The sequence below is a fragment of the Schistocerca piceifrons genome, chromosome 1, assembly GCF_021461385.2.
Source record: "Schistocerca piceifrons isolate TAMUIC-IGC-003096 chromosome 1, iqSchPice1.1, whole genome shotgun sequence".
Taxonomy (NCBI): domain Eukaryota; kingdom Metazoa; phylum Arthropoda; class Insecta; order Orthoptera; family Acrididae; genus Schistocerca; species Schistocerca piceifrons.
In genome coordinates this window covers 827453144-827525232 of record NC_060138.1, presented here as the reverse complement: position 1 = coordinate 827525232, position 72089 = coordinate 827453144, and positions in this window count along the sequence as shown.

Genomic DNA, 72089 nt, shown 5'->3' with positions numbered 1-72089 from the left:
ATTTACGGATGATATCGTAATTCCGTCAGAGGTGGGACAGAACTTGGAAGATAGGATGAACGGAACGAATAGTGTTTTAAAAAGGGGTTATAAGATGAATGTAAACAAAAATCAAACAAGGATGATGGAATGTGGTGAGAAAAAATCAGATGATGCTGTGGGAATTAGATAAGGAAAAGAGAGGGAGATCATATTTACTATCAGAACAGCGAAATATGTAACAACGGCCTAAGTAAAGAGGATATAAAGGCATACTGGAAATAGGAAGAAAAGAGTTCCTGGAAAAGGTAAATTTTTAACATCGAATATAAATTTAAATGTTCTCTGAAGATATTTGTCTGGAATGTAGCGTTGTGAGATGTTGAACAGTAAACAGTTAATAGAATCAGAAGCTTTTGAAACCTCTTGCTAAAGAAGAAGTCTGATGACTATATCGGTAAATAGTACAACTAATGAAAAGATACTGAATTGTATTGGTGAGTAGAGAAATTTATGGAACAACTTGAGCGCCACTTGTTAGACATCAAGCAATAGTTGGTTAGGTAAATGAGTGAATAAAAATTGTGGAGAGAGGCCAAAGCTTGACTACAGTAAGCTTGTTTCAACAGATGTAGACTGCAGTAGTTATGAAGAATCTTGCATAGAACAGAGTAGAGTGGAAAACTGTAGCTAACCAGTCTTCGGACTGACGTATTGAACATCGCTACTGGAACAACATGAATTCTGAAATGTTGTAGACTAGTCCTTGTATACATGAGTTTATCTAAAAGCATTCTACGACCAAGTGGAACTTTTTACGGTATTTGTTTCCGTATTTGGAGTTTCGCGGGGCAGAATGCGGGGAGAGACCTTGGACGCAGATCGCCGGGACAGTCGCCCCGCGTTCCTGCAGCGACACGTAGAGCTGCCGCACACCCGCTTGTGATCCCAATTGAGATGTACATACCTGGGCGGGGTCATTAATTTCCTCGGCGATCGGGCGGGAAAAAGCTAAACACCAGCGGGCCGAGCCGCGCCTACAAGAAGTGCGCGGGCCGGACGATCGGGCGCCGACGTCTTTATTCGCGGCCGTCATTAGGGCCGGCAAAAAGCACAGGACTGCCCGTCCTGCTTACTGATTCAGCGACAGGAGGGCGGCGGCCACAGTCCGACACGCACCCACCCGGCTATTGGCTGCTTATCGCTTCAGCAGGCAGCAGCTGGTAAACTCTTATCCACTCATTATTTCGGTTTGGTGTATGGCTGCCTCAGATCTGCTAATGATTGTCTCTTCGGCGTAGGGTAGCGCCGCTGTTTCGAAACACGAACTCCCAGATTTCACGCGGATCTATGCCTTTCATAGAGAAGAAATGCAGATGATAAACGGGTATGCATTGGACTAATATATTACACTAGAACTGACATGTGATTACATTTTCACGCAATTTAGGTGCATAGATCCTGAGAAATCAGTACTCAGAACAACCACCTCTGGCCGTAATAACGGCCTTGATACGCCTGGGCATTGAGTCAAACAGAGCTTGGATGGCGTGTACAGGTACAGCTGCCCATGCAGCTTCAACACGATGCCACAGTTCATCAAGAGAAGTAACTGGCGTATTGTGACGAGCCAGTTGCTCGGCCACCATTGACCAGGCGTTTTCAATTGGTGAGACATCTGGAGAATGGGCTGGCCAGGGCAGCAGTCGAACATTTTCTGTATCCAGAAAGCTACAGTCGCAGGTTCGAATCCTACCTCGGGCATGGATGTGTGTGATGCCCTTAGGTTAGTTAGGTTTAAGTAGTTCTAAGTTCTAGGTGACTGATGAACTCAGAAGTTAAGTCCCATAGTATTCATAGCCATTTGATCCAGTTTTTTAATCCAGAAAGGCCCGTAGAGGACCTGCAACACGCGGTCGAGCATTATCCTGCTGAAATCTAGGGTTTCGCAGGGATCGAATGAAGGGTAGAGCCACGGGTCGTAACGCATCTGAAATGTAACGTCCACTGTTCCAAGTGCCGTCAATGCGAACAAAAAGTGACCGAGAGGTGTAACCAATGGCACCCCGTACCATCACGCCGGGTGATTCGCCACTATGGCGATGACGAATACGCGCTTCCAATGTGCGTTCACCGCGATGTTGCGAAACACGGATGCGACCATCATGATGTTGTAAACAGAACCTGGATTCATCCGAAAAAATGACGTTTTGCCATTCGTGCACCCAGGTTCGTCGTTGAGTACTCCATCGCAGGCGCTCCTGTCTGTGATGCACCGTCAAGGTTAACCGCGGCCATGATCTCCGAGCTGATAGTCCATGCTGCTGCAAACGTTGTCGAACTGTTCGTGCTGGCCGGAGTGGCCGAGCGGTTCTAGGCGCTTCAGTCTGGAACCGCGCGACCGCTACGGTCGCAGGTTCGAATCCTGCCTCGGGCATGGATGTGTGTGATGTCCTTAGGTTAGTTAGGTTTAAGTAGTTCTAAGTTCTAGGGGACTGATGACCTCAGATGTCAAGTCCCATAGTGCTCAGAGCCATTTGAACGAACTGTTCGTGCAGATGGTTGTTGTCTTGCAAACGTTCCCATCTGTTGACTCAGGGATCGAGACGTGGCTGCACGATCCGTTACAGACATGCGGATAAGATGCCTGTCATCTCCACTGCTAGTGATACGAGGCCGTTGGGATCCAGCACGACGTTCCGTAGTACCCTCCTGAACCCACCGATTCCACATTCTGCTGACAGTCACTGGATCTGGACCCACGCGAGCAGCAGTGTCGTGATGCGATAAACCGCAATCGCGATAGGCTACAATCGAACCTTTATCAAAGTCGGAAAAAGTGATGGTACGCATTTCTCCTCCTTACACGAGGCATCACAACAACGTTTCACCAGGCAACGCCGGTCAACTGCTGTTTGCGTATGAGAAATCGGTTGGAAACTTTCCTCATGACAGCACATTGTAGGTGTCGCCACCGGCGCCAACCTTGTGTGAATCGTCTGAAAAGCTAATCATTTGCATATCACAGCATCTTCTTCCTGTCGGTTAAATTTAGCGTCTGTAGCACGTCACCTTCGTGGTGTAGCAATTTTAATGGCCAGTAGTGTATCAACAGCGCAGTGCTTTACTAACCATTGTCTCACTGTGGGTGGTATGCTTTTGTCTAACGCGCACACTTATACTGACATCCCTGGTCAGTTACGGGATTCTGAAGTACGGAACAGCTTCGCATGTTTCATACTTTCGTTTTTTGCACCGAACGTTAAATGATGCGTACTAAGGGAAAAAGAATGAAGGAAAAGAAAAAGACGATGCAACACGAAGGAGCTATGCAAACTGATTTCATACAGGGTATCGACCGAAAATGCTAAATTGTAAATTTTCTGCGGCCCATGGATCAATGTGTGATTCTGCAGCGCATTTCACTGTGCAACTGACAAGGATAGGAAATAGGTGACATGTCGATATCAGGGCATAAAATCTTTGCGAATTTCGTAAAGAGGCGCGTGAACAATGTACGCAGACGTAGTTGGGCTCAAAGAAGCCTGTTGGTGTAACCAGCGAAGTGCTTGACATTTGAACAGGAGTGTTGTCGCCACTCGATTATGGGTAGGGTTTTCAAACCAGCTCGGTGTTCTGATGATCTAAAGAGACAACTGGACAGAATTTGGCACAATATCCCTCAGGATGATATTCAACAACTTCATCAATCAGTGCCAAGCCAAATAATTGACTGCACATGGGCCAGAGGTGGACCAACACGTTATTGACTTGCTCAGTTTGTGAGCCGCTTTCTTCTGAAAATATCATCCCCATTTTTTTAAATTTTAATTAGTTGTTTGTTTGTAAATGTGCATCACATCTACCTACTTCCACCCCAACCGGATAATTCCTTCGAGGTCCGTAGTATTTTTTTTTTTTCCTCCTCAGAGCGTAGACCCCTATACCAAGACATGCGGAACAGCTTTCATTGCAGATAAAATGTTCACTGACGTTTCCCCGCCACGCTAGAGGCTATTTTGTGTTGGTTATGTCCAAGAGACGCGGTATGACGTAGGCACTCTGCGTCCTGCATACGACTTGTGTGTTGCCTGTACTCCAGTAATCTACTTCGTACGAAACAGGACAGACCCAACAAAATTAAAGTTCCTAATTAACTTCTAAAATCCGCTTAGAGCAATTCATTCTTAAGCTTTTTGTTGTTGAAAATCAGGTATTCGGCTTGCAGGGATGTGTAGTATGCAGCACCCCTGGTCAGTGCACCCTGCTAGTCCGCAAATATCTCTTCGTCTCAGGGCCGGCGAGTACTAAAGGACACTTAGTGTCACTGGGAGGTATCAGCGAACACTTTACCTCTCACAAAAGTTATTCCTACTGACGTGATCTATCACCTCTACATGTTTGATACGCTGGCCGCTGTGACGGAGCGGTTCTACGCGCTTCAGTCCGGAACCACTCTGCCGCTACGGTCGCAGGTTCGAATACTGCCTCTGGCATGGATGTCCTTAGGTTCGTTAGGTTTAAGTAGTTCTACGTCTAGAGGGATGATGACCTCAGATGTTAAGTCCCATAGTGCTTAGAGCCATTTGAACCATGTTTGATACAAAGACTCTGGAACACCCTGTATAGACATTACTCGTCATATGTGAAATTAACGGCAAGTGTAAGAGAGAAAATTGATGTGGAATACGAAGAAAAATTTTAAATGCATAAAATGTATCTGCCTGGTCACAATTAAAACATAAACATAAGGGCTTATTCTGGATGGCAAATGCAACAAATTTTGTTCGACTTTCTATACAAATTTATCGCTGCTAGAATTTGGGGTCAGTGTTCAGTTACCTAACGACTTTCTTTGATTTTTAATCATAACTCTACGCAGTTGCCCGCAAACAGAATTACCGCAATATAATACAGTTCGTCCATCCGCAGATACATAGTGCTACCCGTGGAAAGCCGGAGCGGATCGCTAGAGTAAACATAAATGCTTCCAATAAATTGTTCTTAGTTGTTGGAAAGGTGGGTGGCAGTGTGTCATAACCCTCGTGACTTCCTCTTCTCCCCTGGATCGGCTATATCGTGGGCCATAATCACTATGTGGACGATGTAGCCTATTCTACACCATATCTTAAATCTAGGTGACGATGCTATGCTGATTATATTTATATGTTTTGACGATGCCATTATGGCCGTATCACTTTAGGACATGGTGTAAAAAAGATCTGAAGATGGTCATTACAGACTGAAACCGGTCATCGTCTAAAGAATTCATTTGCGATCAGAGACTGGAATAATTAAGCATTTTAAAGTATTGGATCACTGTTTGTACACACGATTATGTCGCAGTTGGTGAGACTCTCTATGTCTTTATTCTTAATGTCTACATATTTAGTTATCAATAAAATCACTGTGGAATGTTATACTTTGTTGACGCAGTCACAACCTCACCTCTGCTTGCATCGCCTCATAACTATCAAACTGAAGCCCTCGACGGTGTTCTTTACGGTCTGGAAACAGGTGAAAAATCGTATGGGGATAAGTCGAGACTATATGGAGGACGGTCGATGACAGTTAACCCATAGCGTCGGATTCTTCTACATGTCGCACAACCCGTGTGTGGTCCAGCATTGTCACGCTGAAGGAGTGGGTGCTCCATTTGTGAAGGAACTTTTCGAATTCGGAATTATATTACTGCAAGCTGTCACACACACAGACATATTGCACGTTACGGATCAGAGCGTTCTAGCGGCAGAGAGTTGCAACTTGCGTCAGCAAATTGGGAAGGTCGACCGAGTAATATGCATGACATGTAATACCTGAGAAGAGAAATTTGTGGCACAACTTGACTAGAAGAAGGGATCGTTTGGTAGGGCATATCCTGAGGCATCAAGGGATCACCAATTCAGTATTGGAGGGCAGCGTGGAGGGTAAAAATCGCAGAGGGAGACCAAGATATGAATACAATAAACTGATTTAGAAGGATGTAGGTTGCAGTAGGTACTGGGAGATGAAGAACCTTGCACAGGATAGAGTAGCAAGGAGAGCTGCATCAAACCAGTCTCTGGACTGAAGACCACAACAACAACAACATGCAATACCTCAACCGATGTTGAAAACAGACTAAAAATTTCGAAGGCCTTGCTTTCCAGCACGCTAGAGTGCAATATGGATACCTTAGTCCGATATAGTTTAAGAAACGTCAGTATGGACTGTGGTTAGTAGCGCAACACGTTCTGTGTTGTGTGCTGCTGTTAGTGGTGGAGTCTGCGAGCTTCGTATGAAGGATAAATCACAAAGCTAATTTTAAAGCCACAAAAGTCTTCAGATGAGAAATGTGAGCTGCAACAGGCTTCCAATAAGGATACCATACAATCTTCGTAAATTGAAGTCGGAAGATAGAACTCGACACTGCATGCATTGGATCGTTCGATTTTGAAGGCATTTTTCCACAAGACGAGGCTTGCGTAGTCGATAGTTGAAAGCTTTTAGGATGAAGTGATCACCTACTGCACAAACATAATATCGTAAAAACGTAAGCATCTAGGCGACGATCTCTATACACTTACTGAATTAGAATTTCCCATAGGAAGACATAGAGGTATGTGCGCCAAGCTATAGATGTATAGTGCAACACTCGGACAGTAATTTATCCGATGTCGTCCATTTCATGCACATGTTTCGGATGGTAACGAATTTCGACTCTCCACTAAAACAGCATGCGTCTGCAGTTTTGTGAGACGAATCAGGACTAAACATAGAGAGGATATTTCTCAATGTGTGTTGTCCACAACAGACAAAACTAACAGCGAATATTAACGTGTACAAGGAAGGGCGACGCAAATGGTCACAAGTTTGTTTGACTGCAGCCAGAGTGTCTCGGATATGCTGAAAAACCTGAAATGACGGGCAGTTGAAGAAGGATGGAACTATCCAGTGAACACCTACTTACGAACTTTCAACAGTAGCAATATTCTGCAGCTTCTGATGTATCACCCATAAAGGAATCACCAAGTTGCGATTGAACAGTTAGTTACATGTTCCATAGATCATCTGAATGATTGTTTTATCGAAATATTGTGGAACGAATCAGTTTACTGGTATACACGATACATGATTCCTCTTAGCATTGATGAAAGCACTGATGACATAACACATAAAAACTAGATTTTTTCAGCAGAAATGATTTTATTTTAGATTTAAAAAGTGCTTTGCTACCAGTCAGACAAGTTGTGGGAATGGGCAGATAATAAATATTTTGTGGCTGGACTAATAGCTTTGATAATGCAAAATAAAGGTCGTTTTTTCTTGTAGTGTTATAGCTGTGGATATCACTGTTCTTTTCCAATTGTGATGGATTATTTATAACGAATTTCACTAACGATTAGTGATTATATGTACTGCGATAATGCGGTTAAAATGCTCAACTTATTGAGGAGGTACGTGGCGACCGTGGGTGGACGCCACGTATTATTGTTACTGTTCCGTTTTGTGTAATCAATACTTTCTTTCTAATTGACGAGTTACCCCAGAAAATAATTCTATTAGATATTACCTTGCTGAAATGTGCAAAATACACTCCTGGAAATTGAAATAAGAACACCGTGAATTCATTGTCCCAGGAACGGGAAACTTTATTGACACATTCCTGGGGTCAGATACATCACATGATCACACTGACAGAACCACAGGCACATAGACACAGGCAACAGAGCATGCACAATGTCGCCACTAGTACAGTGTATATCCACCTTTCGCAGCAATGCAGGCTGCTATTCTCCCATGGAGACGATCGTAAAGATGCTGGATGTAATCCTGTGGAACGGCTTGCCATGCCATTTCCACCTGGCGCCTCAGTTGGACCAGCGTTCGTGCTGGACTTGCAGACCGCGTGAGACGACGCTTCATCCAGTCCGAAACATGCTCAATGGGGGACAGATCCGGAGATCTTGCTGGCCAGGGTAGTTGACTTACACCTTCTAGAGCACGTTGGGTGGCACGGGATACATGCGGACGTGCATTGTCCTGTTGGAACAGCAAGTTCCCTTGCCGGTCTAGGAATGGTAGAACGATGGGTTCGATGACGGTTTGGATGTACCGTGCACTATTCAGTGTCCCCTCGACGATCACCAGTGGTGTACGGCCAGTGTAGGAGATCGCTCCCCACACCATGATGCCGGGTGTTGGCCCTGTGTGCCTCGGTCGTATGCAGTCCTGATTGTGGCGCTCACCTGCACGGCGCCAAACACGCATACGACCATCATTGGCACCAAGGCAGAAGCGACTCTCATCGCTGAAGACGACACGTCTCCATTCGTCCCTCCATTCACGCCTGTCGCGACACCACTGGAGGCGGGCTGCACGATGTTGGGGCGTGAGCGGAAGACGGCCTAACGGTGTGCGGGACCGTAGCCCAGCTTCATGGAGACGGTTGCGAATGGTCCTCGCCGATACCCCAGGAGCAACAGTGTCCCTAATTTGCTGGGAAGTGGCGGTGCGGTCCCCTACGGCACTGCGTAGGATCCTACGGTCTTGGCGTGCATCCGTGCGTCGCTGCGGTCCGGTCCCAGGTCGACGGGCACGTGCACCTTCCGCCGACCACTGGCGACAACATCGATGTACTGTGGAGACCTCACGCCCCACGTGTTGAGCAATTCGGCGGTACGTCCACCCGGCCTCCCGCATGCCCACTATACGCCCTCGCCCAAAGTCCGTCAACTGCACATACGGTTCACGTCCACGCTGTCGCGGCATGCTACCAGTGTTAAAGACTGCGATGGAGCTCCGTATGCCACGGCAAACTGGCTGACACTGACGGCGGCGGTGCACAAATGCTGCGCAGCTAGCGCCATTCGACGGCCAACACCGCGGCTCCTGGTGTGTCCGCTGTGCCGTGCGTGTGATCATTGCTTGTACAGCCCTCTCGCAGTGTCCGGAGCAAGTATGGTGGGCCTGACACACCGGTGTCAATGTGTTCTTTTTTCAATTTCCAGGAGTGTATGTCGGGCGATCGATTCGTTCGTTACCAATAATACGAAGACAAAAAGCAGCTGACCTTTAATGTCTGAGAAACTCAGTAATACGGTTTTTCCACTTCAAGTTCTCATGAGCACATACACCTACGAATTTTTAGCATTCTTCCCTATTTACTGATATCAATTGGTGGCATGACTGTTTGTTACACAGCATTGAATGTACTGAATTTTCTAAAAATTTAGGAATGGTCCTTGTTCATTCTTTTTCAGATATCATTAACAATCTCATCTGTGTCTTTATCTCTAATAGGATGTATTATAATACTAGTATCCTGTGGAGAAAGTACCAATTCTGCTTGTTTAATGTCGAGTGGAACCTGATTCTCAAATATAAGGAACAGTAGGAGACCCAAAATTGAATTCTGTCGGACTCCCTTTGTGACTTCTCCCCAGTCACTAAAGTTTTCCACCTTTCCAAATCCTTTGAAGCTATTCAGCAGAGTTTTGCAATCTATTTGTGATGTCAGATACAAACTAGCTAGGTGTGAAGCCATCATTTGCATAAAACGTAAGTTTTTCTGATTGTGTAACGTAATGCACACAATCAAACGCATTGAAAATATCACAAAAAATGCCAACTAGCGACACTTTATTATTTAAAACTTGTAATGTTTGGTGGATGAACATGTAAATAGCATTCTCAGTTGAGCAACCCATCTGGAAGGCAAACTGAAATATGCTAAGTAAATTGTTTCTACTTAAGTGTGAGACTACTCCTTAAAGCTTTTTGAATATTTTGGTATCAGAGGTCAGGAACGAAACTGAACGGTTATTTAATTCATTCTTATCAAATTTCCTATAAAGAAGCTTAACAACTGCATATTTTAATCTGCATGGGAAAATTCCCTGTGCCATTGATGCATGTCGTATGTTACTAAGGACATTACTTACTGTCAAAATAACTTTTCAGAACTCTGAAATTCCATCAACACCATACGAGATTTTGTTTTTTAGAAGTTTTATAATACAACTAAATTAAATGAAAAACGTTAATGCTACTTCTAGTTGCTTAAAGTTCTGTGGAATGGCATATTTAGTATATTCCCTTGTTACTCCAAGTGAACCACTTAATCTTACTTTTTCTCTTGAATTTAGGAAGGATTGTTGAAATCATCTGCGACTTTTGAATTATAAGTCACAATATTATCGTTTAGTTTAACTATTATCATATCTTGCTACTGACTGGCTCTCCAGTCTCCCATTTGACGATATCCCATACAGTTTTAATCTTATTATGTGCATTATTATTTTCTTTCAGGACGCACTTACTTCTCAGTTTTTGATGACTTTCCTTAAAATATAACAGTATTTTTTGTACCATGGTAGAAAAGGCGAATCTTGACATATTCTTACATTTGTGTAAATTTTCCTATCCGTCTTTCTGTTAGTAATCCATAGCTTACTTGTTTTCCTTTAAATTGATTTTCTGATTAACTTTATAGCAAATCTCCATTCAAATATGGGCACATATTTACTATGAGATAGTAAATATGTGCCAATACAAACTGAATTTGCCATTAACATCTGTTTGTACATATACCTCATCCTGTACAACCTCTTTTAACTCACTCTTAAATCACAGGTCAATATCTTAATTGAGAGTCCGTAACAATATGGACGAAAAACAAACCAAATTTTTAGTGTTATTTAACTATTTTTGGTGCAATGAATACATAATTTTTGTCTAGTATAAACTGTCGGCAAAGGGACACATCCGAACAGTTTCACAGATTTTCGCACTCAGGTTGCCACATAAACGTGACTTATTTAGTTTCATAATCGAAAAACGATATTCACACACAACTATTGATCAAAATACTGCACCACTATTGCAACGTTATTATGAACATGTCGAAACTCGACCTGAGGAAAGCAATGTTGACGTCCCGTACAGTGTTAACGTCAAAGGGACTTGTCTTTAAAACGGGAATTAATATGCAGATCAGTCAGTTACTACTGCACATGCAAAGGGACGCTTTCAACTGAAACGACAAACAGTCTCGAAAACAGCTCGGAGAGGATGTAAGGTTGGCAGTGTTCTCAAAACATGTAGGAAACTATCACTGCAATTGTTTCAGGGCCGCAATGAATTCTTCAAAGCTCGCATATTCTTTAACGCGAGTGAGCTTGGGGAACTGGACTGTGTTCATCTGACTCTATCCCTTCTACAACGGGGTTTTCTCTTTAAATGCATCCCCAAGATATCAGAAATAAGTTTTTTTCTCTCCTTGCAGTGTCTTACTGTAGGCAGTGTGAAATCAAGTCCACTTAAAATACGAGGTATGCAATCCACTCCGGATGTTCTAATTATTCCCTGCACTGCTTTTCCTTAATAAATTCAACGATAGCGAGTTTTAAACTGAAAGTCGTTCCTTGCATGCTCCTTGATTTAACCATAGCACTTTGCAATAATATACGAAGTCTCCTAACCCTTCGTTCAGTTCCATCGAAGACTGTTGCAACTGGCAGTGGAACAATGCGCGTGACTTCCGAAATTTACTGTTCATACCACCGATTTCTTCACATGCTCCAGGCCTGCAAATTTAACACAGAGTGCCTCTTGATGTACAGAACAATGAATCACGTCTGTCGATTGTTGTCGTTTTTGGCTCTTTCATTGTTAATTAAATCTTTAAATTCTTTCTGGATAGTACTGTAATGTCGTTTCGTAGCAAATTTGCAGTACCCATAGCTTATGAGACTGCATAATATATAGAGGGAATTCTCATCCCTCTCTTCTGTCATTCCCATTCATTTTTAAAACAGTAGTTATCTGGATTGACTTTTTTTGTGCAGACAGTCACTGGTCGTCCTCTATACGACGAACAAAGAGCGAAGAGAAAACAGCACTAACACCAAGACTCTGCCGAACTGAAAAGAATTGTGCCGATCGCAAAATGCCACAGCACAATACTAAATGAAATGTCACCGAGTTCCGACTACCTCTGAGAAGTACCGAGCAAAGCCAATACAGGCCGGGTGTTGACCCGCCAGTGGCTTGCACACCCTGCACGCGTGATGTTTGGCACACCATGGTAGGCCCTGATCTGAAAGGTTGGTGTGTGGATACGGTTTCGTCGAAACCAAAAAATAAGACGTAGTTTGAGAGAATAACCTTTGGGCTAAAAGGAGTGGTCTCGTCGATGTCATTGTAGTGAGATACTGTGTCGGTAAAAATACTATTTCGATACATACTAAAACTCTAGTAATACACTCCTGGAAATTGAAATAAGAACACCGTGAATTCATTGTCCCAGGAAGGGGAAACTTTATTGACACATTCCTGGGGTCAGATACATCACATGATCACACTGACAGAACCACAGGCACATAGACACAGGCAACAGAGCATGCACAATGTCGGCACTAGTACAGTGTATATCCACCTTTCGCAGCAATGCAGGCTGCTATTCTCCCATGGAGACGATCGTAGAGATGCTGGATGTAGTCCTGTGGAACGGCTTGCCATGCCATTTCCACCTGGCGCCTCAGTTGGACCAGCGTTCGTGCTGGACGTGCAGACCGCGTGAGACGACGCTTCATCCAGTCCCAAACATGCTCAATGGGGGACAGATCCGGAGATCTTGCTGGCCAGGGTAGTTGACTTACACCTTCTAGAGCACGTTGGGTGGCACGGGATACATGCGGACGTGCATTGTCCTGTTGGAACAGCAAGTTACCTTGCCGGTCTAGGAATGGTAGAACGATGGGTTCGACGACGGTTTGGATGTACCGTGCACTATTCAGTGTCCCCTCGACGATCACCAGTGGTGTACGGCCAGTGTAGGAGATCGCTCCCCACACCATGATGCCGGGTGTTGGCCCTGTGTGCCTCGGTCGTATGCAGTCCTGATTGTGGCGCTCACCTGCACGGCGCCAAACACGCATACGACCATCATTGGCACCAAGGCAGAAGCGACTCTCATCGCTGAAGACGACACGTCTCCATTCGTCCCTCCATTCACGCCTGTCGCGACACAACTGGAGGCGGGCTGCACGATGTTGGGGCGTGAGCGGAAGACGGCCTAACGGTGTGCGGGACCGTAGCCCAGCTTCATGGAGACGGTTGCGAATGGTCCTCGCCGATACCCCAGGAGCAACAGTGTCCCTAATTTGCTGGGAAGTGGCGGTGCGGTCCCCTACGGCACTGCGTAGGATCCTACGGTCTTGGCGTGCATCCGTGCGTCGCTGCGGTCCGGTCCCAGGTCGACGGGCACGTGCACCTTCCGCCGACCACTGGCGACAACATCGATGTACTGTGGAGACCTCACGCCCCACGTGTTGAGCAATTCGGCGGTACGGCCACCCGGCCTCCCGCATGCCCACTATACGCCCTCGCTCAAAGTCCGTCAACTGCACATACGGTTCACGTCCACGCTGTCGCGGCATGCTACCAGTGTTAAAGACTGCGATGGAGCTCCGTATGCCACGGCAAATTGGCTGACACTGACGGCGGCGGTGCACAAATGCTGCGCAGCTAGCGCCATTCGACGGCCAACACCGCGGTTCCTGGTGTGTCCGCTGTGCCGTGCGTGTGATCATTGCTTGTACAGCCCTCTCGCAGTGTCCGGAGCAAGTATGGTGGGTCTGACACACCGGTGTCAATGTGTTCTTTTTTCCATTTCCAGGAGTGTAGTTGACCCGAGTCACAGCTAATGCTAATAAAAGTATATTAATCACGTGTGCTACTAAAACTGCCACATTTGACCCACAGGTAGGGGAAAGTTTAGAAATATGGGTAGCGATCCATTGTTTGAGCCAGATTGTGACTAGGGTTGACAGAGCGCAGACGATGTCGCTGGTGAGCAGCAAATCTCAGTGGAGCAATAGGTAGTATTGTAGTTAAAGTTTCTAAGTGAAATATGTAAAATCGAGTGGGAAGTGAATTTCATGGCTGAATAAAGCTTTATTTATAATGACGACAATAACAACAGACTGAGACGTCGTTAGGTCAAACAAACAAAGCTCATGCCGCTTCACTCCGCCGGTTTTCTTCACAGTAACGGTAAATACATGCACGGTGTAAATATTCTCAGTGTTTTAGATAATCGAAGATGGCCTTGTGATTGCGAATGAGCGGACGAACGTAATAATAGTGGAGAACCCACTGGTGAACGGTCCCAGGCAGTATTTCAACACGCTGGCTTTTAAAGTGTATGAGTAATGCTCGCCGGTTGTTTTCTCTGCCACTGGTGTCGTGAGTTCGTAGAGAGCATGTTAGGAAGAAGATCACTCGGTATTAGAGGCTCCCGTGAAGGCACCTTGAATTCTGGTGTGACGCACGTATCACTTTAATTATGAATATTGTATCTCACCTTAATTGGAGGACAGCAGGCTCAACAATATTGTCTGTGCCAACAGTCATATTTACATGGAGATGACAAAAAGTAGTGGAAACACTGTCGTAATTCATGCGCGACTTTACTGACAGACGTTCACTGTATTACATGCCCTCAATGTAATTGCCTCGTATCAGGATTATCTTTCCCTACACGGATGGAATGCGTCGTACGCTGTCAGTGCGTTCTTCTTTTGTGTTCTAGTGCGTGCCACGAAGAGGTTCTTTCGCTCTGGCGAACTCGTCATAATGCTACGGACTCATATCGGGTGAATACGGCTGATGTTCCAGTATCTTCCACCCGTACGTTGGCAGGAGCCTCTGCGTGGTTCAAATGGCTCTGAGCACTATGGGACTTAACATTTGTGGTCATCAGTCCCCTAGAACTTAGAACTACTTAAACCTAACTAACCTAAGGACATCACACACATCCATGCCCGAGGCAGGATTCGAACCTGCGACCGTAGCAGTCACGCGGCTCCGGACTGAGCGCCTAGAACCGCAGGACCACCGCGGCCGGCCTCTGCATGGGGTTCGCCTTGTAGCATCGTGCATTGTCATGAAGGATGATGGGACGCAGTGCCGTCGCTTTCTTCTCAGTGCGCGACGAAGGTGATGTCGCAACAAACTGCAGTAATGGGTCTCCTAAGTATACTGTTCAGGAACTTGAACTGGCCTTCCGCACTTTTCGGCCAGTAGATATAGCAACTGACTCAAACACAGCCGTCGCCCCTCACTGTAATTACTTCAGCTGACCTGCTATCAGGTATGGACACTTGACGCAGATCCTTCATGTTCCGACAGTGTTGACACTATTTTTTATGCAACCCCTGTATCTGCTAGCCAACGAACCTCTTTCCTGTCCTATCGTTTCACTCAAAGTGTACGAATATGTCACTAGAAGGAGCCCAACGTCATAGCTTCTGCAGTAAAAGCACATCAAGTGAGTTATAAATGTTGCCGCGTCGCTGAACGCCGCTGAAACAAACAGGTGAGTACGTGTCGGAGTGTGATTGAGTATGCTTGCAGTTTGGCGACACGGCCTACAGCTCTTTTTCCCAGACACATTGTGTTTGTACTTTCCACCGCTGCTAGAAGCTGTTGCAAAGTTAGTAAATAGATTATTAAATTTTGCAACTTAATAACCTTCAAACGGTACAGTTGTCTCCACTGTCTTCTCTAACTATTCCTTGACGTAACTCTTTTGTCATTACTCCATTCTTAAAATAAATCTCTATGAGTTTTCCTCGATGCCGCTCCTGAATGGCTGTGAAAAACATTCGCAATACGTCTGTGGTGATGCTAGCTTCGGAGGCCATCGGAAGCTTCCTTTGTGTTGACGTACAGGTAAGGAATGAGGAGGTCCTGCACAGGATCGGAGAGGATAGGGATACGTGGAAAACACTAATAAGGAGAAGGGATAGGATGATAGGACATCTGTTACGGTATGATGGAATGACTTCCATGGTACTAGAGGGAGCTGTAGAGGGAGTGTGGAGGAAGACGGAGATTAGAATACATACAGCAAATAACTAAGGACGTAGGGTGGAAGTTTGCAAGTGCTACTCTGAGATGAAGAGGTTGACACGGAAGAGGAATTCGTGGCGGGCCGCATCAAACCGGTCGAAAGACTGATGACCCAGTAAGGAAAAAAGAAAAACGTAACAGTGACGACCTGTTCGTATCATGAGTAGGGGTAACAATGGCTGCGACATGGCGGTGAATGATGCCGTCTTTGCCTTAGGGCGGAATCTACTGTGCTGTCGCTGCGGTATCCGCCAGGGGAAGGCACGCGGCACTCCGATTGAACAGTGCGCTGCAATATTTGATAAAATGGAGCGTAATAATTACCACACAGTTCTCTCCGGGGTAGAAATACCGCTGATCAGCTGCCAATTAATTATGTATAAGAATAAATTAAATGTTACCGATAGCACAAATAATTTGCTAAAACGTGATATTGGTAATAGAGGGTTATTAGCTAAGTTAATGAATAGCACAGATCACTTTCAGCTGCTTGCATTCTGCATGAAACGTTCCGTTATTTATCGATGGTATTTGATTCTCGGGTGTACTGTAGTAAACGTAATGAAATATCGATGTTCTAATTTAATTAATATTTATAGGGGCTGTATAATTGCTCTTGGCATTTCCCAATTATACCGGCCATTACACTGCTCTGTTTGAATGAACACAATCCGCGCAGTAAACTTCACACCAGTGTTTTTGCTTACCGCTTTTAGGGTATATTTGATATTTTCGTAACTGCTAAATAAATGTATGATTTCGTGTAGTTTATCAATATGGCAATTTGTAACAGAATCGGGTTATGGAATGGTTATATATCAACAGTATTTTAGACTAAATAATGTCATTCGATGACGATTTATTTCGGTGCTCCCATTAGTTACAAGTATCTTTTTTTCCCGACTCGGAATCGTCACGATCTGCTTTCCGGAGAATAAGTTTGATGTCACCGATGTATCCCTGTTGCACATTCGGAAGGAAATTGGATCGCCACGTTCTCCCAAAATGACAACTATCTCCGACTGCTGAGCGTGTGGAGTCCATAGTGGTGAACGCACTTGTAATCCGGCTGAGCATGGCTCAAATAACCGTCACGATGTCGCGGTTTACGTGTTCCAGTGCTTTCTGTAAACCATTTCAAGCGAATGCTGGGATGATCCCTCGAACGGGCAACTACATATTCTTTTTTCCTCTCCCTGTTCAAATGTGTGTGTAATCTTACGGGACTTAACTGCTAAGGTCAACAGTCCCTAAGTTTACACACTACTTAACCTAAAAAATATCCTAAGGACAAACACACACACCCATGCCCGAAGGAGGACTCGAACCTCCACCGGGACCAGCCGCATAGTCCATGACTGCAGCGCCTAAGACCGCTCGGCTAATCCCGCGCGGCCTCTCCCTGTCCAAGTGAGCCAGTGCTGCATCTGTGATGATCCTGCTGCTGCCGAGGGCAACAATTACGATATGCCACCAGCCCCTGAGATATTTCGTGGTTTAATCTGCAGTAGATAAGTATAACACATACGAAAAAACTTGACAGGGATTTCTTTACTGTGTAGCACACTTCTTCAAGTTTGTTTCCGATGTGAGTTATATATAGGGTGGTACATTGATCGTGACCGGGCCAAATACCTCACCAAATAAGCGTGAAACGAAAAAAACTACAAAGACGAAACTTGTCTAGCTTGAAGGGGGAAACCAAATGGCGCTATGGTTGGCCCACTAGATGGCGCTGCCATAGGTCAAACGGATATCAACTGCGTTTTTTAAAAATAGGAGCCCCCATTTTTTATTACATATTCGTGTAGTACGTAAAGAAATATGAATGTTTTAGTTGGACCACTTTTTTCGCTTTGTGATAGATGGCGCTGTAATAGTCACAAACATATGGCTCACAATTTCAGACGAACAGTTGGTAACAGGTAGGTTTTTTAAATTAAAATGCAGAACGTAGGTACGTTTGAATATTTTATTTCGGTTGTTCCAATGTGGTACATGTATCTTTGTGAAATTATCATTTCTGAGAACGCATGCTGTTACAGCGTGATTACCTGTAAATACCACATTAATGCAATAAATGCTCAAAATGATATCCGTCAACCTCAATGCATTTGGCAATACGTGTAACGACATTCCTCTCAACAGCGAGTAGTTCGCCTTGCGTAATGTTCGCACATGCATTGACAATGCGCTGACGCATGTTGTCAGGCGTTGTCGGTGGAACACCACAGCAAATATCCTCCAACTTTCCCCACAGAAAGCAATCCGGGGACGTCAGATCCGATGAACGTGCGGGCCATGTTATGGTGCTTCGACGACCAATCCACCTGTCATGTAATATGCTATCCAATACCGCTTCAACCGCACGCGATCTATGTGCCGGACAGCCATCATGTAGGAAGTACATCGCCATTCTATCATGCAGTGAAACATCTTGCAGTAACATCGGTAGAACATTACGTAGGAAATCAGCATACATTGCACCATTTAGATTGTCATCGATAAAATGGGGGCCAATTATCCTTCCTCCTGTAATGACGCGCCATACATTATGAAACGTCCCCTTAAAAAATTATTGAATTACTGTGCTGGTAAACAGCTTACGTTATTTCATTTTCAAACAGCTGAGCACAACTGAACGTACTCAGACATTGTGCTCTTTACTTACTCTGATCAACACTAAAGTGACACACAATATTTCAACCGCAACGCAATCTGACTTTCAAAAATCCCTCCAAAAGAATGGCCTTGATTAACAATAACCTATACCTTTCATGAATCACTTACCTCACAAAAATCTTCGTTACTCGAACTACTGCAATACAGCGAGCGCCACTACTGCCAGCCAAATAAAAGATTCTAACTACTGAAGGGACTAACTACTGATAGGCATAGTTAGCAAATGAAAGATTTTGATAAAGAACAAACAATGTATTTACCTTAATAGCGTTCAAAAATATTAATATATATATATATATATATATATATATATATATATCAGTTCATGACATCCAGTCTTATAAATTTACTGTCTCTGATGGACACACGTCTAGATCGTCCGCTGTCAAAACTCCGCCATCTCTCTCCTCACATCCATCACTGCTGGCAGCTCACCTCCAACTGCGCAACGCTACGCGCTGTTAACAGCCAACTGCCCAACACTACAATAGCAAATTCCAACAATGCAAACCAGCCACAGACTGCACACAGCACAGTCAGTGATTTTCATAGAGCGCTACATGGCGTTACCAACATAAAAACCTAAACAACCTACTTACAATTAACCCGCCAAGGTCGCTGATGTTCCAGTTGTCGCAGCCATTGTGGATTTTCCGTTGCCAAATAGTGCACATTATGCCGGTTTACGTTACCGCTGCTGGTGAATGAAGCTTCGTCGCTAAATAGAACGCGCACAAAATATCTGTCATCGCCCAGTAATTTCTCTTGTGCCTGGTGACAGAACTGTCCACGACGTTCAAAGTCGTCGCCAAGCAATTCCTGGTGCATAGAAATACGGTACGGGTGCAATCGATGTTGATGTAGCATTCTCAACACCGACGTTTTTGAGATTCCCGATTCTCGCGCAATCTGTCTGCTACTGATGTGCCGATTAGCCGCGACAGCAGCTAAAACACCTACTTGGGCATCTTCATTTGTTGCCGGTCGTAGCTGACGTTTCACATGTGGCTGAACACTTCCTGTTTCCTTAAATAACGTAACTATCTGGCGAACGGTCCGGACACTTGGATGATGTCGTCCAGGATACCGAGCAGCATACATAGCACGCACCCGTTGGGCATTTTGGTCACAATAGCCATACATCAACACGAAATCGATCTTTTCCGCAATTGGTAAACGGTCAATTTTAACACGGATAATGTATCACGACAAATACCGTCCGCATTGGCCGAATGTTACGTGATACCACGTACTTATACGTTTGTGACTATTACAGCGTCATCTGTCAAAAAGTGAAAAAAGTGGGCCAACTAAAACATTCATATTTCTTTCCGTACTACACGAATATGTAATAAAAATGGGGGTTCCTATTTAAAAAACGCAGTTGATATACGTTTGACCTATGGCAGCGCCATCTAGCGGGCCAACCATAGCGCCATCTGGTTTCCCCCTTCAAGCTAGACGAGTTTCGTTCTTTGTAGTTTTTTCGTTTGATGCTTATTTGGTGAGATATTTGGCCCGGCCACGATCAGTGGACCACCCTGTATAACCTCGCGAACCATGGATCTTGACGTGATGAGGGGGCTTGCATGCCCAGCGATACAGACAGTCGGACCCATTGGTGAAACAACAACAAAAGGCTATCTTAGGAGAGGCCAGACAAACAAGTGGTTACGTTAATGGGGCAGCACCCTTTCCAGTAGTTGCAGGGGCAACAGTCTCGGTGGTTGACTGATATGACAATGTACCATCATCCTATGTGCCTTACCATGTTGGTACTGTGGAAGGCTTTAAGTGACAGGTGGCTACAGCTCTTATATTACCCGAGAACATAGAGCTCTTCTGTTTGTGTTAACAAAGATAACATATTCTTGCGTAAAGTATTCTGGAGGTAAAATACGAGGAGCGTTCAAGAAGTAATGCAACACTTATTTTTTCTCTGTCAAGTTCGGTTGGAAAAATGCGGAATTTGTTGTGGGACATCGTGGAATATTCTCGCTTTAGCTCCTATAGTTTCACGAAGTTCCGGTGGGTGGTAGTGCTATACGTAGCTTTTAAAATGGCGAATATAAGGAAGGAGCGTTTCAAGCAGAGAATTGTCACTGAGTTTCTTCTATAAGAAAACCAGATATTCACAGGCGCTTGCAGAATGTCTACGGAGATTTGGCAGTGAACAAACCAAGGTGAGTCTTTGGGCCATGCTTCTGTCACAGTCGCGACTAGTTCGTGTAAATCTGTCCGATCGGCTGGTCGGCCGTACACAGATTTGACTCCTGCAGTGTTGCAACGTGCCGACACTCTCTTTGGGGGTGGCCGACGGTTCACAATCAAACACGTCGCAGCACAACTGGACGTCTCCGTTGGTAGTGCTTACACACCCTTCCACCAGTACTCAAAGGTGTGAGCCCATAGACGACCATAAAGAACAAGGAACCATCTGTGCGGAATTGTTATTGAGTTACGAGGCTGATCTTGACAATTGCTGATGCATTAAGACGCGTATTCCGCCCTCGACGAGTAGAGTGGTATCGTACGGGTATACAGGCCCTCCCAGTAAGGTGGTTTAAGGTCGTCGCATTGAACGGAGATTATGTTGAAAAATAGTATTTTGTAGCCAGAAGAGTGGCGAATAATATGATGTATTTTAATCCTGAATAAAACTAACCTGCTTTCAGAAATAAAATATTTTGCATTACTTACTAAACGCCCCTCCTACTTCCCTATTTGGATCTCCGGGCGGAGAGGAAGTTGGACAGAGTGAGAAGAGAAATGGGTTGGTGAAGTCGCATATAGTGGAAATTCGGGAAGGGTAGTGGCAGAAAGAATAGAATTTCTGACTGAGTGAGTTGTGGGTTAACAACTCAAAATGACATTGGGGTAATACAGGAGTTGGACTATAATATTTAAGAGAGTAAGAATACACGTGAGCAACTATGAATAGCATAGTGGCGCATTATCATTGATATAAAAGCTTTAAGATTTGCCAACGACATTGTAATTCTCTCAGAGGCACCAAAGACGTTAGATCAGTTGAACGGAATACATAGTGTCTTTAAAAGCTGTTATCGGATGAACATTAACAAAAGTAAAGCATGGCAACGCAATACAGTCCAAGTAAATCAGGTGATGCTAAGGGAATCAGAAAAGGAAATGAGACATTAAAAGTTATAGACGAGTTTTGCTATTTGGACAGTAAAATAACTGACGATAGACGAAACAGAGAGGATACAAAACACAGACTGGCGATAGCAGGAAAACTATTTCCGAAAAACAGAACTGAACGTCTACCATAAATTTTATTGTTAAGAAGTCTTGCCTGAAAGTATTTATCTGGAGTTATGGCTTATATGTACCATCAACATTTCAGGACACAACTTGACTCACAGAAATAATGGGTTAATAGGACATCCTGAACATCAACGAATAGTGAATTGGGTTGTGGAGGAAACTGTGACGCCTAGAAATCATAGACGCTAGAGTGGAGGGCTGCGTCAATCTAGTGTTCGGATTGGACGCCATAGCACACAACTTACAGGAGAAATTTAGCAGCGGTGTATTTTATCCGAAATTAGAGATGTCTGAATCAATAAAAAGCGGGATTTGCACTTCATCATAATTATGTATATCAAATAAGGAGGAAGTGGTGTCAGTGACGAATCTAGATCTCTTTCTACTTTAAAAATCCGTCTATCATCACTACTACCACCAATATTCGATGGGCACTGCCGGGGGATAGCTACCACATTCGTGTTATCAACGAGTACTAAATTTCAGTATTCTTCTCCTCTCTTTTAAGTCTTCCATGATCACCAAACCACCAAAAATATATTTAATTTTTCTTTTCCTGTTATTGGAGGACATCTGTTAAATCGTTACCTAGCCGAATATCATTCGTCCTTTGTTGTCCATTTCGGATATAATACTAACCATGTTATAGTTTGATGAACATTATAGTAAAATTTCCTTAGGAATAAAACTAAGTGCGACTAAAAACTGACTCAAGTCATTACTTACCGCGACTTGCAGTCGTCAGTCTAGCTACCAAGTAAAAGTCATGTACTGCTTTCAAGTACCGCTCCTACACATCACAAGTAGATGACCACGTTCAAAAACGGGGAAATGACGAACTCATATTTGCAAAGATTTAGATTTAAACCTCAGTCTAAAACGTTTCTCCTACATCACTCGTCAAAAGCATTTTCATTACTTATGTTTCTAATCAGCAAGGTCCAATGTAAATTCTTCATTTTATTACGTTTGTAAGCCGGCCGCTGTAACCGAACGGTTGTAGGCGCTTCAGTCCGGAACCGTGTTGCTGCTACCGTCGCAGGTTCGAATCCCGCCTCGGGCATGGATGTGTGTCATGTCCTTGGGTTCATTAGGTTTAAGTAGTTCTAAGTCTAGGGGACTGATGACCTCAGATGTTAAGTCCCATAGTGCTTAGAGTCATTTGAACCATTACGTTTATAATTGTCACTGCTTTCGGATTAGCAGGGCACGAAGTTCTAAAATATCATGAGTCCGAAATCTTCAAGTCTTTTCCATGCCTATCCCACAACGGATTTTATTTTTCTGCATAATAAACTAAGCGCATGTTTAAAATCGAAGTAATCGATGTGGAACTTTGGGAAAAAACTTAAAGGTGGGAAAGCACAAGTTTGTTTCTGTTATATTCTTCATCAGAATTTCATGTATAAAAATATTCTTCGAAGTGCGTAATGAGTCAGTTCAAACATCTATAATTCGTTCTTCCTGCAATCAATCATATTGCCAGAAGTAGGTTGGCAGAATTACTTTCGGTTGCACAGTGGTGTTCGTAAGTGTCCATATGCCATCAGTACGCAACCTCTTCTCCTCAGTGTGCCTTTTAGGTTATGTGACGAAGTATTTCCACATTTAATTAGGAATATTTGATACATCTTAACTCTTCATCACTGAATGCTCTATATGATTCATACATTGTCTGATAAACATTGTCTTTTTTGTGGTAAAAGTATTGAACCCGTTCCTGGTAACTGCAACACAAACACGATAACGAAACTCGTTTCGCACACTATTTGTAATAGAGATATTCATAACTGAGTGGCTTAATTTGGTGGTTATTGGACTGTTAAGATAATATAGTTTGTATGCTGTTATTGTTACACATATTTGCTCATGTTATGATAAATATTACGCAGTATTTTTTGCTATTAATGAAACAAGTGCCCAATATAATTTCTATGCCAAATAACTAATGAGCAATGTCGTTAATGTGGATGGTTATTGCTGGTTTTATATAGTTAAATATCATAAGCATTTATATGTTCACTGTAGCATTTACGAAAATCCCTCCCGATTTGCCCATCAGAGAGGATTTTGCGTAAGTAATGGACGATCCTAGTAACCTGACAGACTGTAAATAGCTGTGGATTAGCAGCAGTTATTTTGACGCTAAATGCATGCATAGCGCCCTTGCAGGATGGTAGCACGACGTCATTTTATTAATGACGGAACAGCGGGACAATGCACTTTATGCGTTGGTCCGGAAAACTGTTTTTAACGGCGCCATTGTTGCGAAGATGTGCCTGTAGTCCCGTCACCGTCTCTGTACTACTTGTTAATGTCGTATCCCTAGCCGTAATAGGGTTCTCCTGTTGATTAAGAACTTTAAGGAAAGTTGTTTCCTCTCAAACGAGAGAACAACGGGTCGCAAGCAGAGTATGGGAAACTCAGAGAAGTTCAGATAGCACTGAGACGCTGTTAAGAAACCCTCAGCACTCTGTTAGATAACACGCCGGCAATCTATTTTTTTTAATAAAAAAGACTGAAACAGAAGATGGGTACACTTCTGTAAATTTCGGAGGTCTGTTACACAATTCAAGAAATACGAACGTAATATGGGTCAATTTAAGCAATGATTTAAGCATATAGTTAGAATGGAGCCTTTTTCCTTTTGTTTCTCGACAATTGGAGTAGCTTATTCTGGATCGGGAGGATCATGAAAGGTACCACCATCCCATTTTACAGATGGGATGCAGAACCTCCTCATTACTACGAACGCTATGAAAAGCACGCACAAAGAGAATAAAAGGACAGTGGTGAAAACTTCAAAGGCCGTTAGGAATTGATGTAATTTAGTCCAGATATAATCTACGATGATATTCATGTTGAATGGGTGATATATCTGGTGAATCAGGAATCCAGATAAGTAGTGAAACGCGACGTGCTGAAAAAGTCTTGAGTACGGTTCGTCGCACTGCCTTCTTGTGATACAGCTATGAAAAACGATGTGGATTGGATACCAGTCCGAAATCTAGAGATCATGTTAGATGGAAAAATCGCTTTTGCAAGTTACTTTGAATTCGGAGCAGGCAGGATTTCCCCTGATACATACCCTTCGCCCTCCTATCGCGTCCACCATGAGCCACGGTACTCCAATACCTCACGCATACTGGGTCATCACCGTAGTTCATATTGAAGCGATATAAATTAATACCAGGTAATACCCGACCGATTAATGCCTGACAGTTATAGCCTGGAGCCTTTTGGTGCGGTATCAGAAGGATCTTTCGAAACAGGAAACACAAGAGGTGTAATATGTGAGCGCAGACAGTGCTACACCTTCAACAGGCGTCCCAAGTTGAAGGTGGCGCTCTGCGAATAGTCCGTGCCACGTGATCGACACAGCTGTCGTCCCATACTGACGTTGCGCTTCATGGTGCACCGGAAAGTTCATACGTACAATCTTGTTTATGAAACGCCTTCCATACATTCATTACTTTACTAACATTACTTATGATGCAATGCCAAACAAAAATATTGTTCTGATGTAAATGATTGACTTAGTTTCTCGAGCATATTGGGCAACAAGTCTCCTCCAGTGAACTCGATCACCTGCCAGGTTTTCAGTTTCCTCCCTGTTCACGTCTATGCATTAAAAATCCTTTGAAAAAGTTCATTTCCAGATGTTAGGAGGTCTTCCTCTTGTTTCGTATCCATTCGTCGGTTCCAAAATAGTGCTGATTTGGGGATTCTTCCATCTTTCACGCATAGAGCAAGCGGTGCCAGCTTCACTCTTCTTTCAGCAACGACTTTATGCAGGCAGCGTAGCCCACTTTTTCTGGGTACTTCATCACTTGAAACTCGGTAGCGATAGCTGATCTTCAAATTTCATCTCAGGTGTCGCTGATGAGAAACGTTGAGCTTGTGTGCTGTTTTTGTTGACGGTTTCCACGTCTCACACGCGTATATGGTCATCATTAGGGTCATAGAAGAATACAGCCGAAGCTTTGTAGACTTAAGTATAGAATCTAATTGCCATATGGGTCGCATTTGTTCGAAGAATGGAGAAGCTTTCCCAGTTCTCCTTGTGATGCCTGCATCTACGTACGCTTTATTACGTATAAGGCTACCGAGATGTGGAAATCTGGCAACATATTTTAGTGCTTTCTTTTGCACTATAATTTGAAAAAATACACTTTCAGCTTTTATAGACAACGCTTTTTTTTCTGTCATTCTTTATTTTTAGCTCTAGAGATATGGCCACTCTATTCAGTCTGGTAGTCATCAGTTGTAAACTTTGTGAAGTTTCTGCCGAAAGAACGATATCGCCAGCAAAATCCACCACATCCGTAAGCCTAGACTGCTCATGTGAGCGGATCCCCTCGGCGGCGTTGTCCATACTTTTTCTCATTATGAAATCTTCGACAAATATGAAAAGACACTGTGACAGAATGCACCCTTGTCTGATGTCTGTTAGAACAGTTTTGCAGAACGAAGTAATAGCATTACTCTCTACTAAATGATTATAATTACTGGTTTAATTTCATTAACAGAATGTGTGAACCTAATAAGTACAACGTTTATAAGGTGAATGGGACTATAAAATCTCGTTTATGTTTAAAAATTCTTATTCTTTTAGGAAGTTTTTTTTATAACCCGTAATTACTCTAATTTTATTAATAAATATTTGTTCAAGTTAATTAGTGAAAATTTCTGAGATTTTATCGACTCCTACTTGAACGCTTTTAACATACTCCAATCGCTGCATTTCATATTCGGTTCACTCTTACCCCTTTGCGGCTGTTTCTGCTCGCTCAAAAGCTCACTTTCTCATACAAGTAGGGATCGGTCCCATGCGTGAACCTTGGCTCTTCTTTCATCCATTGATTCCTAAAACTCCAAACTTCTCTTCCAGTGGCGCTTTTATTCGAAGTATGAACTACGTCTTGAAACCTGTTTCATTTGGCTTGTGAATACCTGACGACCTTGCAGCGTGTTATTCTTATTACCGCCACTGTTGACTTAAAGTTTCTAATGTTGATACGCAGTTTATAAGCCCCTTTGTCGGAATTCGTGCTTCTTACAGTAAATAACTATTTACTGCACAGATAATGCGGCATTTCCCGCCGCACTGTTACTTTACGCTCTGGCAAATTTAAAAGAAATTTTTTTGTTTGTTTTAAAAATGGAAATTTGCTTCCAGTTACCTCACACAAATAATACCCAAGCAAATAAATTACATCCAACAAATAACGTTAATACGAATTCATCGTGCTTATCACCTCCCTTAGAAACTGAAATACGAACGGGGTTTCGAGTTGGACCGTAAAAAGAAACATCTCCGTTCGCTCCGCCATTTCTCTGCTTCTAGTGGGGTCATTGACCCGTTACGTCACCCAGCTAATGTTCTTAATGTTGTTTTTGGGGAGTAAGGGCGCTCAACGGCGAGGTTATCAGCGCCTTTACAAATATTAAAAGAAACGAACATGGTTAAAAGGGCTATAAACGTTGGCACACTCTGTCTCAGTTACTTACTCGCGTTGATCCACACACGCACTCCAAATCACATGCCGTAAAACAAAAGAGAAATGGTGAAAAGTACTATACTTGGGAAGAAGACAGAGGGAAAACGACAGAGGAGCTAAAACATCAGAGCAACGATACGTGACGGGCTGACTATTTACAAAAAACGTGCATGAAACCGTCACTCTGTTAACACATTAAGAACATCTAAAAATGTTTGGAAAAAAGACAAATCACAAAGCCTGAAAAATCTCACAACATTCATTTGAACGTCACTTAAAATAGAGGGCAGATCTGCCGGGAAATCTGCCTCTCCCCTCTGGTCCGAAAATAAAACACAGTCTAATAAAAAGGTGGGGCACAGTGATCTGGACGTAACAAGTACCACACACTGGAGGGTCGTTGCCCCAGATCAAGAAGCCACGCGTCAGAGGACTTTGACCTATGCGAAGACGAGTAAGTGGGACCTCATCCCGTCTTCGTGGCTGAAATGAGGTACTACACGGCCGTTTACTAGACGCAGCTTATTACCTGTCACTTCCAGCCAATCATGCTTCCATGGACGCACGACTCTATACCGCAACAGCAAGGCGGTAGTACGCAGGGGGATGGCACACTGAAATAACTGAGGATCATGACGCGCCTCATTACCTGCTACATCTACCCTTTCGTTACCTGCAATACCCATGTGCCCTAGTACTCAGACACCTCCTTTGCCAGCTGCTATAGTTGGAGGGCGTCCTGGATACACTGGACTACTTTATCTGCTGGGTACAAGCGTTGCAGAGAGTGAAGGCCACTTCGAAAATTGCAACAGAGAATGATTTTAGCACTTGAAGCAGCTCTCATGTGCTCCAGTGCCAGTAAGATAGCACATAATTCGTCGTCAAAGGCAGTGAAGTTTCGAGGCAGTCGGACCTTGAGGAACCGTTCAGGGAAAACAACATAGTAACCAACGGAGTCCCCCTGTTTCGATTCATCCGTAAAGACAGCTGTAAAGTTTTGGTGCCCAGTTAGAATGTCATAAAACGCATTAAAAGATATGCAGGAAAGCAGTGTCCCCCGCAGCACAGGCTCAGCACAGAGAGCTATTTCTGTAAGCACCTAATCCCCTCATGGTAACAAGGCCTTGCTGACCGTACACTGTGCACCCATAGTCTAGCCGTGAACGCACAGAATCCCTACAAAACTAGACCTGTGGTTAAGGCACTTTACGATATTCAGTGCCTTCTGGGTTCTGGCCTTGAGGTCTCTCAGGTATGCTAACCACGACATTTTGGAGTCAAAATTAGGCCCATAAACCTCATTGGGTCTTTAAAACGTAGAATAGTGTCCTCTTATGCGTAAGTCAGGTAAAATAAAAATATGACTGGAACGATTAAAACGAACACACTTACTGACAGAAAACCGAAAACCCGTTTTTGCAGTCCACTCTTCTGAACACCGCACTGTAAGTTGCAACTGAAGGGTCGCTGTTCCAACATCGGAGGAGGAACAGAAAACAAATCGTCCATAAACAGGGAACACTATACAGGGCTCATTACCGTAGACGTGATACTCCTCACGGCCATGGCAAAGAGGTTAATACTTAAAATAGTGCCCTGATGAACACCATTCTCCTGTTCAAAACAATCCAACAGCACGTCACTAATTCGCGACCTGAAAAAGCTCTCAGACAGGAAGGGCCGTATGAAGATGGAGTTGATGGAGTTGTACGACTAACTGACATGGCCCGTGAAATAAGAATGCATTTAATTATGGATACTGAAGTAAACAAACGGGCTACAGTAGGCACCGAATTAATTTATCACTGGTGTGAAAAACTTAATGGCAAATGTAACTTCCGTATGATGTACTGCCAACTAACACATCTCGGCGAAACTTGAACCATACAAGGAAAGAACTGGTACATTATAGTACAAAAGGCAGCTGAAAGAAATGCGCAATGAGACGAACAGATATTCCAGTTTTTTTCGAAGTCAGTAATATTACTGAAGTTACTGTGATTCATGATGGCACATCGGACATTATAAAAGTTGGGACTTGGTTCTTAAAATGGTGTCTGATCACCACAGCCGGCAATACACGCTCTGCAATGTACCGCCATGCTTGCCATAAGGTTGGTATGGTGTTTTTGTGATAGGACTTTCAATTTCTCCATCAGGGTGACTGACAACTTGAAATGTCCCCTTTTGAAAAATTATATACGTGACTGGCCTTAAACTGACACACAATATTTTTAGCGCAACGCAATCTGACTTTCAAAAATCCCTACAAAAGAATGGCCCTGACTATAACATTAACCTATACCTTTCACAAATCACTTACCTTACAAAAATGTTCGTTACTCGAACTACTGCAATACAGCGCGACTACTGCCAGCTAAATAAAAGATTCAAACTACGGAAGGCACTAACTACTGATAGGCATAGTTAGCAAATGAAAGATTTTGATAGAGAACAAACAATGTATTTACCTTAATAGTCATCAAAAGTCATAATATATATAGGAGTTCATAACATCCATTCTCACAAATACCAAAACTCCGTCATTCCTCTCCCCACATCCACCACTGCTGGCGGCTCACCTCCAACTGCGCAACGCTACGCGCTGTTCACATCCAGCTGCCGCTGCCCAACACTACAATGGCAGACAACAATGCAAACTAGCCACAGACTGCACACAGCACAGCCAGTGATTTTCATACAGAGCGCTAAGTAACGTTGCCAGTAAGAAAACATAAACAGCCTACTTACAAACTGTTTGATGGTCTTTGGCGCATTGCTACAGTACGTCTCCCCTACGCAGTCCACACGTGCACAACGCAATTTAAGTCAGGAGACCGGGCAGGCCATCCCATTCGCCGAATATCCTCTCGTTCCAAGAGCTGTTTCACCTGCACTGTTCGATGCGGTCGCTCATTGTCGTTCATAGAAATAAAGTCGGGACCGAATGCACCCCTGAAAAGACGCTCTTGGGGAAGGAGTACAGTGTCACAATAACGCTGACTGGTAAGTCTACTCTGTTCAAAGAGTGGGAAATCAACAAGCCCACGCGACTTCATAATTCTCCACCTCATATAACCTGGGCCACGAGAATGATTATGTTCGACAAATACTGGTCGCACCTTCACATGTCGAGGGGTGAGGACACGTCATGCACATAGGAACATGCTCGAATATGATTGTTTTGGTGGTCCAGATGTTAAGACGTGGGTAGGTACACACTGATCAGCCAGAACATTATGACAACCTAACTAATAGCCGGTATGTCCACCTTTGGCGAGGATAACAGAAGCGACGCCTCGTGGCATGGAAGCACTGAGGCTTTGGTGGGTGGTTGGAGGACCTTGGCACCACATCTGCATACACAAGTCAGCTTATTCCCGTAAATTCCGGGGAGGAGGGTGATGAGCTCTGACGCAATGTTTAATCACATGCCAGATGTGTTCGATCGTATTCAGATCTAGCGAGTTGGACGGCCAGAATATCAACTGGAGCTCACCACTGTGTTCTTCGAACCACTCCAGCAAACTCCTGGTCTTGTGACATTGTCAGTATGTGGGTGTTATGTTGTCGAGTTTCGCAACGGATTGATCTGACAGGTACCCTTTGGGTCCTGCAAGAAGCAATTTCCACCGTACACTACTACAGAAGTCAGACAGACGCTCCTAACGTACCAAAAAGGCCTAAAAAACTTTCAGCAATAAATATCTTCTGGAGTCGTCTGCTGTAAAGAAAGTACACAAAAATATTCTATTTTCTTACGTAACTAGTGGGATACTTGGGTACTGGAGTACTGCTAGTTAGTGTGGAAAACATTAAACGAACGGAAAATGTTATTTATTGCAAAATCTGAGAAAACCAAGTGAAACTTTTATTTATAAACTGATACACAAATTTCCGGGTTCTTTTCAGAATAGGGGGTTACCTCTTATGGATAAGAATCCTGTTAATGAAATTTATATACAAAGTGTTGGAAAGCTCTTTCATCCCTTTTCTGTAACAATGTTATTTACTCGGCAGAATGGCTGAGAGCCGCGCCTACTCAACTTCAATAATTATCCGAATGAATTTTTCTAAATATGCTCGAGGCTGTCGCGTGAGAAATGTAATGGAGTGACGTGAATGAAGTATGTTATTTCTAATGGAGGAAAAATGGGGCTCGCCTACGCTGTAGCGCACAATACCGTGAGCTGCAACGACTGCTGCCTGTTTCGCTCGCCGCTGAAAAATAGCAAAACTATCTCTTTCTATCTGGATTGACCTTCGCCAATCGAACTCTTACTACGCCTTGATGAAGTCAAGGACTCCTATCTGCCCCTAGTCTAACTATTGGTGTGGTACACCGGTCAGATAACCAGTCCACCATGATGTCACTCAATGTTTGCTCTCAGGTACTAACTAATACTCTGTCTTTGTTCACATTTTACATTAAGTGTCGCGGCCAACACAGTGAACAAACACCTAATTGAGAGTGACTCTATATAGAGTATTACTCGGATTCGGTAGCAACAGAGGTGCTCTTTCAGTGCAATACTGAGTAGAGACTTTGTTCCTCACTCTCTGCTTACACACACAAGCGCACTCGCTCCTGCTACGTGTTCCCACTTCAAGAGTGTCACTGGAACGAATCCTATCCATGCAAAAAGTGAAAAGGTATATCCTCCTCTGTCTTTCCCTCACTCCTCTGGCTCATTGTGTCAGAAATAGTCCATCAGTCAGCGTTACTCTTACAAACGGGAGATTGGCGCTCCGTTTAAGCCGACCAATCCGAAAATATGTAGCATCTGCATTAGGCGTTTACTGTCCACCTGTGAGAACTCTGAAACTGCACACTAGGTCCATAAAAATTGTGTATGCAGGGGCTCTCCCAAACAATACAGCGTGTTTTGCTTTTACGGTGAAAACACAGGTCATTATCCCTTTTCTCTGGCAAAAACTGTTTGGTCCCTGGGCAGTCGGCCGGTTGGGCAGCTGCGTGCTAACTCACCCTCCTACGGACTTTCCAGTGGGCTGGTTGCCTCCGCCCAACAAAAACTCCTGTGGCCGTCATGTCTTGAATGTTTGTGTACACCAGCCTCGACTTTTTTAGTCTCGGTGCGCACTTGCGATTTATTTATTAGATTTGCATATCGATTAAATGGATATATGTAAAATTGACTCTACCCTATCGAGTCGAGCTCCAATGAAACGTCCTGATACGCAAAATACGATGTTGAGGTCGGAATATGTAAGAAATGAAGGTCAGGAGACCACGCCACCTTACAACATGATGCATTGTCTTGTGGAAAAATACTCCTGTCATCGGGAAACATGATTGTCATGAAGGGGTCTATATGGTCTGGAACCAGTGTACAGTACTCCTTGGCCATCATGGTACTCGACATGTGCTCCACTGGACCAATGGATGCGCACGTGAATGTTCCCCAGAGCGTAACAGACCTGCCGCCAGCTCGTCTCCGTCCCGCAGTACAAGTGTCAAGAGCTGTTCCCTTGGAAGACGAAGGATTCGCTCCCTCCCATAGGTATGACGAAGAATGTATCGAGATTCATAAGATCAGGCAATGCTCTGCAACTGTGCTAGTCTCCAGTGCTGACAGGCATGTGTGCATGTCATTCGTAGATGCTGATGTCGCGGTGTTAATATTGGTATATGCATGGGTCGTCGGCCACGTAGGCCCCTCCTTAGGAATGTTCAGTGCACTGTGTGTTCAGACACACTTGTACTCTGCCCAGCATTAAAGTCTGGTGTTAGCTCCACCACAGTTCGTCTCCTGTCCTGTTTTACCAGTATGCACAGCCTATGATGTCCGACATCTGTAATAGGGGTGGCCGACGAGCACCATCACGTCCGGACATGGTTTCACCTAGGTTTCGTCCAGTTTCCGAAATGATCGTTCGGAGCCTCCGGGCCCTTGGTCAAACAGATGGATTGTGTGCCTTTCTCGTTCTCCACGTGGACAGCACACTCTCTGAGACTACATGCACCTTGTGGGCGTCTGACTCGTAATAATTCCTCCCCAGGTGGCACTGAAATCGCCTAGGAGGATTTATATCTATAGTAGGTCGATGGTCATAATGTTCTAGCTGATGAGTGTAGTGTTGCCTGGGCATAATGACCTCCAAACCTTTGAACGCTGCACACTCACCAGACATCGTTATTGTCACGCTTTACTCCTCCTCCAAGTGCCTCGTTTTGGGGGTGCGTTCAACCCTGACTATTTCTGTGGATGTTAATGCGCGACAACATCGAACTGCGCAGGTGGAGTAGTTCTTGGAACGAGAAGCCTTTCATCAAATGGATTGGCCTGTCCTTTCCTCCGACTTAAATCCCATCGAGAACGTGTGGTTAGCGTTAGGGAGCTGTATTGTATCGTGTCTACAAGCACCAACAACCAGCGAAAAGGTGTCAACCGCGCTAGCGGAGTAATGGAACGCTGTCGTGCATAAGCATGATGAAAACTAGCGTAGCCTACAACACGACTCGAACCACACTACTGACTGCAGACCGTCTAATGGTAGAGAACATTATAATATCCTGCCGACACATTTGACAGAGCGCCAATGCAACGCCTTTGCTAATATCCGCAACCAAGTGCCGTGTAGCCCTTTTTATAAACACGTGTTTATCTCGGAAAGTGTGCGTTTCTGGACCCATGTTTATTGGACTTATTTTTCTTGTTTCGATAACTACTGCAATCTCTCGAACTATTCGACACCTTTTGTGAACACCCTACACATAAGTAGTCCGAAAAGTAGGGTCTTTCCAAACGTGAAAAAATGATCAAGTGTGCAACATGGTCCTGTACCTGGGAACATATATTGTACTGAAATTTAGCTATGTTGCAATAGAGAAAATCTTGTCATTCCTGTATTTAATAGCCTATCTCTTACGTTATTACTCTACTACACACCAATAGCCAGTAAATGAAATCTGCTTAAGAAAAAGTACAATAGCGACCCGATATACCGCGGTCCGATATACCGCGCATTCGGATGTAAAGCGGTATGAAGTATGTCCCCCAAAAGAAAATATCATGTATGAATGGTTTTTGCATTCTCAGTATTTTTTATTGAAAAAATCGTATTATAGACTGCATGTAGCCTTTATGTGGTATAATAACTCACTGCTGCAACCTCCAACCTCTCTAAATGGTGATGCACAAAGATACATTTGATGTTCGACATTATGACAATTTGCTGGCATGAAATAATATGCCAAAAGTTTACACAAACAGGAGCTTACATATTTATTTTACGAGAAGTTATGAACACAAAAACTTATGAACACGCAAATTACATACTCAGTTACACATTCGTATTTTAGTGCTGTATTCCTCTAACACATATACACAACAGTACCTGGATGGATATTCTTTCTGCACTTAATTTGCTTAGTAGCAGATGATATAGATGCAAGATTTTTGAACATACTTGCATTAATGTTTTACTCTTTACAAAATTCTTTGCTGCAATTTGCTTCATGCTTCTTTCCACCCCTGTGGAGCAGAAATTCGCTTGCACTGTAGAAACAGTGATCAAGTAGGAATGATTTTAATTTTTTATTAAATACAGTTAGGGACTTACTTTTTTTATTTCTGATGGCAGGCTATTGTATATTTTAATGCCTTTGTTGAAGGGAGAGTTTTTAAAGGCAGAGGTGGGCATTTCTTTAACATGGAGTTTCATTTTCTGTCTAGTACCATAGTCATGGACATTTACATTTTTATTAAATTTTGTAATATTACTTTTTACAAATTTGCATAGTTCTTATATATACAGGCTGCCAAGGGGTAGGATGAGCAACTTTTTGAAGAGAGGTCTCAGCTATCAGTCGGCTTTGCCTTGTTCATTACTCTTATAGGTCTCTTTTGGGTGAGGAGAATGTTTGGGCTATGTGTAGAGTCTCCCCAGAATATAATACCATACTGCATTACACTGTGTAATTGTGCATAGAAGGCTGTGTGAACAGTTTCTGGGCTTGTGCAGTATGCGAGGATTCGTAGGGCACAGCACACTAAAACAGCTGGACGTAAACTAAACTCAATCTCTGGTTTGTCTTATCAACACATCAACATTGCTGCTGGACAGAAGCTTCGAATACATATCAAACTGTTAACATTGTGACGCAGTCAACAAAGTGGCAATGCAACAGTGCTTGGAAATAATAGAAATGAGAACAGCCATAATGGGGATCATAAATTTTTATTCAATTTTTTGGATTTCTGTGTTCTTATTACGATGTCACAGAAATGGAAAGAGTATTCTATGAGTGATTAACTAAAAATTGTTGGTTTTATGAAGAATGGTGAAACTAAAGCAAGTTTATCACGCGAGTTTGGTGTACCTGAAGGAACAATCACGAGATGGGTGAAGAAAAGAGAACAAATCTAGAAGTTCTAGAAACACAACTGAAGTGATGTAGGAATGTACAGAAGAAGAACTAGACTGGGTAAAGACAGTGAACTTTAGGAATGCCTTTATTGGCGGTTTTTAATAAAGAAAAGTGAAGCTGTGCCACTTTCGAGGCCAATAATTAAAGCCCAAGCCGAAAATTTTCTCTTTGATTTACACGGCAACAAAGATTTTACAGCTTTTCACGGATGTTTTTCAAGATGGAAATGTCAGCACAGAATTCGCCAAACGATCACTGGAGGAAAAGCAAGGTCTTGTGACAGGCAATCTGCTTCACAGTTTCCTGAAATTCTACACTGTGAGCTAACATCCCAAAGATGTTCGGGCTCACAGGCGGTTCCTCGTCGTCGAAATGTCTTGCCTCAAACTCGTCCAGGGGTTGAACCGCGAGTGTCACATTACACGCCCTAAATTAGACATTTGTGATCCTTTGATTAAATTGTCTCGCTGATGGCAAGTTTGCGAAATACAAAGTTGAGACACATATACACTACTGGCCATTAAAATTGCTACACCAAGAATAAATGCAGTTCATAAACGAGTATTCATTGGACAAATATATTATACTAGACCTGACATGTGATTACATTTTCACGCAATTTGGGTGCATAGATCCTGAGAAATCAGTACCCAGAACAACCACCTCTGGCTGTAATAACGGCCTTGGTACGCCTGGGCATTGAGTCAAACACAGCTTGGATGGCGTGTACAGGTACAGCTGCCCATGCAGCTTCAACACGATACCACAGTTCATCAAGAGTAGTGACTGGCGTATTGCGACGAGCCAGTTGCTTGGCCACCAATGACCAGACGTTTGCAATTGGTGAGAGATCTGGAGAATGTGCTGGCCAGCGCAGCAGTCGAACATTTTATGTATCCAGAAAGGCCCGTACAGGACCTGCAACATGCGGTCGTGCATTATCCTCCTGAAATGTAGGGTTTCGCAGGGATCGAATGAAGGGTAAAGCCACGGGTTATAACACATCTGAACTGTAACGTCCACTGTTCAAAGTGCCGTCAATGCCAAGAAGAGGTGACCAAGACGTGTAACCAATGGCACCCCATACCATCACGCCGGGTGATACGCCAGTATGGCGATGACGAATACGCGCTTCCAATGTGCGTTCACCGCGATGTCGCAAAACACGGGTGCGACCATCATGATGCTGTAAACAGAACCTGGATTCATCCGAAAAAATGACCTTTTGCCATTCGTGCACCCAGGTTCGTCGCTGAGTACACAATCGCAAGCGCTCCTGTCTGTGATGCATCGACAAGGGTAACCGCAGCCATGGTCTCCGAGCTGGTATGCCATGCTGCTGCAAACGTCGTCGAACTGTTCGTGCAGATCGTTGTTGTCTTGCAAACGTCCCCATCTATTGACTCAGGGATCGAGACGTGGCTGCACGATCCGTTACAGCCATGCGGGTAAGATGTTCGTCATCTCGACTGCTAGTGATACGAGGCCGTTGGCATCCAGCACGGCGTTCCGTATTACCCTCCTGAACCCACCGATTACATTTCTGCTAACAGTCATTAGATCTCGACTAACGCGAGCAGCAATGTCGCGATACGATAAACCGCAATCGCAATAGGCTACAATCAAAGTCGGAAACGTGATGGTACGCATTTCTCCTCCTTACACGAATCATCACAACAACGTCTCACCAGGCAACGCCGGTCAACTGCTGTTTGTGTATGAGAAATCAGTTGGAAACTTTCCTCATGTCAGCACGTTGTAGGTGTCGCACACCGGCACCAACCTTGTGCGAGTGCTTTGAAAAGGTAATCATATGCATTTCGCAGCGTCTTCTTCCTGTCGGTTAAATTTTGCGTCTGTAGCACATCCTCTTCGTAGTGTAGCAGTTTTAATGGGCAGTAATAATAATAATATCGGGAACTAAATTAACGATCCATAAATGATGTAGGCCACACAGTTGCGATTTGGTTAGAATAATGTTTATTCAGAAAGCAAACTAACAGCTAAAGTGGTCGTATTTAGAGTTACTGTTACACTCGACCGTGTATCCATTTGACACAGTTCGATAATTCACAGTCTCATCGCGAAATACAAGTTATCTACGCGAAAAGTTAGAGTTCACATCAGGCGCGCGGCTGCTCACCGCTCAGAGACCAAATCCCGCGATATCAGACAACGCGAAATTTTCTAAATCTTGTCACTTCCTAGCTGCCTAAAGACCTACTGCCCGCTTTCGCGTCTCAGTCCGAGATGTATCCTTTGGTGTATCCAGCCGAACAGTCTGCTTTCGCGTCTGCACCGGCACTCTCGCCCTCTCTGCCCGTCCCCGACAGCGTTTCCCGCGCGCCGAGCATCGCCGCTCAACTCACTAGGGCAGTTCCCTTTCCTGAAGCCGTCCATATGATTGGCTACAGCTTATTCTATATTACTTTGTGTTTTAACATATTAAAATAATCAAAGCTTGACCACTTTCACGTTCTAAATAAAGTAACAATAATATCCATTACATAATAAACGTTATATTCTTTTACATAAAACCAATACAATTTCCTTCTTAACTTTGAATATTGCGGCCAGCAGCTTTGCTCCAATGTGCTTTCTGATAAAAAAAAGAACAAAAGTAAGTATCATGCACTAAGCTTTACAACAAATAGTCTATTACCTAATGATTCAATAAGGTGTAATACTGTCATCGTTCAATGTGTTTTGTGTGGAGGAAATGATGATCTGATGCTTCACTGAAAATACTGATAATTTATATTTACTATATCTTTTAAATAAATAAAATTACAGAGTTGATATACATATCATTTGTCATTTTAATGATGCACTTCTATATAAAATGTCGATCGTTAAGATAGACCAAAGCGTTCAGATTTTAGCATTCAAGCCTTTGTTCCAAACCATTAACAGTAAATCCTAAACTAGTATAGATATGATCAATATTCAAGTTTTATTGGGATCACAATGGAAATTTATGGAGTATGGCAGATTAAAATTATTGTGGCTTGATTTCCTGCAATACTACAAATCGTTGAAATGACTCTGAGCACTATGGGACTTAACTTCTGAGGTCATCACACACATCCATGCCCGACGCAGGATTGGAACCTGCGACCGTAGCGGTCGGGCGGTTCCAGACTCTAACGCCTAGAACCACTCGGCCACCCCTGCCGGCTGCACTGCTACAGAATTAAGTTTTATTGGGATCACCATGGAAATTTATGGAGGATGGCAGATTAAAATTATTGTGGCTTGATTTCCTGCAATACTACAAATGGTTCAAATGACTCTGAGCACTATGGGACTTAGCTTCTGAGGTCATCATTACCCTAGAACTTAGAACTGCTTAAACCTAACTAACCTAAGGACATCACACACATCCATGCCCGACGCAGGATTGGAACCTGCGACCGTAGCGTTCGCGCGGTTCCAGACTCTAACGCCTAGAACCACTCGGCCACCCCCGCCGGCTGCATTGCTACAGAATTAAATATCTTTCATATATGTTGCCCTTTATGGCCGATCTTAGGTCTGCCATATTTGACACTGCTATGTCTCCTCGACCAAAAAAGCCTTCTACTGGGCTTCCCTATGACGTAGGTTCTCGTCTGTCTCACTCGCACACAACAGCGCTTAGGCCTCAATAGAGAATAGACACCTATGGTGAATCTGCGCCCTTTGTAGTACGCGGTCGTGGACGACAGGGTTCGTTTTACAATTCCTGTAGGCTGACTGTTTCGGCCATATATCTAAATGAGAGTGCAATGCTCGTTAACTCACAACACAAAATAAAGGTACATGAAAACTTGAATAAGCAAGTCTATAACTGTGATGAAACGGCGCTTTGTTATCGATTACTTCCAACCAGAACCGTCGCTATACAAAAATCAGGAAATACGACGGGTTATGAATAAAGACAGAATAACCCTCCTCCTTGCCGCAAATATTCGGGCAGCCGTAAGCTGAAACTTCTTTGTATAGGTGAAAGTAAAACTCGAGATATTTCAACCATGTAAACAAGTTACCATTACAGTCCATTTACAGTCATTCAAGGAATGCTTGGATGACATGTGACATTTCCACCAGTTGGTTTCAAGTAGAGTTTGCTCGGTCGGTAGGAAAGCAAGTACGGTCACCTATGGTGAGAGAAGATACTCTACAAATACTCGATCATTGTGTAGCTCACCCACCTGCTGACGTGTTGCAATCAGAAGGTGGAAAAATAATAACTGATTTCTGCCAAAAAAGCGAAGTTATTAATCAGAGCGTCATACGAGGATTTAAGTCTCATTATCTCCTTGAACTGCTCACTTCAGTTCTAAATTCAGATGAGGAAATGGAAATGTTCTTGGAATCCGTAAATCTTAAGAGTGTTGTGTATTCAGTAGACCTTGCATGGCAAAGCATCGGTCCGCCCACTGTTAGGAATTGCTGTAACAAGTCTTCCGTTTAAGGAAATGCAACAGATGAAGGCTGTAGTAACATAGATTTCAGCAGCAGAGACAGCCAGTCTGCATATGATGTTCTAGAGTACAATATTGATCTTGAAAACTTCATCCGTTAGGCAGTTGTCGATAACGAAGAACCGAATTCGGAGATTATAGATGACAAGGACATTATCGATGCTGTTCGAAATGAGAGCAATCGAGGATGAGGATGATGAAGTTGAATACGAAATTATGTATATGTTCCCAGTACAGCTCAAATATTGGATAATATTTGCACCTGATGAGCATAAAACATTACGCACTAATGAAACACCACGCTCTAACAGCGCGGCGCCTCACACGTAGTATGGGGAGTCGCCTCCAGGTGACACTCATACTAAGAACTATTTTATGCTTCCTCTTCACGACGTTCAAATACTCCATGCGTCCGCCAATACTTTCATCTGCCGTTAGGGAGAGCGCTGAAGCCCGGAACTATTTGACGCAACCACCAAATAGTTCGCGGGTGAGACTCATAGGCCGAGCACACGATTTAAGTGGCTGCACAACGATTCTCGGTGCTTCTCATCGGTTCTGTTTCCCAGCAATCGCCAAAAGTCAACGTCGCAGTTCTCAGCACTTACCCACAAGTTAAATACAGTTCCGACCAGTCTAGCTGTCGGACAGTTTACGCCGAGTGTCAAATGTTAGTGAAGTGAAACTTTAAGTGTTTGCAGATGACAGACACCGTAAAATCTCCAAACTTCAACTGGATTACCTGGAAATCGTATTAAGTGTTAGATTATAATAGATTAGATTTATCAGTGCCATGCCTTCTCACAAAACAGAGGTGGACTATCTATATTTTGCAGTTTATTCTTTTAGTTAGTGATGGTGCGAGGTGCCGGGGTGGAGAAGAGTTTGCACCTCTTTAATTCAGACGAATTTTGCACGAGAACCAGACACGCACTCGATCCCCTCGTTATCTACCAACTAATTAATTATGTGTACAACGGTAACGGAAGAAAATGAGGGTGGACCCTGCTAGTTGGTAAAATAAAGATAGCACACTCACGATAATTTAATAAAAATCTTAATCGACTCAAAAAAAAGAGAACTTTATCATAATACACAACAGGAAACGGGATTCTGCCTATATCTACGAAATGATATGGTGATTATATATTACAATGAGATTTATTATACATCAGGACATAAATGCACATGATCGTCGGCACACACAGTAAGTTAAAGGATAGTGTATACTAAAATATCATGAGAATAAGAGTTCGCTTGAGAACAAGGGGCTCCTACTCTCTGTGATGCAATAGATTGACGATAATGACTGGAGGTCCTAATGAATGAAATATTAATCATCCAACTATATAGCAATACCGCAATTAGTAGTGAAAGCTCAAATGGGATCACATGGAGAAACTAGAAAGGTGGACTTGTGGCAAAGTGAGCGCGCGTGCTGCTGAGGGATTCAGTATAAAATTGATAAGGTCCTACAATGCCGGAGCCGCAAAATACTGTACCAGTACTGAAATCTGCAGCACGTCGTCGGTAGGGACCGCCCTGATGATGTAGGCGCTGACTTCTGACGTGCAGCAACTCTGTGTCAACCCCTGGCCGCGAAGGCTGTCCGAGAATTCTAAGTTCTTGCGAAGAAAGAGCAAGACCGTCCGACTCAGAGGAAGATCAAATTCCGAATCCTCTGCCTGTGCAACGCAAGAGCGAAGCCAACTTTGCTCTACTCCCTAGTCTCCTCGAAAAACTGCGAATCAGCATTCAGTTCTGATTCCAATATTCCCCCACACTGTCTCAGAGCATCATTCGCGACCGTTCCCTCCGATTTCGTCAGGGCTTTATGACATCAACTAAACTCAGTTTAAGTTGACCAATCATGCCTCTGCTATTCAGCTGAGGGCACTGAACTTGCTGTTTGGCCGGCTACGAAAGCAACCTGCCTAGACCACCGGCCATCTGGTGCCAGACAGTCACACTCAGCAGGGCACAGTCCACAAGTTTTCTCCGAATCAAGAGGACAATACAGTCAGTCGGTGCCAGGAATCTTCGTTCCGGACGCGCCAGAGCGGTAAACACATAAGCTGCAGCGACACTCAGACGTGTGGCAGGTCGTTTCGCCCTGCATACAATAGGCGAAACTCGACTGACGTCAGACGTTCCTCCAGGCACTTAAGCCTATTGTAGGAACCCCACAGAATTCAGGGAAGTACAGCCCCCAACGGGAAACGCAGTGTGCCGCGTCCTCCGATCCTCGCCTCGCACAGGCCACCCAAGGAAGTAGAACAACATGTTTAGGAATCAAGTGAAAAGTATTTTTTGAGCTCTCAGTACAAATTCATTACAGTAACCTTATTCGGTCTGTTAATATCTAGCAATGACATAGAACATTAATAAAATTGATGAAAATGAGAGGCGACATGCAAAAGAGGGCATGGAACCTCTCAATTGTTATTGTATTAGAGATATTGCAAGCAGGCCACTTCTCTTTAGCTACACACGGAGTGAACCATAACTCCAAGAACAAACGTAGAGAGGTCGTAGGATGGACGCAGACAATATAAAAATCTATAGAAAACATCGGCTGCAATGAACATACCTTAAGAGATATGAGCAATTGTTCAATAGAAGATACATATTCCACAGTCTCTAAAATGAACAAGTGCTCATAGCTCTTAAGGTATGCACTCGGTTCATACTATGACAAGTGTGGCTTCTGCTACCTTTACGTTTGCTCATCATTTTAGGTATACACAGTAAGATAGCTTGAGGATGAGATTTTAATCAACATAAACCTCCGGTATGGGAATTTTGAAACACCACTTTGTTTGCGTTTGATCAAAGTGTTCACAGTGTAAGGCTTGCGATCAACATACTTATACGTTCTGAGAAGAGACACGTTTTGTAGTACGAGGGTTGTTCAATAAGTAATGCAACACACTTTTTTTCTGAAAGAAGTTTGGCTTGATTGAGGACTCCAATACACCATATTATTACCCACTCTTCTGGCTACAAAATTCTGTTTTTGAACATAGTCTCCGCTGAACGCGGCGGCCTTATACCACCTTACTAGGAGCGTCTGCATGCCCAGATGCTAACATTCTGCCAGTCGACATTGGAGACACTGTCTTGCTGCGTCAATAACCTCCTCCCATCCACGCACAGCTTCCCGCGAAGTCCATCCTTCATTGCGCCAAACACATGGAAGTCGGAAGGTATTAGATCTGGGCTGTGGGGTGGATGAGGAAGAACAGTCCAATGAAGTTTGCGAGCCCATCTCGGGTGCACATACTTTTGTGAGACGTTTCTTTGTCATGGAGAAGGCGAGATTAGTTTGTCTTTTTTTGTGGCGACGAACACGCTGAAGGCGTTTCTTCAATTTTCCTGAGGGTAGCGCAATACACTTCAGAGCTGACAGTTGCACCATGAGGGAGAACATCAAACAGAATAACCCTATGCGGGACCCAGAGGATAGTCACCATGACGTCACCGGCTGAGGGTGCGCCTTTGAAATTTAACTTCGGAGGAGAAGTGGTGTGGCGCCACTGCATGAATTGCCGTTTTGTTTCCGGTTCTTAGAGATGAACCCATGTTTTATCGCCTGTGACGGAGTTCGACAAAATATTGTCCCTATCAGCCTCGTACCGCGCAAGCAATTCCGCACAGGTGGATTTTCGTTGCTCTTTATGGCCTTCCGTTAGGCAGCGAGGAAACGAGCGGGTACACACTTTTGAGTGTGGTCAGGTGTGTCAGCACTACCAATAGAGACGTCCAGTTGAGCAGCGATTGAGATCCGTCTATCACCACGAATGAGAGTGTCCACACGTTCCAGCATTGCAGGAGACATAGCTGTCTGCGACCGGGTGGCACGCAGGAGATATGGCTTGTTGCAGTGACAGGCGCCTCACCGAACGGCTCACCGTGCTTTGTTTACTGTAAGTTCAACGTAGACATTCTGCAGGTGCCTACGAATATCTGCGATGCTCTGGTTTTCCGCTAAAAGAAAATCAATGACTTACCCTGCCTGGAACCCACCTCCGTTACAGAGGTCAATTTGAAGGCAACGTATAGCGCCGCTACCTACTCCGACATCATGAAAGTACGTTCCACGATATTCCACAACAAATTCCGCATTTTTTCAGCCGAAATTGGCCGAGAAAAAAAAGTGTTGCATTACTTGTTGAATGCCTCTCGTATTTGGATAACGCAGGGTTTTGGAAGGTCCTCGTCAGTAGGACAGAATAAACTGCACTTTCGAAAGTCATGTGGGAAAGCAACGAGACAGTAGCAGTGTTAGAGGGGTGTAATTCGTGGTGACTCAGTGCTCTGCTACGAGGCAGCGTGCTAGGACGGCAAGTCGGCAATCGGCAGTCCACAGGTGGCGACGTGCCGTCGGTCGCAGGCGCGTAATGGGCCCAGGAGGCCCGAGGTGGCGGCGGGGGAGGTCGGGGGCGGCGGCGGCGGCGGCGGCGGCGCCGGCTCATCTTTATCGGCGGCGGCGCCTGCGGTGCGGAGGCGGCGTCGGCGGCAGCGGCGGTGCGGTCGCCGGCGTCTGCAGGGCGCGCGGCGCAGCCTCCGCCACGGCGCGCGGCCTGCGCCGGCTTGCGCCCCCGGGGCCGGTAAACCGCCCTAATTCAACCACCTGTAGCGTCCCAGGGCTGCACAACGCCCGCGCCACGCCGAGCCCAGCCACTGCCGCAGTTTTAAACGCCGGCCACAGTGACCACCACCGCCCACGGCGTGGAAGTTGCGCTACTCCCATTGCTGACGTCACTGTCACGTAGCCGCACGTAGATCTTTCTACTATGAGGTACATTCAACGAGAAACGAGCCGGAGGCTGTAAAATGAAAACCGTAGAGTAATAATGTAACAGACAGACTTTCTCCATTGCAACTAGTTTAAATTTCTGTAAAATATTTGTTCTTAGGTACATGTTCTCATATCACGAAAAACTTTAATTTTACAGAGTAATTTCAGAAACATCATCAGCATCTAAACAATTACTCCACTAGAAGTAAAAGAAGGATACACGAAACTTCCATTTCTGGACTGGCGGTAGTCTGAAAAGTGTACCGTAAAGCGGGGTGACTTTGAACGGCGAGGTGACTTTGAACAGCAATTTAGCATCTTTTGAAGTAAATGCTGCACTCTAATGTGTAAATATGGAACTAAGGTCAGAGTCGTTAAATATGGCCAATAATCGCTATGAAATGACGTTGTATACCAACGCCAGAAAATAAAATAATTTTCTGGAAATGTAAGTTTGTTCACAACCGCAAAAACATATGCGCGTTATCAGAAGCATTTTCAAGTTTAGAATTTGAAACGAATTTTTATGGGCAAGGTTAATACTCGAATTAAGATTTACAAAAATCATAAAATGTTATATTTATTCTTTGGTGGCGTAAACATATAAAATGTGAAGGCTTGTCTTTCAAGGGGTGACTCCGAACAGCGCCTTCCCTATTCTTTGTCACATCAGCTCTGTGGAAAATATGTTTTGCGAATTTTCCTCCAAAGAGAAGTGTACAATATTATGTTGGACGTGTTATCACTGATGATGAAATTACACTTCTGAGGAAACAGCATTCCAAGGTGGAATCAGATGATGTTTTCCATGTGTGGCCTAATGTTCCCAATGTGTCAGGTTTTGAGAAAGATGACATTTGTAGGATTATAGCTAAGGTAGATAGAAATGGAAGGCCTCATTTTGACTTTGAATTTGATGTCTATGACATCTGCTAGAGTGGACAAACTTTCCTGGCAACTTCCTTTCCTGTATAGTGTTTACAGATGTATTTCGTCAAAACCCGATAACTTTCTTTTCATCACTTCTGTTAAAGTCATACAGACTGTTTCGAAAAGATCTGTTTTTAAATAATTTTCTTGTTTCATAAGTAGCTCAGCACCCATTTCCCTTATTAGCAAAATTAAGCCGTAATAATACGAACAGTTTCAAGTGATTAAAGAAGACACACAAAAAATACTCTAATTTTTCAAAATCAGTTACATACAAAACAATATTTATATACAAAACATCATGCTGTTTCATATGATACGGGTGTCATTTAACAGCAACAGGCATGACTCCCACAGAATACGCAAATGTTTCCATGGTCAAAGTGACTCCGACCCGTGGGTGAAATTGAAGAGTGAAAAATTTAAAAAAAACTAAGTGTGGGGGATACAAATGTATAATGTGCTTTATCATATTCAGCAACACCTCTTGCAACTTCCCAAAAAAATTCATGTCAATATCTTGAGAAGTTTCTGTTTAGTTTACAAAATTGAATTTAAAATCTTCAAAGTCACCCCACTTTGCGGTACCAAGGCAGGACTCTCTCCTCTACATATGCTTTTTTTAAAAACAAAAGACTGTTGTCTACTTAGCATTCGACGACTCGTCGATTGTGGAAGCATGTTAACCCAGAACAGCTTTTTTCTGTGCTTCCTTGTCAGCATAGAAGTTCACTATTGGCTGACAAAAGGGGTGAAGTTTTCGTAAAGTTGATATTGTTCGTAATAGTCGGAAATAACTCAGTTATAACTGTCGTCAGGGAGATATTTATTATGCACATTTGGATTCTTCTTCTCCTTGGGCTAGATGACATTTGATCAGCATCATGTTCCTCCTACAGCAGATTCCACATAATGCATTCTTTCAACTTTAACATTCTGACTGTACATCTTTACTACCTTCTCATAATCGTCAATAAACTTAATCACAACAACAGCGCACAGTCACGGCACAGAGTGGAGGCATTTGCCACGATGACGTACCGTGTTATCTCAAGAGTAACAAGCGGCCATATTTTAAACAGTGGCGTCGCTCTAAATAACCACTAGAGCAAGTTCGTTTTTACTACTTCCGGATCAACGGTTCGCTTTCTCGAGTAATAAGTGCTGTCTACACTCATTGTTACCCGGATACCTCTTGGTCCTATTTTTCCAAAGCAAAATACACTGAGGTAACAAAAGTCATGAGATAGCGACATGCACATATACAGATAGTGGTAGTATCCCGAACACAAGGTATAAGAGGGCAGTTAATTGGGAGAACTGTCATTAGATACTTTGATGATTCGTGTGAAAAGGTTTCCGACGTGATTATGGCCGGACGACGGGAATTAACAGACACTGAACACGGAATGGAAGTTGGAGCAAGACGCATGGGACGATCCACTTTGGATATCGTGAGGGTATCCAGTATTCCCAGATCACCAACGTCAAGAGTGTCCGGAGAATACCAAATTTGTGGCGTTACCTCTCACCACGGACTACACAGTGGCTAACGGCCTTCACTTAACGTGCGAGAACAGCGCCTTTTGCATATCTCTGTCAGTGCTAACAGACAAGCAACACTGCATGAAATAACCGTAGATATCAATGTCGGACGTACGACGAACGTATCTGTTAGGACAGTGCGGCAAAATTGGGTGTTAATGGACTATGGCAGCAGACGACCGACGCGAGTGCCTTTGCTAGCAGCACAATATCGCCTGCAGCACCTCTCCTGGGCTCGTGACCACATCGGTTGGACCCTAGACGACTGCAAAACCGTGGCCTGCTCAGATGAGTTCCGATTTCAGTTGGCAAGAGCTCATGGTAGGACTTGAGTGTGTTGCAGATTCTACGACGTCATGGACCCAGTTTGTCAACAAGACACTATGCAACCAGAATGAGATTTTCATTCTGTAGCGGAGTGTGCGCTGATATGAAATTACCTGGCAGATTAAAACTGTGTGCCGGACCGAGACTCGAACTCGGGACCTATGCCTTTCGCCCAGGCTGTGGCTAAGCCATGTCTCCGCAATATCCTTTCTTTCAGGAGTGCTAGTCCTGCAAGGTTCGCAGGAGAGCTTCTGTAGTGTTTGGAAGGTAGGAGACGAGGTACTAGAGGAAGTAAAGCTGTGAGGACTGGGTGTGAGTTATGCTTGGATAGCTCAGATGGTAGAGCACTTGCCCGCGAAGGGCAAAGGTCTCGAGTGCGAGTCTCGGTCCGGCACACAGTTTTAATCTGCCAGGAAGTTCCAAGGCACTGTGCAAGCTAGTGATGGCTCCTTAATAGTGTGGGCTGTGTTTACATGGAATGGTCTGGGTCCTCTGGTCCACCTGAACGATCTCTGACTGGAAATTGTTATATTTGGCTACTTGGAGACCATTTGCAGCCATTCATGGACTTCACGTTCCCAAACAACTATGGAATTTTGTAGATGATAATACGCCATGTCGCCAGGCCACAACTGTTAGTGATTAATTTGAAGAACATTCTAGACAGTTCGAGCTACCGACATGAATCCCATAGAACATTTATAACACACAATCGAGAGGTCAGTCCGTGTCCAAAATCTTGCATTGGCCAAACTTACACAATTATGGACGGCTACAGAGGTAACATGGCTCAATATTTCTGCAGGGACTTCCAACGACTAGTCGAATCCATGGCACGTCTAGTTGCTGGTCTGCGCTGGGCAAAAGGATGTCCGACACGATGTTAAACAGTATCCGATGACGTTTGTCACCTCTGTCTAATTGGAAACAAGGTGCCCAGCACGCACAATCTGTATATCTTCTGCTGTAACAATCATTCCCTCTCTATTTACCATCCATTCTTCTAATATACTACAGTCGTCCTGTTCTTCACTGTTGTTTCAGTTGAGCTGTCACTATCTTGTCTATACAAACCACTCGCTCCACCACCTTTCCTCTCTTTCTTCCTTTCCAGCTGTGCATGTGCATATTTTACTTATTTATTTATTTATTTATTCTTCCTGCTTACCACCATATACTTCATAAATCGAATTTACAGGATTATGACTGATCTTCAACAATCTCTCTACCTTCAGAACTGTAGTCGGCCGGGGTGGTCGAGCGGTTCTAGGCGCTACCGTCTGGAATCGCGCGACCGCTATGGTCGCAGGTTCGAATCCTGCCTCGGGCACTGATGTGTGTGATGTCCTTAGGTTAGTTAGGTTTAAGTAGTTCTAAGTTCTAGGGGACTGATGACCTCAGATGTTAAGTCCCATAGTGCTCAGAGCCATTTGAACCACTTTTTCAAAATTGTACCCCCATCTTCAACTTCGTGACTGTAAATAGTGAAACTGAGGCAATGCCACCCCCTTCGGTGGAAGAGCTCTGAACGAACCTGTCTTACTTACTTCACTTCTCATTTGTTAAGGGGAGACTGATGACCTTCGCTGTTTAGTCCCCCTTAAACATCCCAACAACCACCACCACCACCATCATTTGTTAACTCCTGCCATCCTCGTCACCATTCAATCTCCTCAGCTTCTTTCAAACGCTTTTTCTCTAACACTATGGCGTAAGGGAGCTCAGGGAGAAAATGCTTGACATAATCCTGGAATCTAAGGATCTGCCATGTTTACGCTTCATCATCGGAGTGTATTGAGCTGATGGACTCGAGTCCGTAACTTCGAGACCCGAGGAGATGAACCGTATGAATGGAGTCTAAGAAGTTTGTGTCAAAAAACTGAGAAGACATAGATGTTTCAGGTTGGTCAAATTTTTATGTCTCGGCGATGGCGAGAACCGTAAACGAAGAACATGAGTCGTATTTTGGTAATTAATGGCAAGCTGCAGGTTCGTTATTCTCTGAAAATCGATTTTGTCACTCATCTGTGTGACAGAAAGCGCAGTAATCGCCCAACTGAGTTTTTACCCCAATTCCGTTGTTTTCTCATTCTGTCAGCTCACATTTCCCAGCCGTGTCCTGGCTCATTAACTTGTCTCCATAAATAGGTAACATGTTAACCTTCACAGACGTATTTGTTTGAGTGTATCCTCACATACTAACCTCCTCCCTATCCCGCGCTTTGGCCGCCTCTGTTTCAACACAGAAACGAAAAAAAGAGTTCCAGAGTTTCGTGTCAGCACCAAGTGCCGTGTGTGTGCCTGACCTTTTTCTGTTGACACTTAACCTTTGGTATTTCAACGTTACGATTGCTGGGTTCGGCACAAAATTTCACCTCTTACCTAGTAAAATAAGATATGACGATATAACTCTGAACTAATATAATATCCTACCGTCGTTTAATGCGTTGTCAAAGTCACTCTCACATAGAACCAAGATCAAAAGTAGGAAGAAGATATTTAGTGACGTAGAAAAAGATTTATAATTCAATATATAATTCAAAGGGAGTTACTCTATTGTAATGTATAGTAAACACCGTGTGGAGTAGCTTGTTTCCCACTGGGCACCTTCCGAGGTGGCGGATAGGGGAACGCTTACCAGATACGGTGGCTACCGGAGAAATAAAATATCCAGAGATGACCGAAAACAGCACCTGGTACCATGCAGCAAGGAGTTGGCTCTTCAAAGGCTACAGGAAGATAACGTAGAAGAAAAGTTACCTGACCCTCCAGGTTGAGGACTGAGCATAGGGCTAACAACTTTATGTCGAGATGCTTTTGTGGAGAAAGTCAGCGGTTATGAACCCGGTAAACAATGCAGCAGGGAGGGTTAGGAACATGAAGACCAAGCGCGTTAAAGTCATGGTTATTGGTACGTCGAAAATACTAAGTGTGCACAAAGCAAGAGCGATAACTGAAGAAGTCCCCGCATAAAAAATGAACTTTGATGCTGTGTAAGCAACAATATGGCTGAATGGAGGTGCCCTTATAAAGAACTAAACAATAATTTATGGGTTTATGGTATAAATACTTCAGGGGAACGTGAGCTTGGCACTTGTTTCACAGTAAGCACAACGTTATCCACACTGTTAAAAAATTTCAGGCAATAGATGAGAGAATTAGCTATGTGATAACTGGATGTAAATATCTACTAATTTATCATCCTCAATTTATTGGACCTACAGAAGAGAAATCTTATGATGTCAAAGAAGAATTTCACAAAAATCTTTGACAGTTCTATGACACTTTTCTCTAGAACATTATTAAAATGCTCGCTGGAGATTCTGAAGCAAATATACAGCAAGAGCTCCACTGTATGCCAGCAACTGGCAAACACAGTGCACACACACACAAATAACAAAGATCTCAATGTAATAGACTTTTCTATGTCTAGAATTTTGGTAGTTAAAGAGTATTTATTTACCCCATAAAAAATTCAAAAGAAAATGGCGAAAAAGTGCACTCACCTGCAGATATTACACATTTCAACTCACAAATCTCAGAATAAATGTGGAATTAGTAGAGTACTTAAGAAAATAAAAAAAAATAGTACAAGTCCCTCTAAAACTTGCCAACCAAATTTTGCAACTGAGGATGACTGTAAATACTTAAGAAAAACAATAAAAATTTTTGGATTCAAGAAATAGAGCAAGATTACCTATTTTAACGTGATTGTACTAAATCTGTACCTGACGGAAAGATAGCGAGAGTAAAATTCCGACAATATCCAAATATTGAGAAGAAATCCATTTTTACCCAAAAACAAGGAATCTTTCGCACCTTAATAGGAAAGAAAGATAGCGATTCCATCAACGAATTTTCGAATAGGATATAAAATAACAGCAGGACAGACACCAGAGGTTGTTTCTCGAGTATGTATGAACTGGATACAAAAAATACCAGTGATAAGTCTTGTAACTACATGGAAGTTGCAAATGTAAACCTAATAACTGAACCACCCGTTATTAGAGAGATATGGAAGTGCTATTTTAAAGCGAGACTAAATAATAATGGTCACAATAATTCAAAGCATTAATAATATAGAATTTTAAACCGCTCGAATACTTACTATTTGAGATGCTTTAGCAGTGATTCCAGCGTCGAGGGCCGGCGTAACTTGCCCACGGATTCCATCCACCGTTCTGGAGTCTGAAGATTGTTCTTAAATAGAATCGAAACCGGTCACTCCAATAAAGATAAAGAAGTTGCGATCAAGACTGTTTTTAATCTTTAAATTGTAATTCTAAGATCGCTGATAATGTTTTCAAAAAATTTATAGAAATAAGTCAGCAGTTCATTTGAAGTTTTGTTATTGTTTAAATTTAATGTTCATTGTCATATAAACAGTGCATCTCATTGCAAATACTGTAAGTCTGTATTATTTTATCCCTGGACATTTACGTTAATGCCGATCTTGATTACAGTATTTGCTCGCAACTGACTGCTTTACTCGTTAATATACGAACAGAAATAAGACGTTAGATCATTTAAAGTTTGTTCTTGTAGTAATTTATTTATTTTATTTTGAGCTCTCATGTTAATGCCAGTCTGATTAAAGTATCTGCCCATAAATCGAATTTTAATACACGCAAACAAAAACAAATAAGATCTCTGAGGAAGGTAGCCCTATGTCAAATATTTTTGCCAACCTCTTTGTAACAAGAAACTGTTGTATAGCACATGCCGGATGCTGGCAAAGTTTCGCTATCACAGTGTAAATGCATACAGGCTGTGTAAAAGTGTGTGAAGTGATGTACCAACTGGCCATCAAAATGGAAGCAGACAAATGGACACTAACATACTGCCGCAGTAAGTACAAAACAAAAATTTAGCATCCATATCGACAGACGAACACTACTCATGGCGATGCACTAAAGCATGTTCCATCCTCTTGTCACAGAGCCAGCACGCAGCATTACGCTAGAAATAGATATATAAGTTCCGGAAAACCATCTGAAGATAAATCTGAAAAGGTTCGAAAACCGGTTCATGGAATAATAAATAACTATTCAAAAAGTGACTGGTTTCGGTTTTATGTGTTTACATTCATTTAACAGGCACAGGTTCTAAAATATTCGTAATGGATTAGTTCAGTCTTATCATACCTGTCCTGACATTTGAGACATAGACATCAACAAAATCATAGGAAGCAAAATTAAGAACATCTGAAAATCTAAATTTTAAAGAAGATATTTGGTGTAATTCAAAATAAGAACACATAGAAATAGAGAATATTATCAAACAAAGAAGTGGAAAACCAGATGTTCTGTCCAAAATCAAAGCTAGGGTACTTCGTTGGATTGGGCTTGCACCTCAAGCTCCAGAATATCTACAGAACATCGTGAAACACAAAAACCTCTTGTAAGGTCAAGGCTAAGCTTCTTCGACAACGTAGGAGAAGATATGGAAATCCAAACTGTGATGAATAGGAAAATTAAATGCCACGATAGAACTATCTGGCAAAGCATCTATGACATCAACAGCGAAAGGCTTTAATAATTTGTGAAGCTTGCTAATAATAATGATAACGAAACATCCTGACATATTAAAACTGTGTGCCGGACCGAGGCTCGAACTCGGGGGCAAGTGCCGTCAGGATGTTTCATATAAGCGCACACTCCGCTGCAGAGTGAAAATCTCATTCTGGAAAGATGCCCCAGGCTGTGGCAAAGCCATGTCTCCGCAGTATCCTTTCTTTCAGGAGTGCTAGTTCTGCAATGTTCGCGGGAGAGCTTCCGTAAAGTTTGGAAGGTAGGAGACGAGGTACTGGCAGAAGTAAAGCTGGGAGGACGGGTCGTGAGTCGTGCTTGGGTAGCTCAGATGGTAGAGCAAAGGTCCCGAGTTCGAGTCTCGGTCCGTCACACAGTTTTAATCTGTCAGGATGTTTCATAACAGCGCACACTCCGCTGCAGAGTGAAAATCTCATTCTGGAATAATGTTAACAATAATAATTTACCAGAAACTGTTTTTTGTCGATGGCTTTATACTTAATTCAGAAAATTTGTTCCTAGATTTTAGTGTAATCTCCTCACACAGTTTTATTTATAGGAACAAGAATAATAATCTGATGAAAGATTTATCCTCTTTAAAGCTGTGAGATATGTAGTGTTTTTCCGCAATTATGCTACCGACTTAATCTTGAAATGGAGTCATTCAAGAAGCATAGTATTTGGAACTGGTTTCAAATAACTATTATAAAATGAAATAGCTTTTTCTGACGATAATGATAGATTTCTTTCGTTTAACAATCCGACACTATCCCAGATGCTCGCCCTCGCTCTCTAGCGTCTTTGTCAGACAGGTTTAATCTCAAAAGTACATCCGCAGAAAAGATGAAATTCGACCACACGATGCTACAGCACCTACTGTCTCAATGCAGTGTGAGGCCTGAAGTCGGCTTGCAATTTTGGTCCTTGATAGCGGTGTAGCTGCTGCTCCCAAATTAACAATTACTGCCCCGACAATGGACGGTTAATCAAGGACTGTGACCAATTACACAGTGCCAATTAAGAGGGACCGAGGTGAGAAATCTCTGCACGAATTTAGGAGCCTGTGAAGCGTCTCTGAAGCTAGTAAAACATCAAAGTTCCGTTGTTTCTTAACTATATTTACAATCGTCTTGTTCCACACCGGCCTTTCAGCTGCTTGTTGGATTCTCGAAGACGGTTGCCGTTCCAGCTCTTCGTTTCCGAATTCTATGTTGACCCCTTGATTTCCCATCCGCGTTGCGGTGTTGTCGGAAGTCGTGTGGTTGGTCGATCTCCTTCCTATCAGCCAGGTAGTTTTCAGTATCCACGAGCGCCTAAGTGTTTAACGGGAACGTGGACCCCACGAGGCCCTGCTGTCAGTTTCCGCTCCGATGTTCGGTGCTGTCAGCACTGCGGAATGTGGTGGTGTCCGTAGACAGACAGCTTCTCCATCAGCAATGGTAGGCGGAGAGCAGTGCGACGTTCGCCAGGCGAAGACCGTCATCTCAGGTACATCCTCGGCTGATTCATAGAGCGTTCTGGAGTATCTAGGAAGTACATTCGCTACAGTATCGCAGTCATAGAATCGAGTGCTATTACTGTGAACGTCATCGATCCCAGTGACGAACTCCTCGAGAGCTCGAGTATTTAAAGGGAGCTAACGTGAGGCTACGACGCGATCCTCGGTTCGTAATGAACACATGTGTCGTCCTAATGCTGTTAGATTAGTTTCTCTGATACTGGTTCTTATGACATCGATACTGTTTCTTTCGACATCTCGTACAAACCAACGAATATGCGTATAACGTTTCTGTTGGTTTTCTGTCCCGTGCTATTTTCTACTGAGCTCGTTCTCTTTCTCTCTTGGCGTTATGTTGTAATGTGTTGAGGCCTGACCCACTTGTGAGACACCGCTTATGGTCCTGTCTCTGCCTCTGGTGTGACTGCATTTTGCTTGTAGCAAGGGGAATGAGTTTTAATGAAGGTTTTTAATTTTAGATACCTTTCCATTCTGTGCAGTAACACAAACAAAGATACAAAAATCAATGGTTTAATGCTACAGTCACTTTTACTTTAAACACTTGTTTCACTATTCATGTCGTCGACATGAGGAGGATTAAGACGATCTTAGTTGAAGTATTTAGTTGTGTCATGCATATCTTCAGCTATCCGGCATGTAGCGACATAGCAAGAAGGTTACATGCTATATAGTAGAGCTGAACAACTGTACACTTCGATTGGTAAGCATAGACTGCAGAGTCTTACAAAACTTTACAACAGCTCTAACCACGTCAGAGTACCTACCCCCCCCCCCCCCCCCCCTCACCCCACCCATCTGTAGTGTATTACAGGCATTTCCTATCACCGACCCTCGTCCCTCGTAATGTTCGCCTAGGTATTGGTTGGGTTTCCCTACACTATTATCGCCCTACGCAATATTAACAACAACAAATGTTGTAAATAAATTTTGTTAAACTGAATGAATAACTATTTCTATATTCTCATAATATACTGGCAAGTTTATCGGGTAACAAATGTGACTTATCAAGATACAACTACGTCGTTCCAGACCAGCATTCCGTATCTCAAATTAATGCATTAGCAGGTGGACATCCTCTACAGTTTGTATGATCATCACAGGAATAGCATACTCGAATTTCTTACACAAATTATGGTTAAGACAAATGATAAATGTTTGAAGACAAAAAAGAGTTATAACATTGAGCTGCTAGTGGGCATTGACTTACATCAATGGGGAAAGTTGAAAATTCGTGTCACACCAGGATTCAAACCAAGGTCTCCTGGTCTCTAGTCAGATGCTATGATCACTGTGCCATCCGGACACAACGGTCTTCGCACCTGCACTAGCCACCCTAGGATGTCTTCCATCATACCCCAACTCTAAGGTTATCAACACACTGCTGACATAATGCCCTGTCCCTTACCATCACTATTCGCCGCGTTTCGCCGCTTCCAGTAATAGAGTGTGGTATGCATCTCCACTGAAGCGATCACTGGCCAGCCTCGTCTTAAATGCATATGCGGTTTCTGTTCTTTCGGACATTTAACGTGCAAACGATGTATTTAAGAAGAAAGAAAACACCGCTGCAAAACCGGAGATTCTTTGTTGCTTGAACAAATTTAAACGGGGCTTGAATAATACAAAATATCTTCTTGAAATAATGGCAATAAGTATTACGAAACAATTAAATTTTCTTCCACATGGGCAACCCAAATTACCATGTAGGACTTTGCGATTAACGGCATTCAGTCTTCAATATTTATGACTCAAATGACGATGTAACGCTTTGGAATAATCGGCATGCAGTCTTCAATAGTTATGGCAGTAGCAACGTATTATGCCAGAAAATATTCACTTATCTGTAATATAAAACAGAGTAAAGTGGCTTCTAGAAGCTTCTTGCTTAAATGCTGTAAGCTACCCCCAATCACTAAGACACGAACTACTAATTTATTGCTCAACTACCCAAGTTTGCATCTAAGTGAGCAGTACATCACTTACATTTGTAAAGAATCCAAAGAATCCATTCATATAAGGCAATTCACAATACACATGAATGAACCATGGGTTCAATAACAAGAGCTGTACTTAATCAACATAAAAACCGCAGAATATGGAACAGATCCACTGCTGCAATAATATTTTAAATTGCATTCGAATTTTTCACGCTCATGCTCACTACATGTCATGATATGAACTGGCTTGGTATATGACACAGTAATCGCTGTAGCACACCCCATGTGCAATACATATATTCACTTAGCTTGGACCAATATGAAATAGCCACAGTAAGTCATAACTCATTACTCTCGACTTCAGTCGAAGTTAGCTACTATTGACTTCACTTAATGGACCTTCACGTACAATAATGTGGCATAATACAAGAGTACTATGATACCAATATTAACACAAAAGCACTCTGACTGCGCTGCTTGAAACCTGCTGAAGCTGTTCCACACGTTTCTGCAAAGCCGTGTGTGCGACCAGAGAAAACAGTGTCTGACCCAACAGGTTGTTGCTCCCACACTAGCACCATCCATCGTAGCTGTCCATGTGCACACCAACACCTGGCTTCCCACACAACTACTTTCTCCAGCAGCTCCTCATCACTGACTGTCCACACTGCAAGCATAGGCTGAGCCTCCTGCCACATTCGCCGCCACAGCCCTCCACTCCATACATTGAATGGTAACAGTGCACCGCCAGCCCCGACCAGAGACGCTTCTGTTGCTTACAGGAGATATGTGTGTTCTAGTTAAGTCCAGATGACTGACTGCCCACTGCCCCTCTTCCCTCACCTATCACTAGCGTGTCCATGACGATGGTTTCGTCAGTCACATGTCTCGCAGCAGCCGCGCTTTGATAGCATGAACAAGGTTTACCACATAGCAAGAATAAGGTTGCTGCTCCTGGGGAACATAACCTTGCCATTCGACACAACAAGTGTCTTACACTATCTGATAAAAAGTATCCGGACACCCCTAAGTAATGCGGAACTTACCAGTAGATGTCACGAGTGGTGGATCCCCCGGTATAAAAGGAGATGGCCAGTATATCATTGTCAGTAGAGAAGTGGTAACAGCAGAGTGTATCGTTCAGGAGAGCTCAGTGTCCTCAAACGTGGACTAGTCATTGGATGTCATCTGAGAGACGAACTTCAGCTCCTATAAAGATGACCAAGTCGAGACTCTGAAGTGGAAACAACATAGCTAAACCAAGACTACGCAATACTCATTTACGGATCGTCGAGCGCTGTGGAGGGTGATTGTAAAATATCGCATGAAATCAGCTGAAGGAAGCACTCGTGAGTCCCAAAATGCCACCAGCAGTCCAACTAGCACAATGACTGTGCATAGGGCGTTAAAAAGAATGTGATTCAAAGATCGAGTATTTTCCTCATAAGTCACACATTTTTTAAGTCAAGGCTATGCGATGCTCAAGGTGGTCCAAAGAGTGACGCCACTGTACAGTGAATGATTGTAAACGAATGATTTGGCACGATGAGTCTTGCTGTAGGCTGTGACTATTGGATTTGGCGATTTCCTGGACAGCGGTGTCTGCCATCAGCTGCGGTGTCAACAGTGAAGTACGGAACAGATGGTGTTACGCTTTGGGATTGGTTTCGTATTTATAATGTGGTTTGCTTATTGCCCTTAGGAAAACGCTAAATATGGGACAATATGAACACATGTTACAGGACCGTGTACTGCTTACAGCAGAGCAACAGTTCCGAGGTGACGACTGTTTCCATCAGGATGACAGTGTACCCTGTCACAAAGCAGCGTCTATGAGGCACATTTTTGTGGACATTCCTAAAATGAACTGGCCTGACCAGAGTCCCCACCTGAACCCAATGGGAAACCTTTGCGATCAGTCAGAACGTCGACTTCGCTCCAGAATCCATTATCATTATCTTCTCTGGTTTCTGCTCTTGAGGAAGAATGGACTGCCATTCCTCCACAGACACTTAGACACCGTATTGGAAGTTTCCCCTGCAGAGTTCAAGCTGTCATGAAGGCAGAGGGTGGACTAACTGCTTATTAATCTCCACCAAGAGGAGTGCAGATACTTTTATAACAAAATGTATGTGCCTGCATTAATTTCACCTGCTATCTTCCAGAATACGATAGTCAGTTAGACTATTCTGAAACATACTTAACACTTCACTGGACGTGTCCCCTGCGGAGTTCAAGCCCTCATAAACGCGAAGGGTGGACGCACCCCACATTAATGTCCATCCACTAATAGCTGTCGTCATACTTTTGCTCAGATAGTGTAGGAGTAGTTCGGTGTTTGATGGGTAGGGAAATAAATGATACTCCATTGCAAGGGTATATACTCCATTGCAAAGGTATATACTCATGTTTCTACGTGCCATATATTATCTACTAGCAACAATAAAAACAGTCTCGGTTTCTCACGTAAACAGGAATTTTATGATAAAGAGTACATCTACTGTACCAGGTGTGTACCTACGTAAACATTGTCACTAGCCCTGCTGCTTTCAGTTTCTCAGAGTCTCTCCTGTCCTCATCATCCATACCACTCAGTTCATTGTTACCAACAGTGATTCGTCAGATGATTTGTAATAAGAGAAAGTTGTAGTGTGTCATCACTACGGTGACAATATATTTGATGGCACTAACAAAAGAGACATGAAAGAAGCAATGTATATAACTGCATGTGCACTGTGAGTGTAGACCCCCGTTCATTACCTGTCCGACCAAGCATTCCTTCCCATTGAAACGTTCCTTCAACAAAGCTACGTTAGATTTTCTTTGCTATCCTAGTCTTTACAGAACCACTCACACTACAACTATCACACACCGAGACCGTTGCTAAATGACTAACGATATTTTTATTATAAAATTCAGTCCTTTTATGGTTTTTATGTATTGTTAATGTTGTCAGCACTTTCGGTCAACAGCGGAGATGTGGGCTCGAAAGTGTTACCGATAGGTGTGACTAGACCTCTGGTCAGCATGTGACTGGTACCATTCTGTTTAACTTTGGAGTCCACATCTCTGTTTTATTAAACATTGCCTGATGATCGACTGGTGACCGAAAGTGCTAACATCATATCAGTAAATTAACGTAATTCGGACTGGTTTTTTATATGAGGGCGAATGAGACATTCTTGGCCGCAAATTTTTACTAGCCGAAATAAGATACATAAAGGTAATTAGAAATGTATGTACTATTCTATGTACTTGCACTATTTTTCCACATTACCCTGACAACTGTTCAGACATTTTTCCCATCATGGCACTAAATTTGAGGTGGTCCTGTGGCAGAATTCGTCCGTCTGACTGTGGCGACACAGCCGGACTGCTGTCTTGGCTTCATCGTTGCACATGAAGCGTTGTTCTGCCAAGGACTTGTTCAGCGGATCGAAAACGACGAAATCACCACAGGCGAGGTCCGGACTCTATGGTGGGCGGTCCAGACTCTACCAGTGAAATGATCGGAGCTTGCTGGCGAATCTGACTGCCATAAATGGCCTTGCATTGACTTGGAAGATAACCACGTTGCCCACATCTAGAATCCCTTAGCGGTTCTTCTTGATGGCAGCCCGCAGACGTCACAGTGTGCGACAATAACTGTCGGCATTGCTGATTGCACTTAGTGGCATGAAATGCAGGAGCAGCGGTACACGGCGATCCCAGAAGACGGTTATTATCAGTCTCCAAACAGCTGGCCCTAAACGGATTTTTTTTTTTATCACAGCGAACACGGATGTTTCGACACCATGCTCTGCTGCTTCGATTCCGGCGTGAAACGCAGTATCCACGTGTCATCGCCGGTAATAATGCGCTCCAGGAAACTGTCACCCTGCTCGACGTATCATTGCAATGATTCAGTGAAGCAACCACTGGCTTGCCTTTCATCGTGTCATCCAACTGCTTAGGCACCCGCCGACGTGATATTTTCCGGTACGCTAAGGATCCATGGGTGATGTCGTAAATACTTCCAGAGGGAATTCCAAACTGCTGACAAATGTTTTTGAAGTGCACACACCGATCCACTTTCGGCTTTGCATCCACGCGGAAAATGTTGCCGTCAGTCAGCGACGTATGCGGCCATCCCCAATGCTCATTGTGATGTATGTCTTCACGGCCTTTTGCGAAATCACAGCATCACCACATCTCACTTCTCAAAGACAGAAACTTTACCCCATACATGTGCTGCATTCCCTGTGGATTTCGATGGGCGTTCGCCCCTTGCACAACATAAAATCAATCACACTTCCGTTGTTTGTGCGTCGTGGGCGTGTGAAGCACAATCGCCATCTTCAACAACTGACAGCAGCTTCGTGCCGTAGATCTACCGGCAGATAAGGGCCGGCCGATCGAAGAAAAGCCCACAGCTGGAAATGGATATGTTGACTCCGCATCTGTAGCTGTAATTTGGCTTAAAAAATAGGGGCAAAGAGTTTCTGATTCGCCCACCGTAATAAAGATGTACCAGTCACTGTGTTCCTATGGACATTATCTCTAAACTATTTAATACGGATGTATCCGTACCGTTCATCTAACTCTCTAGCTCAGACATTATATCATATTTTTAAAAAAAGTTAGATACCACTTTCGTTGCTATGTTTGAAGAACACTTTTCCTATGTTGAAGGCACATATTCATGTCAAGAGAGATGTCTTCTAGCGTATAAGCCTTCTCTATCGATATCCTGGGATGGCTGTAGTCTGTATCGACTGAAGTTACACGTTCCATATCACCAAAAGTGTCTGTTTCAACTGGGCACCTGGTATGGAAGAATCTCTTACGACGTAGACTGAGGTGACAAAAGTCATGGGGTACCTCTTAATTTCGAATCGGACCTCCTTTCGACCAACGTAGTGCAGCAACTCGACGTGGCATGGACTCAACAAATCGTTGGAAGTCCCCCTGCGGAAATATTGAGCCAGGCTGCCTCTACAGCCGTCCACCATTGTAAAAGTACTGCCGGTGCAGGATTATCTGTGCGAACTGACCTCTCGACTATGTTCCATACATGTCAGGAAATTAATGCCAGATTTTTCCGTACTGTCTTAACGGATACGTTCCTCGTACGCCCCACATTGATTTCTGCCGTTATTTCACACAGTGTGCGTCTTTGTTAGCACTGACAACTGTATGCAAAACCCGCTGCTCTCGGACCTTAAGTGAAGGCCGTCAGCCACTACGTCGTCCGCGGTAAGACGCAGTGCCTCAAATTTGGCATTTGCAGCACGTCCTTGACAATGTTGACCTCAGACTATCGAATGCCTTCACGATTTCCAAAATGGAATGTCCCATGCCTCTAGTTGCAACTGCCATTCCGCGTTCCGTGTTTGTTAATCCCCGTCGTGGGGCTATAATAACGTCGGAAAACTTTTCACGCGAATCACCTGAATGTAAATGAGAGCTCCGTCAATGCATTGCTCTTTTACACGTTGTGTACGCGATACTAGCGCCATCTGCACATGTGCATTGCGGTATCCCACGGCTTTCGTCACCTCTATGTATAGCAAAGTTCTGACTTGACAACTATACACCAAGCAGTGAATGTTTCTAACAAATCTGTTAATTCGGGTAAAATACGACGACGAACTCAGAACTATGTGCTGTGCTTATATGTAGAGAACATTGCAGACATCATTAGAAAAAGGATTTACTTATATTGTTGTTTAACACAAATAAGATCAGGTTGTCTCTCGAAATACTTGTCTACGTTTTGAGTTTGTTTTACACACGATGAAAAAGTCTTGTAACATTTCACTATCACAGGAATTTACAGGGCAACAGAGTTTTCGGCCTAAACCGAAGAAAGAGACATGCAATACATGGACAGAAGAACGAAACTGACTCCACAGAAGACCAGTGCAATACTGGTGGGCTACTGTTAAAACTGAAGGATGGAGGTGTAACCGCTCTTTAGAGAGTGGCTATACAGAAACGAATATTAGATTAAACTCTGTGCTACGAAAAGACCTAAGAGCCAGAAAACGGTAGTAGTATTTCGAAGTAATAGTTAAAATTTTACAAAATTTTCGTAATAGAGTAACGCAAAGTAGTACAAGGGGAATTCAAGGAAGACATAACAGAGCTGCCTTTTGTTTTGAATGTAATATGTAAACCAATGCGCAGCATTGTTAGGTATCTTGAGTTTTTGTTTTCAGCGGTGGCGTGTGTGATCGCAGTTCTTCCGTGGTAGTCGGAATTTTGGGATTAGAGGCCTAATTAAATTGCATTCTTAGATCTGGATTAGACATTGAAGTGGTGGAGAATAGATTACTTTGGCATAAATTCAGAGACGCAGTCAATTAGAGGTGATTGGGTGTACGAACATTGATATTCAAGTGAATGGTGATTGTACGTGTTAAACGAAACGCTAAGATCGTATACTTACGATTGTGAAGAGATTTATTGACAATACGGAAACTTGTATGTTGAATTAGGCCTTTATTCACTGTATGCGAACTACTAAAGAGTATTGGGACCGAAAATAGTTTGGACCTTATCACACTAATATCTTTGCTGCTCGTTGTCAAGGTGATTACGCTAATAAATGAGAAGTGAAAATAGTGCCCTTTAAGAGACTAAACTTGTGCTGAACAGACATTGAAAGGATTCGAACTCAATATCGTGTCGTGCGAGTTGAGAAGCTTAGACACTGTAAGGCGCAGAGACGTATTTATAGTTTATCGGACATCAATGGCAAACGAGAGTTTCATGGCAAATCATATCTTTGCGATAGGTACACGAAGGAATGTGGTTCAAATGGTTCAAATGGCTCTGAGCACTATGGGACTCAACTGCTGAGGTCATTAGTCCCCTAGAACTTAGGACTAGTTAAACCTAACTAACCTAAGGACATCACAAACATCCATGCCCGAGGCAGGATTCGAACCTGCGACCGTAGCGGTCTTGCGGTTCCGGACTGCAGCGCCTTTAACCGCACGGCCACTTCGGCCGGCGAAGGAATGTGGTATTGACTGACTGTTATCATACCGAAACACTAGGATCAACTCTGCTTTCATTCATCCCTCAGTTCTTCCGTGGTAGTCGGAATTTTGGGATTAGAGGCCTAATCAAATTGCATTCTTAGATCTGGATTAGACATTGGAGTCGTGGAGAATAGATTACTTTGGCATAAATTCAGAGACGGAGTCAATTAGAGGTGATTGGGTGTACGAACATTGATATTCACGTGATTAATTGAAGAACTTAATTGTATCAATGAAACAGAAATATACGAGACACTTCCAGTGTTAACTAATTACCATAATCAGCTAGTACACAGACAATAATATCTGTGAACATTCAAGGATTATCTAAGGAAGCTGATAAACTTTTTACAAACATTTTTAATAGGAGTCACCGAATGCAGTCGGCTAAAGTAACTAAATCAAATTGCTCAGGGAAACAAATTAGTAAAAATAGACTAGAACTCAATTCTTATCTTACTCCAGAGTAATAAAAAAAACTGTCTTTGGATCCGTCGTGGTTGAAAGTGTAAGAATTATCTCTGGAAAAACGCGATCAATTTTCAACTGCTAGTTCACACAACTAGATTCACGACGTGATTCAGAGATGTTTTATGCCCGACCCACACGACAGGGAATGGTTCTTGACTAGCCGGGACAATATACACATGAACTTTTGAGATCCGCTTCGCTGCCGGGGTAGGAGGGGGGGGGGGGGGTAACGGTGAAGTGACATCTGTGCAGTCGCGACGACGATGGGATTGCGGGCATAGAGGGAAAGGCGTTGGAAAAGTTGAATTAATGTCTCCTATAGGTGCTCGAAGCGTAGAAGCGGTAATGAGAGTAATGGAGTAACGATCGTTTCACTTACGACTGATGTGTAGCAAAACGGACAGACTGGCACAAAGGACCAGGTGACAAACAGTAACTACACATGTGGAGATGCAAGCCGGCGCTACTTAGAGAGAGGTGTGGTTTGCGCCGCACGGCGCCACGCGTCGCGCGGCTGGTGTGGCCACCCCTGCGGCCCTGCGCCCGCCCTGGCCTGTGCCGGCCTGGCCCCGAGCGCCCTGTCTCACCTCGCCTCACCCCGCCCACCCGCGCCACCGGCCGCCCCCGCAGTATCCGCACGCGCCGCCGGCCTTAACCATCCCGGCCTTAATCACTCCACTTCCTGCCGCTAATTTACACCGTTAAACGTAATTTTTGCACCCAGAAAAGAGCCTACTGCTGCCAACAACATGCAGCCCGTGTAGGCGTTCCTTCCAAGCCCGCGGCCTGCTCTCTTAAGAGGCTGCAATTTATTAGCGTTTCCTGTTGCGCTCGCAAGGCCGCTTAAAAAATACAGAAGAACCGACGGGCTAGATACGTCGACAGGAACTACTGTGCGAAATGATTTCGCCCATGCTTTGTGCATTCATGCGCTCCAAACGATGTACTGTATCTTAAGCGTGGCCCCTCTCAGTGCATCGATGGTATCTCATACAGATGGGAAACATAGTATTTGAGCCAAAGAGATCTTCCGAACGCTCTCTTATTGCGCCGATGTAGAGAACTGAAACATATTATCGGCATACTGCCGAAACAGTTTCGCACAGATCCTCCTTGCTTTTCTGTCTGTTCCGTGTGAGATCGAAAACAGCGAGCTGGCTATGTGATTAACCCTGTGGGTAATCTTGTGCAGTCTACTGTCCATAGTGGACTCTGTCCTTCCCATAGAGTTCCCTATGCGCAAACATGTCCTTTGATAGTGAATACACTGTGCAGATTTTAGACAAATGGCTCTAAGCACTATGGGACTTAACATCTGAGGTCATAAGTCCCCCAGAACTTAGAACTACTTAAACCTAACTAACCTAAGGACGGCACACACATCCATTCCCGAGACAGGTTTTGAACCTGCGACCGTAGCGGTCGCGCGGTTCCAGACTGAAGCGCCTAGAACCGCTCGGCCACAACGGCCGGCAGATTTTAGTCACTTTTTGTCAGTCATTCTTTTTTGATTCACCTGGATTAGAAGAGGTCTGTCAATACAGCTCTGCCACATGTGTGGTGCTTCATCTATAGACTTCCTGACGATCTGTCTTCATTCACACGGTGATCTATAGCAGCATATTGAGCTCAGCGTTCAGTTTTGTTGCAGCTGTCATCTTAACACAGAGGACGGAATTCATCAAACCCCTCCTGTCTCCATTCGTTTCTATAGCTTTTCTCTCGCTATTGTTTTCCACAGACGAAGTTTGCCAAATATTATCAATGGCAGACTGATGTACAGACAGTGAACTGACAGGTCTGCATGCTCACACAACTCCGTGGATGCATATGGCTCAGGGGGAAATTTTTACCCTTGCCCTGCAGTATTGGATACTGTGAGTAATAACGGATCCCACCGACAATATTGTGCCTCGGACAAAAATTTTTTATCCGTGCCCTGCAGTGCTGCGATACTACGAGTAATAACGGATCCCACCGACATTTTTGTGTCTCGGGCAAATAAACCAAACCTGTCGTTTATGTGCAGACGCACCACCTGCTAAAACGTAGCTACAGATGGCTACTGAAGTATCGCAGCTAACCGTATTTTATGCGATACAGTTTAGTATGAGGCAACAGGTAAAGTATTATATTCAGAAGGACCAATGTTCAAGTGCTTCCCATAATTTCCCTAAATTTCTTTGCCAGTTTCCTTCCTCATCGTGTTTTAAAAAACCTGGGTTTTACATTGTCGCGAATGATCTTGAGGTTTACGTTGTTCTTTTATGCACTGAATACGATATACAGTTTTTAAACTTGGAATCAGATATTAATTATAGTCCGCTACACCATTACGTTCAAAATTCTGCACAGCTCCTCATAATTATTTTCTCATCCCACCTTTATGACATTCTAATAACCGAGCGAGGTGGCGCAGTGGTTAGACACTGGACTCGCATTCGGGAGGACGACGGTTAAATCCCGCGTCCGGCTATCCTGATTTAGGTTTTCCGTGATTTCCCTAAATCGCTCCAGGCAAATGCCGGGATGGTTCCTTTGCAAGGGCACGGCCGACTTCCTTCCCCATCCTTCCCTAATCCGATGAGACCGATGACCTCGCTGTCTGGTCTCCTTCCCCAAAAACAACCAACCAACCAACATTGCAATAAAGATATCAAATGAAATTCGCTTACCACAAACACGTCAGACCATATAGAAACCATGGCATGAAAATCATCAACGTAACCATACACCAAAATTTTACTTCAACACACAGTATGAAAATAAACAGGCTCTTTTCTGAGAAAGCATTATTTTTCCGCAATAATCACTAAAATTATAATACGGAACACAAGAAATATCGAAATCCACATCAACTTAACATCGTCATTGCTTCCATATTTTCTTATGAACATCATAAACGTCACAGAATACTTCATCAAAACGTCCTCAGAACTTTATCTCAACAGCTCTCGCAAAACCCCGTAATTTCATCATAATACCATGAACATCACGAAACACATTTCTATGGCATTCACTTAACTCCATAAGCATCATCAAAGTACCTCAAAGACAGAAGTGTTCTGAATGTAATTCCCATTCTCCATCCATCCATTCGTCGTAGTATATAGTTCAAAACAAGAAACCTCTCACATTCCAACTTATTTTTCAAACACTTCAAATAAGTATTCATACAGCCTTTAATTCTCGTAATATGATTAATCTTATGGTACAGCACACCTCGTTCTTTGCTAAACTTCCCACTCACAACGACACAAGAATATAAAAGCTGACAAAGTTTATAGCAAAATGTAAATTCATGACGTCCATTTCCATCAGCATTTCTCAATAATACTTCAGATGCCTTCAAACTACTAGTACTTACCAGCTGAATATAATCTTATAAATCCAAACCATCTTATAAAAACAAAATTTTGTTTGAAAATGACACAAAAATTTCCCAAAAACAGTTATGTCCATATACACTCCTGGAAATGGAAAAAAGAACACATTGACACCGGTGTGTCAGACCCACCATACTTGCTCCGGACACTGCGAGAGGGCTGTACAAGCAATGATCACACGCACGGCACAGCGGACACACCAGGAACCGCGGTGTTGGCCGTCGAATGGCGCTAGCTGCGCAGCATTTGTGCACCGCCGCCGTCAGTGTCAGCCAGTTTGCCGTGGCATACGGAGCTCCATCGCAGTCTTTAACACTGGTAGCATGCCGCGACAGCGTGGACGTGAACCGTATGTGCAGTTGACGGACTTTGAGCGAGGGCGTATAGTGGGCATGCGGGAGGCCGGGTGGACGTACCGCCGAATTGCTCAACACGTGGGGCGTGAGGTCTACACAGCACATCGATGTTGTCGCCAGTGGTCGGCGGAAGGTGCACGTGCCCGTCGACCTGGGACCGGACCGCAGCGACGCACGGATGCACGCCAAGACCGTAGGATCCTACGCAGTGCCGTAGGGGACCACACCGCCACTTCCCAGCAAATTAGGGACACTGTTGCTCCTGGGGTATCGGCGAGGACCATTCGCAACCGTCTCCATGAAGCTGGGCTACGGTCCCGCACACCGTTAGGCCGTCTTCCGCTCACGCCCCAACATCGTGCAGCCCGCCTCCAGTGGTGTCGCGACAGGCGTGAATGGAGGGACGAATGGAGACGTGTCGCCTTCAGCGATGAGAGTCGCTTCTGCCTTGGTGCCAATGATGGTCGTATGCGTGTTTGGCGCCGTGCAGGTGAGCGCCACAATCAGGACTGCATACGACCGAGGCACACAGGGCCAACACCCGGCATCATGGTGTGGGGAGCGATCTCCTACACTGGCCGTACACCACTGGTGATCGTCGATGGGACACTGAATAGTGCACGGTACATCCAAACCGTCATCGAACCCATCGTTCTACCATTCCTAGACGGGCAAGGGAACTTGCTGTTCCAACAGGACAATGCACGTCCGCATGTATCCCGTGCCACCCAACGTGCCCTAGAAGGTGTAAGTCAACCACCCTGGCCAGCAAGATCTCCGGATCTGTCCCCCATTGAGCATGTTTGGGACTGGATGAAGCGTCGTCTCACGCGGTCTGCACGTCCAGCACGAACGCTGGTCCAACTGAGGCGCCAGGTGGAAATGGCATGGCAAGCCGTTCCACAGGACTACATCCAGCATCTCTACGATGGTCTCCATGGGAGAATAGCAGCCTGCATTGCTGCGAAACGTGGATATACACTGTACTAGTGCCGACATTGTGCATGCTCTGTTGCCTGTGTCTATGTGCCTGTGGTTCTGTCAGTGGGATCATGTGATGTATCTGACCCCAGGAATGTGTCAATAAAGTTTCCCCTTCCTGGGACAATGAATTCACGGTGTTCTTATTTCAATTTCCAGGAGTGTACATGTACCTTAAAGTATTTCAGCGGACGTAAATAAGATGTATCCCAGCATTGTTTAAATAATGTAGATCAAATTCAAACTTTATTTCAAAAGAACAGAAAGTTTTCCACACATATAACCAAATTTTATTCATGTTAACTTCCTGAAATTCATACAGAGCAACAATCCAAAACCAAACAATTGTTAGTTCATATCAATAACAGATATTATTTCCTTCAAAACCTCATAAAATTTTAACGCTTCAGTCACAAATATATATTCACTTTCTCATTTACTGTGAGACTATTAACACATTAAATATATACTTTTACTAAATAATTCCTGGCCTACTAGACAGACTGATAGCCGAAGATAATATGAAAGATTTAACAGATGAGTTCAAGAAAACGTGCAGAATGGAAAAAAAGAGATTTCGGAAACAATATTGCATGAACTTTAAGGCCCTGGCTTCACCATACCCAAATCATAAACAGAACTCATGAAGATTGGGGATTTCTTCATTAATGTTCCTCATTAATACTTTCCTGGAATCCATCTTTTTAAAGTATTGTCGTGTCTCTATAATCAAACCCGAATTTCAACACTTCACTGTTCAGCAGCTTGAGCACTTTTTCCCAAGGAAAAAGCGTAAACTTTCTTTTAACTGACCTACTGTGAATCAAAACGTGAGAATTTAATTAGTAATACTGTCTTCGCACATATTTTCCCACATTGTAGTTATCAATTTTGTCGGTTTTGAGCCAAAAATCTACCACAGGCAAAGTCTTATTATTGTGAGTCTCATTCAACATAAAAATACTGCCATCACTTTCCTACAAACACTCTGAATATACAGTTCTGCTTTTACTTCATTGTGTTTAATATGAAGTTTTGCTATTTTGTACAACAGGTAAGTTCGTGCTTGGTGAAGTTGAGTCGACACAAGCACTTTTTGGTTATAGTGTCACACTACTGATTAAATTATCATCTTGTGTAACAACATTGCTATTGCCTCAGTTTGATGCTGTTCTTCAACAACAAGACTGTCTTTACTGTAATTTACATTTAGTCTCCAAATAGTTTTTTATTTCTGTAATATGGTTAGTAAATTATTGAATTTGCTGATTGTCAGTTTGTTTACAAATGGATTTCGTTTGTTTTTTCAGTTCATATTTTATGAGCCATTACTAACTTTCAATTGTTCTATTATTAGCAATGTAAATGATTTTAACACTCTCTCTAAATCTAAAGTGTTTCTTTCTTCTACGTTATCTACAGACTGGTTCATAGCGAACATCTCTCCCTCCCCCTACGCTTCAGTTTCATCTTATACCATCTTGAAAAATTTCGACAAACAAACAAATAAGCTGCCATGTACTTATCTTGCTTCTTCTTCTGAAGCTCTGCTCGATGATTTTCCATTGCTTTTTTTAACTTTCCTTAAGTATTAGAGATTATTCTTAATTGCACTTAAACCATATTTTTAAATTTCAGATTATGTCCAAGTTACTTCCAGTCCATCTGCCTTCTTTCTGCGAATTTTCGCACCAATTTTAAAACATGTATATTTCTCTTACTTCATTCATCTGAAACAGATTTCTACTAGCATCTTTACAGATCTGTAACTGAAGGGAATGAGCACCCACATATGACGTCGTCCTTTCCTTCTTCTTTTACGAAATAGTGGCTCTGGCAGTTACATATCTGAAATATGTACCCTTGTAGCTTTGGACATTGCCACTGGATTACATTGTTAGTATTACAGGAAAGGAAGACAATAAAAAAAGTTCATAAATGAATCATAATATGAGTATTTTAAACATAGCTGCGCTACAGCAATGGTTCCACGTAAATCAGACTAAGAACAGCCGACCAATTGCAAAGGATAAAGTAATCTTTACCTAGGTTTCAATAGATATAAATCTATCTTCTTCAGAAGACACAATATTATAACAACATGAAGTGATATGTCCTTATCGTTTAGGCAAACATCTGCATAGTTACATTAATCATATAAAATATAGCCCTGACACCAGGGTTTGTCAAACAAATAAAATAGGTACATAGAAGTTGCAGAGCGCCTAAGCAACTCTGCAACTTCTATGTACCTATTTTATTTGTTTGACAAACCCTGGTGTCAGGGCTATATTTTATATGATTAATGTAACTATGCAGATGTTTGCCTAAACGATAAGGACATATCACTTCATGTTGTTATAATATTGTGTCTTCTGAAGAAGATAGATTTATATCTATTGAAACCTAGGTAAAGATTACTTTATCCTTTGCAATTGGTCGGCTGTTCTTAGTCTGAATTATAATATGAATAACATTTTGTGCTCATATGTATAATAGTTCCAAGTTCGAGGACCTTTGTCTTCTTTGTGTAAGGATGAAATAGATGATTCCTGGGTTTTACATTTCATAGTAAATTTTTTTTCAGTGACAATGTACGATGGTTTATTTCGCGTTTCTCATTCTTGCTGGAACTTCAAAATTTCATAGCGAAAATTCTTTTCAGACAAAAGAGAGCTTCACCGTAAGGCCACCTTTTACGTGATAGTCACATTTTACAGAGTACGCATATAAACACAAGAAACAATGTTGGCACATGTGTGTTGTCAGCTACTGACTGAGACAAAGGGCGCGAGCTGGGTGCATAATCTGCATGACGAATGTTGGTTCAACAACAACTGTAAACAGAACGAATCCTTGGGCACGGAATTAGTTCCATATATTACAACATAACTCTCTGGTATGTTCCAGATACGATCGTTGTTCAAATTACTGTTTATATTGACTACCGTACATGTTTTTCGGCAGTAAATATCTTGAACAACGTTACAACTTTTGAAGTTTATAAAAGTGTAAGGATAAAATTAGTCACATACTTTGTTTTAAGTAATTAAGAGATATAAATCCCTAAAC